At 35.5% G+C, this 72,089-nt stretch overlaps 3 pseudogenes across 1 annotated transcript; 1 reads left to right on the top strand and 2 right to left on the bottom strand.

The window, feature by feature from the left end:
• The first annotated feature begins 27,829 nt into the window (after window positions 1-27,829).
• LOC143632223 (hydroquinone glucosyltransferase pseudogene) lies at window positions 27,830-29,270 on the top strand (annotated as a pseudogene).
• Window positions 29,271-35,197: 5,927 nt separating this feature from the next.
• LOC143632239 (ras-related protein RABA1g pseudogene) lies at window positions 35,198-35,539 on the bottom strand (annotated as a pseudogene).
• Window positions 35,540-56,474: 20,935 nt separating this feature from the next.
• On the bottom strand, window positions 56,475-58,767 carry LOC143632222 (F-box/kelch-repeat protein At3g61590 pseudogene; annotated as a pseudogene). Its single transcript, XR_013153492.1, has 2 exons — window positions 58,452-58,767; window positions 56,475-57,769 (listed from the first exon to the last, which is right to left on the bottom strand). The product of XR_013153492.1 is annotated as an F-box/kelch-repeat protein At3g61590 pseudogene (transcript).
• Between the last annotated feature and the right edge of the window lie 13,322 nt (window positions 58,768-72,089).

Raw genomic sequence — 72,089 nt, 5'->3', positions numbered from 1 at the left:
TAACTATCACTAACTTCGTGATTCCTGTATAGTTTCCTTGGTCTTTGTCTTCGGGTCTTCGTTTATTACAATGTTTATAAATAAAATACAATATTTACAAAAAATAAATACAATAAAGGAAAAATCCTAACTATTAAAACCAAAAAAAAAAAAAGAAAAAAAACCCAAACCTGTTCATCACAAACAACCACAAAACACGGTCGGGCCAGATTTACATATTATATAACAATCACACAAAAATCGAGCAAGCTTTTGGTCCAAATAAAACAAATAAAATATTTGACCAAAATATAAAGTTGCCCTAAATATCAATTAGATCAAAAACATTAAAACCAATTAAATTTTGTGTTCTAATTTCGGTTAAAAGACCGGTATCGACTCGTATGTTGTAATCAAGCCCTTGATACTATTGTTGGGTTCTAATGGTGATCAGTCAAAAATTATTATTATTATTAAACCTGGTTCAATAATATGCCAAATATTTAATTAATCAAATTAACCAATATGAGCGCAACGAAAAAATGAGTAATCAACACTTTACGAACCCGAGAGGATCCGGTTCCAAAACCATACAAGCATAGTAAAAACAACAACCAATTAAATATAATTATAAACCGACAATATATATTTAATTTTTACCTCAGTTAATAAGTAATCGATTGAGACACAGAGGAATAACGAACTGCGCTAAGTGAACAAACAAGACCCGACGGTGGCAGTGCACACGAGCAGTGGCTGGAAGGCAGCAGACAGCGGCGGTGGCTGGAAGACGACGGCGGCAACAGTGTCTGCACAGTGACGGCGGTGGTGGCTGCCAGTTTCCGACATGTAGGTGGCCGGCGACGGTGGGGTGGAGAAAGAGAGAGCCAAAACTATTTTGGTGACTAGGGTTTTTGATATTCTTAATCACCTAGGTTAACTAGTTTATTAATAAACTAGTTAAGCCAAACCGGACCGCCAAGCCTATCTTTAATTTTCAAAGCCGAGTCCATAAATATCTGGTTCATTTATGTCAAACTCGGTTAACTAACTTAAGCGAGTTTAATATTCGTTACCCAAGGTGTAACTTCACGGGTCATGACTCGAGCAGCCGTGTTGACTTAACCGAACCGGTCCAAAAATCCAACAACCTCTTGAACCCTACTCCTTGTGTCATGTTAATAATGCTAAGTTCTTACCCTTACTAGTTCCGTCCAGGTTAATGCCTAGCCAACTACAGAATGTCCCAATCATAAATGTCAATAAAAGAAACAAACATCATTTAATAGAGCTAAGACTTATTATTTGTTGATGATGGCAACCTCAACCCCCCACCCACCCCTCCGAAAGTAATATCATCATGCTTAAAATATCAATTAGTTTTTCCTTGGTTCTTGATGTCTCTAGTGTCACCATCTTCTAGAAAAAAATATTGACAAAAGTTGGGTTTTTGCTCAAGCATCTACACCAACAAATCAACTACAAAAATATGTTGCAAAACTTATTACAGGTCCATATAAACCCACACCTCATGTTTTTTTCTTCCTGAAAAATATGAGAGTGAAGAAAACTAAGAGTCTAAGCCAGTGATCCAATCACAAATTTCCATTGTGCCATCAGGATCTTAAAAATTTGAGTGGTAAGTGAAAGGTTTGAAGTCAAAAGAATTGACAATAATGTGAAAAGAGAGATGGGTGATGTGCTATTTCTTGATCGTGTAATGACTGTAGGTTTTAGGAATTTAGGGTAACGAATTATTAAACCTGAGGGTTTTTAACTTTTTATTGATTTTTCTTTTTAATGTTTGTGGTGATAATTTAGATGATCAAACTATAAGAAATGAAATTGATGATGTAGCATAAGTTATATTATTTATAAAAGAGAAAAGTATTGTTACCGTTTATGTGGTTTTAAGGCGGAAGCACAAGTCCTTAGGAAAAAAAGACCGATTGAGTCCCCGTGGTTTCAAAAATAAACTTTTTGAGTCTTGACATTGCTTAATTATGTTAGAATTCAACATTTCATATCTTACTATTCTAATAAATAACTACTTCTACGTGTCACTTGTCAACCTCTTATCAACCCTCACAATGTTAACCCGTTTTCAAACAATGGTATCTCTTTCGGGTCAATCCGCCCCAATAATACTAACTAGATTCTTTTTAATTATTCTTTCTTTCTTTTCATTCAACATCAAAAGAGATAACAAACCCTAATTCCCATTCATCCCAACCGCCGTTCCTCTCTTCCATTGCCACCTGCGTCATCGCCACCTATGATACCGCCATCGCCACTTACGATACCGCCATCACCACCTCCGTCTCATACTATTAGTTGTTGAATCCATGTATTTTCTCCAACGACAAGACCGATGTCGCCACCGCCGTCTCCTACCGTCATTGCCACCGCCGTCGCCTACCGTCATCGCCACCGCTGTCTCCTACCGTCATCGCCACCGCCACCAATTTGCTGGTTTGATTAGAGTAGTAACATTATTTTGATGGTTGATGTTGAGTGCTGATCGACCCTATATTTTTTTGTTGTTGCAGTCTTTCCGTCTGGCTTTCGCACTAATACTAATAGGGTTGGTGTTCGCGATGATGTCACTCAGGCGAGGTGAGTGGATTTACAATAAATTGCATTTATAACATGAAGTATATATAGGAATATGTTTCTATTTACATGAATATGTGATGATTTACAATTCTTTCTATTGATTGTGTGAATTCTGTTTAATTGATTTGATTTGTATTTCAGATATATAAAATTATCATGTTTATCACATCAATAGTTAATCGAGCTGACACAGTCCCACCCAACGACTACTAATCATAGGAAATGGGTCAAACGATACCTAGAGACAGTTTGCAACCACGAAGAAGGGTGGCGGGTCATAAAGTTCTCACGTCCAACATCACCGCCAGTATGTTTATTTATTGCATTTACATTTTCGTATTAATTACTTGTAACTTCAACTTGGTAGGTAAAAAAATTGTTTTACATGTTCTCATGTAGTTTAAGACGTGGTAGGTTTAGGTCTTTATGTACTCTAATTTCTCTATCAATAGAAAATGATGTTTATGCTTGAAAGTTATTACTATATGCAATTTTTTATTAACTGGCAACATTCTCAATTTTTAATCCAACTTTGACCCATTCGATGGTATCTTTTTGGATTTCTAATGTACAATACTGCTTGGTAGATTTAGATTACCTAGTAGTAGTTGATTTTTTTTAATTTTTTAAACACCCTTTGAATAAATGTATCGTAATAGACTTATAGGTATTGGTTACTACCAATTATGTTAAATATAAATCAAAAAATTATTTGATTGACTTTTTTATGGAAAAGATGATCACAATTTATTAATTATTTTAAATAATTAAGCTCTTATTTGATTTGTTTTGTTTTAAATTATTTTAAATAATTGTTTTGTTTAGTAATCAAACTAAATTTTACTACTCTAATCAAATAATAATAATAAATAAGGACCAATGTAAAATTAAGATTATAGAATATTCTAGATAAAATGATCAATTATGCTAAATATAAATCAACAATTTATTAATTATTTTAAATAATTATAGGAAGATATATGCATATAATTAGTTGAACTCTTTCAACTAATTTAGCATGATATTTGCATATAATTTCGAATTCTTCACAATTTATTATTTGTTTTAGATAATTATAGGGAAAGATGTTATCAATTCAAAAAAAATTTGCAACAACTTCTTAAATTATCACCTAATTTAACGGTATTAGTATTTAAATTTTCAAAACATTTCTTATCAATTCAATTATATTTAATCAGGTCACTATTATTCAATTGAATTATTATTATAGAATATTCTAGATAAAACAAAAGATTATGTTAAATATAAATCAATAAACTAGTTTAGAAATACTTTGTTATGGAAAAGATCATCAGAATTTATTCATTATTTTAAATTTAAATAATTATAGGAAGAGATATATTGAACTATTTTCAACTAATTTAGCATGATATTTGCATATTTTTCCAAAATTCTTCCCAATTTATTAATTGTTTTAGAGAATTATAGGGAAAGATATTATCAATTCAAATAAATTTTGCAAATATTTCTTAAAGGTATTAGTATTTAAATGTCAAAACATTCCTTATCTACTATTTCTAAATATACTATATATAAAACATAACACACGACAATTTACTCTACTAACTAATACACTAATCAACCGAGAATCACTATGGCAAACAAGTTAGTAGTTTTTTACATTGTTCCTTATGTAATTGTTATTTTTTTATTCTGTTATTCAAATTAACTTTCTAACAAGTAATCAATTCTAATATCACGTCCAACATCACCACCAGTATGTTTATTTATTGCATTTTAATTTTTGTATTAATTACTTGTAACTTCAACTTGGTTGGTAAAAAATTGTTTTACATGTTCTCATGTAGTTTAGGACGTGGCAGGTTTAGGTCTTTGTGTACTTTAATTTCTCAATCAATAAAAAGTGGTGTTTATGATTGAAAGTCCTTACTATATACAATTTTTTGGATTTCTAATGTACAACACTGCTCAAGATTCTGATTCTTGATAAACAAGGTAATTTGATCAATAGAACCACAAATGTAATGTACAAGGAAATTTTTTCTTATTTGTAGACTACTTACGTAATGCCGTAATATTTGTTTTGTAATTCGTGTAATTTTAATGAAAGTTATAATTGTATTAACAATATATGATAATTGTGTTATTGATTGTATTTTGTTTAACATTTAAATATTGTAATTTTAGTTAATTCCCCGAGTAATACACGCGTCTCAAACTAGTGTGTGTGTATATATAAGGGAGGCATATTTTGATAACCATGTTGAGTTTTAAGAACTTAAGAACTCAATTATTGGCCATACATTTAATTAAATGGATTGAAATTTGTTGTTGAGATTAAATCTGACTAAAAAGTCAAAGTAGGAGAGAGAATAAATATGTAAGTGATACACTAACTTTTACTTCCATTACACATGTGTAAAATGTCAACTCGGTGTGTAAAAAATTCTGTAATTTTTTACGTATATGTAACCTACATATATTACGCATGTGTAAAAAAAATTCGAAAAAAAATTGTTTCATTGAGTTCTTTCGAGTTCTTTCTCATTTGAAACCTCCCCTATATATATGTATGTATGTATGTATGTTTGTATGTATGTACATGATCATTCTAAGTCCAACAACTTTCATAACAAGTCAGCTGAAGTCCCTATCGTTTCACACCTACTTTTTTTAATAAAAATAAAGTAATCAAACTATTTTTTTTTTACAAAAATAAACTAACCGAACTTTTTTTATACAAAATAAATGAAGAGGACTACATTTTAACAAAAATAAATGAACTAGACTACTTTTTTAACCAATATAAATAAACGAGACTACTTTTTTAACAAAAATAAACAAATTGAACTACTTTTTTTTTAACAAAAATAAATGAGCGGAACTATGTTTTTAACAAAAATAAACGAACCTTATTCACAAAAATAAACGAATAAAACTAATTATTCTAAAGGAGCCAAAAAGTAGTTTAGTACGCTTATTTTTTATAAAAAAAAAGTAATTCCGTTCGTTTATTTTTGTTAAAAAGGTTAAAAAAGTAGTTTGGTTCGTTTATTTTTGTTAAAAAATAAGTTCGATTTGCTTATTTTTGTTAAATAAAAAAAGGTTCGGTTCCTTTATTTTTGTTAAAAAAGTAGTTCGCTTTGTTTATTTTTGTGAAAAAAAAGTTTGGTTCATTTATTTTTGTCAGAAAAGCAGTTCTGCTCGCTTGTTTTTGTTAAAAGGTAGTTCGGTCCGTTTATTTTTGTTAAAAAAGTAGTCCAGTTCGTTTATTATTTTTGTTAAAAGTAGTTTGGTTCGTTTATTTTGTATAAAAAAAGGTTCGCTTCGTTTATTTTTATTAAAAAAAGTAGTTCGGTTCGTTTATTTTGGTTGAAATAATATTTAATTTGATTAAATTGTTATATCATGTGTTTTCTTTTTTGTTTTAAATAATATTTAATTTGATGAAATTGTTATTTGGGTTTTTTTCAAAACTATAACGAATGTATTTGAAACCGACCGAATTAATGTCGACTCACCATTGCAATGCTTGAGTTTTGCCCCTCAAATAAACATCGTTTTAATATGTTATTTTTTTGTATAAACTATAGAAGTGTTGCTACTATTATGCACGCCTACTATGATACTGTAACGAACCAAATCAATAGCGATCATATTCATGTCATTTTGATCATAAGTTACGTGTGCCGAAATCGTTTTAGACAAATATAACGCCGGTGTCATAACGAATTTAATTGATATCGACTGACTTCTCGTCGTTGCCCGTTGCAATGCGACGGGTTGTTACCTAGTTTATTTTAACCAAATACTAGACGTTTTTTATCTATGCTATTTGTTTTGGTCAAAAATTTACAAAGGTGATTTCGTAACCAAATTAGTAAATAGGACTCGGTGCTTGCTTGAAATGAACGTAAAAGTGCTAGAACAAAGAGATTTGTTGTGAGGAAAAAACCCGTTATCCTGAGGATAACAAGAAAAAAATCCCGGGTGGTGAAAACTATCACCACCAGTTTATTACTATCAAAAATCGATTACAAGTGATGGAGCTAACTGGATCGTGTTATAGAATGCGAGTACTAGTAAGTCTCGTGCGATAATGTGTGTGAAATGATCCAAGTTGTAGCTCTATTTATAACAAAAAGTAGCTAACAAACTTTCCTATAAATTAGGAAAATATAGACTAAATCCAATCAGCCGTTAATTCCCCATTAAGCGCGTTTCCTTTTTTGTCCACGTCCTATTAACAGAAAGTCCGGATCTTTAGGCAATTATGGCGACATCTTTTGACCTGGTAAACAAGGAAAGGCTGCGAACAAATTGTTAATTATACAACATATTAAGGATACATGTTACCTTGGAGGATACCGTTTCTTGAAGTTATTCTGAACATACGGCTTGATTAGGATACTGAAAATCCGAGCCCTAACACTTTTATTAATTATGTGACTTATTTTTGTATCTTTTATTCCATTTTTTTATGTTTTGACCATATCAGTCTAATATATTCTTCTTCTTTAGTCAACACATATTTTTACCAACTCATTATGCCTTTGGTTTTCTCATCAATTCCAATCAAATATTACTATATATTAAAAATCTCAAAATTCTTATTAGTTGATAATTCTAGTGATTGTATTTATATGCTTATTCCTGATATGAAGTACAATATTCAAAATTCAAATATATGATTTTTCGTCGAATGACTATTCATCTATTATATTTTTATGCAAATATGGAGCAATAAAACTATATGAAAATATGTTAGTTCAGTTCGATCTTATTTAAGGAGTTCGAACACAGATGTAGGCTAAGTAAATCAACGGGAAATCTTTGTCCTACTGAAATTGAAAATGCCAGCGAAAGTCAAGATCCGAATATAAATGAAACAGAACAAAAAATTCAGAGTTGGAATAGTCATGACAATTACATTAATGTTGATCTTTTTTTTGATGTCAAGGACATTTGGAATTTCATCTCTGATGATACATTTTTAGTTAAAGATAATAATGGGGACACTTATTCTATATATTTTGATATTGAAAATCAAATTTTTGAGATTGACAATGATCCTTCTTTTTGTAGTGAACTAGCAAGTTCTTTTTATCAAAATTATAGTTATCTGGATAATGGATCTAAGAGTAAGAATCCCAACAATGATCTTTCCATGAATGATGCTCAGCATACATGAATAAGCATTTCTTTATAAGAGAAGTTTACCATTTATTTCTTACAACTTTTTATGCATTTAGTATTACTTCTTAGAGTATTCTTAACCCATACAATAAAATTGTATGAGAGGAATTTACAAATTATAGGATGATGTTCTGAGTGTAAATTATAGGGTGAAGAGAGAAAATGTAGTGATTTTTTATAAATTTGGAAAACTTTGTTGCCCTTATTTATTTTTAATATTTGTTGATTTGGTTGCGAGTAGAGGAGAAATAAAACTGTAATGGTCTAAACATAAAAAGTAATTATTTATTTGAATAGGAGAAATAAATATAGTGTTTTTTATTGTAATTATGAAGACGAGGACTGAAAATATCTTAATAATTAATCCATGAATATGGCTTTTGTTTTGGTCAATAATTAACAAATGCGATTTTACAACTAAATTAGTAAACGGGACTAGGTGCTTGCTTGAAATGAATGTAAAGAGTGTTTGAACACGGAGATTTGTTGCGAGGATAAAACCCGTTATCTTGAGGATAACAAGAAAAAAACCCCCCAGTGGTGAAAACTATCACCACCAGTTTATTAATAACAAAACGTGGTTACAATTGGTGGAGCTCCACTGGATCGTGTTTACAATCAACGAGTACTGCTAAGTCTCGAGTGTTTAAAAGTGTGTGTGAAATGATAAAGTGAACTCTATTTATATAAGTAAATAGCTAACAATAAATCCTATAAATAAGGAAATAGTAGACTAAATCCTATTTAGTCGCCAATCACTCCATTAAGCACGTTCCTTTTTCGTCACATTCTATTAACGGAATGACCGGGTCTTTAGGGAATCAAGGCAACGTCCCTTGACCTGTTAAACAAGGAAAATAGCGAACAATGTGTTAGTTATATAACATATTTAGGAAACCTGTCACCTTGGAGGATACTCTGTCCTGAAGTTGCGTAAACATAGTGCTTGCTGAGGATACCGAAAATCCGAGCCCTAACAATTGTCCCCAAAATTAACGGCTGTAAGAGGTGGTTAACAGCTGTTGATTTTTTGAATCTCGAATTCTACAGATGGAGTGGATAAGCTGTACGGGTCGATCGTCCAAAGAACTGTCAATACTCCTTTGTTATCTTATGTTTATCTCAAATAAATATTTTAAACCTTCACCCGATCATATCCAGGTAAATTTCTTTCTCTCTTTGCTCTTCATCTTCAATCACCATGAGTAAAAAACTCAAGCTTTCCATCATTAAGTCCAGGCTCAGGAGGCTAAGGCTGCTGGGTTGGAGACTCCCTTTTGGGATGTGGTCGCTTGGGAGAAGATCTTGGCGGAGAGAATGTGGAAGAGCCGGGTCCGAGTGAAGTGAAGAAGGCAGCGGAGGAGGCTGTGGAGGTGGCGATCAAGGATGCGATGGAAGCGGTTGGTGCTGAGGTGCAATTGGGCGATGATAGCGGTAAAGAAAAGGCTTGAGCCCAATTTTTTATGGCTTATGTGTTTGTGGTTTGTGATGGGTTGACTTGTGATGATTGTCAAACAATATACTTTTTTGTCTTTAAACAATAATATGCTTAGGGTAATAGGATACACGGGTGGAGGGATCTTGGCTTTTCAAGACGAAACCTGTGTAATCCTGGCTTTTGGACATCTGGCAATATTCGGGTGGAGGGATCTTGGCTTTTCAAGACGAAACCCGGATGTTGCCTTTTTGTTTTCCTGCACTTATGATTATTAATAATATAACCTTTTGGCTTTAAGCATTGTGTTCAGTATGTCTTATTAAAATAAGTTTTAGTATGTTTGTGAAATACTTTCAATTTTTGAAACAAAATATCTCGAGGATAACGTATCCTGAGTATACACTTACTGTATATTTTAAAGATTATATCTCCATAAAATTTATCTTTAGGACTTTTAATAAAACACCTTGAGGATAATGCATCCTGAACATAAAATATCTTAATGATTATATAATTTTAGAAAACATGTATTTAAGACTTATTATGTATAAAGTATCTTAAGGATAGCATATCCTTATGCCTTGTGTGAGTTGTCACGATCAAACCAAAAGATCATATATAAATAAGAGTGAGTGTAAAGAGTACCTTCATAGAGATCATTTATAAATCTAGTTAGTTTACATATGATGTCCCCAACTGTTGATCTTTTTAAGTATCATGCTTTCTGGAATTTTGCTAAGTTAAAAACAACTTTGTAACACTTCTATACTTAGCGACTTGTCCGATCTTCGATCTGTCAAAACGAATTTAAATAATCCTGGCGATAAAGCCCATTTATTGGAGATAGAGCCTTTTTACTGGCGATAAAGCCTTTTCGCTGGTGACTAGGCCTTTACTTGAGAGACATGAAAATGTCCAAACTTGAGATAAGACTGGGGAAAGTCCCAAACGTATGGACATGAAAATGCCAAAACTTTAGATAACATGAAAATGTTATAAACCTTAGATAACATGAAAATGTTTTAACCCATATGTATACGTCTGCCACTTATCTTAAGGATTCGGTATATAGCCAACAACAAACGGATTATCAGCTGGTCTGGTCCGCCTGCCTCGAACTATATCCGAATCATCGTGCGCTCCAGGCGGCGTAAGAAAGGTGAAGACCTTTAAACCTTAGAAGATATCCAGGATATCTTATTCGTGCGCTCCAGGCATTCGTTGGAAAGGTGAAGACCTTTAAACCTTAGGAGATATCAGGGATATCATATTCGTGTGTGAGGTGATCAGCCTCTGACTGTTGTGAAGATAACATATCCTTGGGATAACTGCAAAACACTAAGCTCTTGATGAGGGGTGGGTGTTAGCCTGGCTAACACCTCTGACTGTTGTGAAGATAACATATCCTTGGGATAACTGCAAAACACTAAGCTCTTGATGAGGGGTGGGTGTTAGCCTGGCTAACACCTCTCGATGCTAAAGTCAGTAAACTTGATTTAGAGATAATAAAATTTTAAATATTTGACCATGGAAAAATAACCAAGGGAACATACCTTTATCCTAAAATGTTGAGGATACAAACATACCAGTAAAGGATACTAGAAAAAATATGCCTTAAGATGGATAGCATTCCAGGCTCTCAGTATAAGAACACCTTCCAAAGTGATTAACTTGTAGGCCTCTTTTCCTGCTTCTGAATTAATCAGGTACGGGCCTTCCCACTTTGGAGCAAGCTTTCCATCTGCTGGGTTAATGGTATACTGAAATGCCTTTATTAACACCATATCTCCTACTTGGAATCTTCTAATCCGAATATTCTTGTTGTAGGACTTGGCTACCCTTTGTTCGTATGCTGCCATTCTGACCTTAGCAACATCTCTGAGTTCATCAACGGTGTTAAGGTCTTCAGTGAGGATTTGGTTGTTGGACTCAGTATCTTGAATGCTGATTCTTGCTGTGGGGATCACCATCTCTGTAGGGATAACAGCTTCAGCCCCAAACATCAAAGAGCAAGGTCTTTGTCCCGTTGCATTTTTTGAAGTGGTTCTATCAGTCCATTGAACAAACGGTAGTTCTTCAGCCCATTTTCCCTTCTTGGATCCTAATTTCTTCTTCAAATTGTTAATGATGATCTTGTTACTTGACTCTGCTTAACCATTGGCTTGAGGATGTACTGGAGTTGAAGTCACCATCTTGATTCCCCAACTTTCACAAAAGTTGGTTGTTTTACTACCGATGAACTGTGATCCATTGTCACAAACAATCACTGCCGGGATACCAAATCTTGTCAGGATATTGCGTTTGATGAATGAGATCACATCCTTTTCTTTAACTTGGACAAATGCCTCGGATTCGATCCATTTGGAGAAGTAATCTGTCATGGCCAGCATAAAGACCTTTCCACCAAAAGCCTTGGGCAGCTTTTCCCAGTGTGCGTTTGATGAATGAGATCACATCCTTTCCTTCTACATTGTTGGCCAGAAATAACATGTCCTTACTATCTTGGATACTAAGGCTCTGCCCCCAGTGTGGTTTCCACAATCACCTTCATGTATATCCTTGAGAACTTCTTGTGCTTCTTGATATTCCAAGCACCTCAAGTATGGACCTGCAAGTGATTTTCTATACAAAACATTATATAGGATAATATACTGGGTTACCTTCATTCGAAAAGCTCTGTGATTTTCTCCTTCTGGGATCTCATTATCCTGAAGATACTGTATTATGGGACGGGTCCAGGATACTGCGTTGTCTTCAAGTTTTGAAGTCTCCATGACCTCGTGGTTCTCCTTTGTCGCTGAAGTCAAGATATGTACGATGGGTATCTTGATGTTATCAGGTATCTTGAGAGCTGATACTAAATTTGCCAAATCATCTGCTTCTGTGTTTTCTTCTCTTGGTACCTGTACTATATAAAATGTTTCGAAACGCATAGCTAATTGCTTAACTATTTCTAAATATTTTGCTAAGTTTTCTGCATTCACTGCATAAGAGCCATTAAAACGGTTAGCTAGTAACAAAGAATCAACATAAACTTGAAGATACCTAACCTTCATATCCTTAGCTAATTGTAATCCAGCTATTAAGGCTTCATATTCAACCTCATTATTAGTAGTTTGAAATTCACAAGATATAGATAGAAGTATAATGTCCCCCTGTGGCGATTTTAGCAGGATACCTAGACATGTTCCTCTTATGTTGGAAGCACCATCAGTATGCAAAGTCCAACTCTCCTTGATCTCCAATTTTTGAACTTCCTTTTCTGCTTCCTCAAGTATATCCTGACTAAAATCAGCCACAAAGTCGGCAAGTGCCTGAGATTTGATGGCTGTCCTCGGTTCATACAAGATATCGTATGCACTCAGTTTCACAGCCCACTTTGCCATCCTACCTGACATTTCTGGTTTTCTCAAAACAGCTTTAATGTCTTAATTTAGTAGAAGCCATTATAAGTGCTAAAATTAATTTTTCAAGATAAGAACACATGGATTCAGCATCTAGTAGACTTTTACTTACATAACATATCGGATGTTGTTGACCTTCGTGATCTTTGACGAGTATAGCACTGATTGCATTCCCCGAAACAGCTAAGTACAAGGATAATGGTTCACCGTCAACTGGCTTCATCAGGAGTGGTGCTCAGGATAAGTATTCCTTCAGGTATACCAATGCTCTTTCTTGCTTCTCTCCCCAGTCAAATATTTGATTTTTCCTTGGGATATCATAGAAGTCTTTACACTTCTCTGAAGATCTTGAGATATATCTGTTGAGAGCAGCTATTCTTCCGGTCAATCTTTGTATATCTTTGACATTTCTTGGTGATTTGATGTCTAGGATGGCCTTGATTTGCTCAGTGATCGCTTCTATTCCTCTCTTGGTAACCATGTATCTAAGGAACTTTTTTGCTTTGACACCAAAATGACACTTGGCTGGGTTCAGCTTCATTTTATATTCGTCCAGGATGTCAAAGGCTGTTGCCAAGTCTTTGAGATGATCCTCAGCCTTTCTTAACTTTACCACCATGTCGTCTATGTAGACTTTCATCCTGTCCCCCAACTAGTCTTTGAACATCATGTTGACTAGCCTCTGGTATGTTGCACCTGCATTTTTTAGTCCAAAAGGCATTGCAGTATAACAGTATATACCTGTGAGAGTCATAAAGGCTGTATCTTCTTCATCTGATGGCTCCATTTGATTTTGTTGAAATCCTGAGGATGCATCCATGAAGGTTAGTAGTTTGTGGCCATCAGTTGCATCCACCATTGAGTCAATGTGTGGGAGTGGAAATGGGTCTTTTGGACAAGCCTTATTCAGGTCTATAAAATCCACACACACTCTCCACTTTTCATTTTTCTTCTGGACAACAACTAGATTGGCCAACCATCTAGGATATTAGACTTCTCTTATCATCTTGGTTTTGAGTAGCTTCTGCACTTCTTCTTGTATGATAGCGCTTCTCTCAGAAGCAAACTTCCTTCACTTTTGATGTACTGGCCTAAAAGATTTATCTATACCAAGTTTATGAGTGATTATAGATTTAGAGATACCTATCATATCTTCATGTTTCCAGGCGAATGTAGAAGCTCTTTTCTTTAGAAAGGATATCAATTCCATCTCAATATCCTCAGGAATACTTGATCCTAACAATACTTTGATTTCAGTATCCTGAGGATCCAAAGATATTTCCTTTACATCCTGCTCTCTTGCTTGCAGGACCTTCCCTGGTTGTTTCTGTAATTGCTATGCTTGAGTAGACTTTGTAGTCCACTTCATTGATGAAGCATAAAATTCCTTGGCATCTTGTTGATCACTCTCAATTTTGATGACTCCCTAAGGACTTGGGAGTTTCACACACTGATGGTAGGTTGAGGGTACTGCCTTCATGCTGTGGATCCAGGGCCTACCTAAAATTACATTACAACAAGACAGAGAGTCAATAACGCAAAACTTTTGTAGGGAGTTAGTTCCCTCAATATATATTGGAAGTTTGATTTCTCCCAACGTATTCTTGGTCTTCCACTGAACCCTACGAGGACTGAGGATTTCGGGATAATTTCCGTTTCCGGGATATCCATTTTCTTCAAGGCATCCATTTGGATAATTTTCATAGAGCTTCCCTCATCGACGAGTATCCTGCGCACAAAACAGTTAGCTATACATAAAGTGATTACCAACCTATCATGGTTGGGATCCACAAGATCACATCGATCCTCCTCGTCGAAGGATATGATCCTTTGAGTTGTCAGAGTGGAAGTGCGGAAAGGTCTTTCTCCGTTGTCCATCTTTGTTTCTTTGGAACGCTTCTTAGCTGCTGAATATGAGGTTCCACACATGTCGGATCTTCCTGAGATAAAGGATACAACCTTAGCTCCGGGTGGAGGAGAAAATGCCCTTTCAGGTATCTTGATAGGATCCTGACTCTTGTTCTTGTTTCTTCCAAACAGTTCCTTCAGGTATTCTTTGCTGAGAAGGTATCCTATTTCTTTCCGAAGTGCTATGCAATATTTAGTGCGATGGCCAGAGTCTTTATGGAATGCACACCATTTGGACTTGTCTTTGACGGATCCGGGCTTTTCATTTTTCTTAGGCCATCTGGCCTTGTCACCTAAATCTTGCATGGCACATATCACACCACTAATATCAATATTAAAACAATATTCAGAGATTTTAGGATACTCTTCATCATCTTCATCTTCTTCTATGGCATTTATCCTGGGATTATCCTGTTTGAAATATGGCTTTGGCCTGGAGAACTTTTGTGGAGAGTCTGATTTCCTGTTGGTAGATTCATACTTCGGGATAACCAAGTTTCCATGAGCCTTCTTGTCATCCTCTAGCCGAATGTATCTTAACGCCCTATTTCTGACTTCATCAAGATTCCTGCATGGAGTAAGATCATCATAGAAAGGAGAATCTTTCCTTAATCCCATCTTGAAGGCTTCAACAGCAGCTGCCATGTCAAGGTTGGGGATTTCCAAAGCTTCCCTACTAAATCTGGTTATGTAATCCCTTAAGGATTCATTGTTATGCTGAACAATTATAGATAAGTCACCTGTCATTTTCTCAAAAGATCTACTACAAGAAAATTGATTATTAAAAAAGTTAATCAAATGAGAAAATGAAGTAATAGTGTTGGAAGGGATACTCAATAACCATTTGAGGGCTGGCCCCGTCAATGTTGAACCGAATCCCTTGCATAGGCAAGCTTCTTTGATGTCAATGGGGATGGGGTTGATCTCCATCCTTTCTCTATGCTGAGCTACGTGTTCCTCAGGATCCGTAGTGACGTTATACAGCTTCATGCTGGGAGGTTAGAACTTCTTGGGGATTTCTACATCACATATAGGCCAAGTGAACCTGGATAACCTGTGGCTACCTGCGGGGACTTCAGCTATGGGACGTATTATCCCTGGGATATTGGAAATCATGTATTTCATTTTCTGCAATTCCCTTGCTATCTCGGGAGATATCCCTTTATCCTACACAGATGCATTATTAGTGTATAAATTTGCATTAAATGAATTGTTATCGAGATCGTGGCTAGGCCTCTGGCATCCTGAGCCTTGACAACAAATATTTCCATTGAGGGTATCCTTAGGATAAGGTGACGCCTGCATTGGGATATCATCCCCGACATGCACTTCACAGGACACCATGGGAGATCCTGATGAGAATACGCCAACTGGCATGGTTGAACGAAGCTGCATGTTGATGGATTCTGGCCTCGTTGGTCTAGGTAATTCCAAGGATACCGGAAGATAAGTTCCCCCGTATCCTGATTGCTGCTGAGACGGAGTCCTTGTTGATTGTGTCCCCAAGGATCCGGGATTCTGAAGGATGGATGATCCTGGAGAACCAAAATCAAGAATCTTGGGCATGATTGGAGTAGCCTCCTGCCCTGGCCTCTTTTTGATCCATTCAATCTCCTTATATTGCCTTGAGTTGGTCTTTTCTTGCTGCTCCATGTGTGTTTTGACCTGTTTCATCAAAGCAAAAATGTCACTGTTATAAATAACCGGGTCTACCCGTGTAGAGGATCCCGCGAATGGTGGAAGTTCTCCTCTGGGCTGAGTATTCTTCTTCGACAGTGGTGGAGGTCCTGGGTTGACATTTGAACTAGCAGTGACTACCGGAGCAAAGACTGAACTGGTTTTTGGTTGTGAGGTCATTGTCAAGAGAATGAAAGTGATTGAAAATGAAATAAACGAATTTCAAGGATTGAAGCACCGTAGCCCCACGGTGGGCGCCAAATTGTTTTGGTCAAAAATTAACAAATGCGATTTTACAACCAAATTAGTAAACAGACTAGGTGCTTGCTTGAAATAAATGTAAAGGGTGCTTGAACACGAAGATTTGTTGCGAGGAAAAAACCCGTTATCCTAAGGATAACAAGAAAAAAACCTCGGTTGGTGAAAACTATCACCACCAGTTTATTAATAACAAAAGGTGGTTACCATTGGTGGAGCTCCATGACGTGAGGTCGAAGACTCACTCAAAATTAAACCAATTACAACTAAATAGGTAGCAGTAAGTGGGTGTCGAATACAGAGAGTTTGTGGAATATGTGTTACTAAAGTATCTCAGCAATTAAACTAATATAAATGTAAATGACACAAAGTAATTTCCAAGTTGGTTTTGATTTGATTTTGTGAACTAAAATAAACTAAACAGTTGTAAACGATTTATTAAACAAGTATTCCTCTTGGAGTTCGGGTTATTACGCAACACTCTTGTTAAAGTTCAATGGATAAATCACAATAACTTGATTTTGTGTAAATGTAGTTGTTTGAGATTAATCAAGAACTAAGTACTCGGGTTCCTAGAACGCGAGGTTGTTACTTGGTAATCAATCAATATTTTTAACCCTAATTCGTTCCACTAAATCTCAATTGTCAACGACACCAAGAACGCATAGATTGACATTAGGTTTTAACGATATGGAGAATTTACAAACAATCACATAAACATCATGATTATACTAACATAAACAATTAGACAATCAATCCAAGTTCAAGAACAATTAACATAAAGTGCATTGTAAATACCCTTACATCCAAGAGAAATACCAAAGAAATTAGCCACACATGGTTTGGTTGATCATCATTGCTTCAATTGTCTTGTTCATAAGAATCAAACACACAAACTAATGATTGTAATCACCAAAAACAATGTCTTGGACTCCAGAAATCACCCTAGGGTCGTCCCAATTGAAAGATATCCCAAAAGATAACCAAAAACTGCCTAAAAAGTGGCCCAAACTAGGAAGTTACGAGTCGGACCGTGGTCCACGGTCCATACTGTGGGCCACGGTCCATCCGCGATGCATAGAATGACCACAGTACGGTGAAAACTGTCATTTTGGAGCTGGGTTGACCGTGGTCCACGGTGTTGACCGTGGGCCATGGTGGAGCCTTTTCTCATTTTCTTGTTTTCTTTATATCTTTCTCGTTTCAACTCCGTTTTCGCCCACGTTCTCGTAATTTCATCCTCTACCTCCTTCTACCTGCAAACATATGAGTAACCATAGTCAACTAATTCCATGAAATTAAGTTGGTTAAGCCAATGCGTTTATATCTTTTAACTCGCTTAACGGCTTCCCTACGAGTCACTCGTCACTCCACTGGATCGTGTTTACAATCAACGAGTACTGCTAAGTCTCGAGTGTTTAAAAGTGTGTGAAATGATCAAGTGAGCTCTATTTATATAAGTAAATAGCTAACAATAAATCCTATAAATAAGGAAATAGTAGACTAAATCCTATTTAGCCGCCAATCACTCCATTAAGCACGTTCCTTTTTCATCACGTTCTATTAACGGAATGTCCGAGTCTTTAAGGAATCAAGGCAACGTCCCTTGACCTGTTAAACAAGGAAAATAGCGAACAATGTGTTAGTTATATAACATATTTAGGATACCTGTCACCTTGAAAGATACTGTGTCCTGAAGTTATCCTAAACATAGTGCTTGCTAAGGATACCGAAAATCCGAGCCCTTAACTGCTTTAGTTTTTCAAACCCATGTGCCATTTCTATATACAAATTGTGGGCTTGTGGCTATACCTTTTCTGTTGTTTTCAAAAATAGATATCTGAAATATAATACTCTATTCAAATCCCAAATATACTACCATCACTATATATATAGATATCACAAATATACCACTGTATATAAATTGGGAGCATCACTAAATTATTCAGTAAGCCCTTTCTTTCTTTTAATTTATAATGTGAACCTTTCTTTTTTTTTTTTCAATATGTACACCATTTTTAATTATTTTTTTGCGTCGATGGTTTCTTTGGGTTCTCTTTTCCGATTACTATAACGACCACCAGTACCATACTAGTACTTTAATGCAAAAAGAGTTTTCATCATGTCCTGCCGTAAAGCGCTAGTTGAACCCTACTAGTAAAGTATAAAATCATCTCAAATAAATCTAAAGATAAAATACATATAGATGTGCAAAAGCTAATCAAACGTTAACCCGTAGCTCTCAATACCAGATACAGACAGAAATATAAATGTCATATTAAATCGATTAAACATTAAAATTTGTTCTCATTTAACTACTTTAACAATATACCTTGAGTTATCACCGCAAATATTGTTTTACGTCTTTTAAAATATTTTAAAGTGTGCGCTTTAGCTTTTGACATGAGAGGTGTTTGTTTTGTAACATGAGGAGTATACATTGTTTGAGTGCTAGATCCCAAAGACGTTTCACATCAAAATAGGTGAAGTGACTTGGATGGTAACATATTGTTTCATCTCTATCTACTTCAAGTTTGATTTTATATCTCATCTTCTCCTGACTGATCATCCACATTGATGCTAGTTTCATCTACATCACATCAGCATTGTTCACAACAACAAAGACGTAATACATTGCTAAAAGATAGTTTATTTTAAAACCATAAAACCCTCAAAATTGGTTGTTTAAGTCGGCTTCAATGAAATTAATCATGTTACAGTCGATTATATACTCGTTTAGCAATGGCGTCCATGGCCTAATTAAAAATTAAGATTGATCTTGTCTTACTAAGTTTTAAAAACTTGGGGGTCTTCGTTCAAAATTTCAAGGTTCGACAAAAAACCATAATATATATTATATAGATATAAGAGTAAAAAAAATATGCAGTTAGTTTGTCTTATCATCTTCTCGTTTGAAATTTAGGAAGTGTTGGAGCATTCATTATAGCTTCTCCAAAGACAGAATAGCAAACTTCGTCTTTTACGTTTGCATGAATTTTCAATGATTATCCTTCAGTGAAAACAATGTCAAAAAACATCCTTTTTGATTAAGGGTATGTTTGGTAAGGAGCTTTTAGGAGCTTTTAGAGGCTTCAAGCTTCAAGCTTTTAAGAAAAAACTCATACCCAACAAAAAACCTTGTTTGGTTCAATGGGCTTGAAGCTTTTATATTAGGAGAAAAGCTCATTTTTAAAACGCTCCTACTACTCGCGTTTAGAAAAAGCTACACGCTTCAAGGGATTATATTACCTAAATAACCTTTTCATCTCCGCAACAACAACAACGACGTCTTCAGCATCAACAAGAAGGTCAAATCCTATCAACAACCACTGTAATCATCCATCAAATTCTCCATTAATCACAGGTAATTTTTAACATGCTTGCTTTTTCTCCTCCCTTGTGCTTTTATCTTCCATGCCTACTATTTCACCCTATAGATGTTGACTCGTGAAGATTAATAGCCGTATTATAAACATGTGGTTTCTGTTAATTTTAGTGCAGCTAACCAAACCGTAAGTCTAGCTTGTTTAATTTTTTTCCTTTTGAAGTGAAGCCGCCAGTAAGGATGGTGATTGCTTTATGGATGTTTTAATGTGTTAAAAAAAAAAGTACAAATTGTGCGCAGTTTGGGGAAAATTTTCGATACATTTGATTTAAATAGAGATTAGGGATAAGCAAAATTGGGATTGGTACCGATTAGCACCGGTACCGAAATCGGTACCGATTTGGTACCAAAGTTTTGAGTTTTCGGGACCGGTACCGGTCCGGTACGGTACTGGTACCGAACCGAACGTTTCAGTACCGGTACTGGTACCAAAATTTTACGATTTTCGGGATCGGGATTTTCGGTACCGGTACGTACCGAGCTCTTTCCTAATAGAGATGGCAGTCTTAGTAGAAAAGAAGTAGTCGCTTTCTTGTTTGTACAAAACCTGGTGAAGAGCAACTTAACACTTGTGTTGATGAGATTTTCAATTTGTACCACATATATGTTGATGATAGAACGGGTCTTAGTTACCATGGATTTTAATTACATCACTTTAGAGCTACCGGTACCATGATTTTGTGATTTTGGGATCGGTATTTTTGGTACCGGTATTTTCGAGATGTGTTTCTCTTTTCTACTAACATATTATAGGTCGGTTATTAAAGTGACTTTTGACTTTGGACTTTTAGGATTATGGTTTCTTTTTCAGGATTGTAAGTTTAGTTGTTGAGCAGATTATTAGTCATACTATCCCTTTGTTATGCTTGATGTGCTTTAGGCTTTTAGCTTTTGGGATTGGGGGCTTGAATCTTTGCTTTTAATTATATTGAAATTTGAGTTTCCAACTAATAATTCTTATTTGTTTTACCAACTTTTGACAATACAAATATACAGTATCACCAACTTGGTCAAATGATATCAAAATTTTCATATCTGTTACTCAAGATTGTATGGCATTTGTATATTTCACTTAATCTTCATATTAATTTCCTGATTCAAAATCCAGTCATGAAACTACAAAATTTACCCACACCCACATGAAGGTAACATTTAGAATCGCTTACACATATATTTGGAACTGTCTCATGTTCCTTTTAATAAATTCCAACGCCTTTTGTTTTTCAACTCATTTATCAGGTAGATATTATTTGGTTGATAAAGGATATCCAGGCAGAAAATGATACCTTGTTCCATATTCAAAGACAAGATACCATCAATCTCAATTTCAAAGAGAGCCCCCGAATAATATGCAAGAAGCTTTCAACCGTTCACATTCATCTTTACGAAGTTATATTGAGAGGTCATTTGGAATACTAAAGAAACGATTTAAGATACTTGGTACGATGCCCAAGTATAGTGTGCAAACACAAATTGATGTTATCATGGCTACATTTGCATTGCATAACTAAATACGTAATTCTCAAGAAGATATCATGTTTACTACAATGGAGCAACATCCAAACTACATACCACGAGATGAACTTCATATGTTAGTAACCATGACACAAGCACCAACGGTCTATTTGAAGGAACAACAAATGAGATGAAACACGTTCGCAACAATATTGCTACTTTGATATGGAATGCATGACAATAATAATTTAATAGTATTATATTTTATTCTCGACTGTTTGTCAATAATTATGTTTTATTTAATTGAAAATAGCCATATTTTATTTATTTGAGAATATATATATATATATATATATATATATATATATATATATATATATATGCTTGTGTGTGTGTGAGTGATAACGTTTAGCATTATGTTTTTTAGTTATGTCAATTTTGGTCATTTTATACATTTTATTAAAAGCTCCAGTTACTCTGCCAAACACCTAATATATCTAAAAGGCTACAGCTTCCAGCCACCAGCTAGTTTTGCCAAACATACCCTAAAAAAAGCCTGCTGGTTTTCTCCTTTTCACTGACGGGCATCAAATTTATCAGTAAGTTCGATCATATGCAAGGCACATGAGAGAAGCATGGCCATTTCACCCTTTTAAATAATAACAAAATAAATGTGAATAGCCATACCCCCCCCCCCCTTCTCTCTCTCTCTCTCTCTCTCTCTCTCTCTCTCTCTCTCTCTCACCCCAACATTGGCCGCTCACGACAAAAATACCCTCATGTGTCTTGCATATGATCAGATTTAACGAGAATGGTTAACTGTGTACGGTCAAAGGACATAATGTGATAAGGTTTTTAATTGAAAATGATGTTTTCTGATATTGTTTTTCGCTAAAGGACATCCACTAAAAATCATGTAAACATAAATGACGGGTTTTTCTATTCTATCATTCTCCAAATTATGGAGGGGCCTTCTACTTTTTAGAGTGTGATTGCAGGTAGTTGTGAGCTAAGCAGAGAGAAAATATTACTGCTTATAAGTAAATATGGAGAAACAATATTCATATTCTATAATTTTTTTAATACTTATTGAAAGTGGTTATGAGCGGATGAAAAAAATAATAATAACAAAGGTATAAAAAATATTTTTTAATTGAAAATAGAGAAATAATATAATAATTTTTAGTTTAACTATAAATATGGGATAGATGATCTGCGATGATAGCTACATGACTTAAATAATCATGACCATATATGTTCATATTATGTAAAGCATTACCAACCTTCCAAGTTACAAGTTATGTCTAACAAGGTACAAAATAGTTATGTGCTTATTTGTGACACTAGAAATGAGATCGGCATTACGATATCAAAAGTACATGTACTAAAAATTAGTAAAACTGGGCATCGCGTACTGTATCGAATTTTATTGAATGGATACTTTCAATACATTATTCGTTCTAATATCACTTTGATTTTATTTTATTATTATTATAATAATTTTCCACTTAACTTGGTATCGATACCGTACAAGTAACTAATAAGCTGAATTGGTCCGCCGGTATGGGTACCAATACACGACAACTACCTAATTTGTACGGGTATTGATGCGATTTAGATATTTAATAAACAAAACTGTAACAGCTTGAAGCCTTGAGTCGATACACGACGGGTGCTAACGAGTACCGCCTGAAGCCTTAAACCGCTTGAAGATGATATGCACGGGTTGAGTTGTCGGGCATCCCAATAAAAAATCTCTACATATTCCAATGGTACGGTGTACTGAAATATCATATGTGTACCCTTATGTACATAAACCCTAAAATTTTAGTGCTGATAGATATGAATACAAATACAAAAGTAAGTATACAGGAAAACATCTCATCCCTAAATGATACAAGCCTTGCGTCTGTATTGCGTCAGGATTTATTAATGTGATTAGAATTTTAGAAATTAGATCGTGATGGTTTAGGTGGGACAGGTATTCCCACTTGGACATTATTGCATTGTAATTAGTGCATTATTATTAGAAAGGGTTCAAATAATAGTTAAGAACTAATTAAAAATTAAAACAATATAAATTCAATTCTCATGGGACAGCAATATTCTATTAATATTTTCTAAAATAATTATTCAGTGATTTCGCATCTTTATCACGACATAATTAAAAATTAAAACAATTCAATTCCAACTCTTTCGGACAAATATTATATTTAATAATTTTTTAAAAACTTTATTAAGTGATTTCTGTATCTTTGTACGTTGACAATGCTATTTTTGTTTTGTATTTTTTTTTCTTAACATGTTTACTCCTACGCTACTTTTAGAATTTACACCAATAATTCTAAGATAAAAGATTAAAATACAAAGTAAAACAAAAATGAGAAGTGTAAAAAGAATTTTTGACTACAAAATTTCTTAAAAATGTTCAAAAATAAAAAAAATAATAACTCAAAATATAATTAAAAAATTAAAATGTTTCTCCAGTCTTTCTTGTTAAAAAAAAAGACAAAAAGAACACAATGCTGAGAAAAAAAAACACAATGACGAAAATAAACAAAAAAAACACAATGATAAATTAAAAAAAAACACAACATATAGCAAAATATAACATAATGCTGATTGATATAATACAATATCAAGAAAACAAGAAACAAATGTTAATGAAAAAAGTACAATTAATAACGAAAATAAAACAAAAACCATAATGATATTTTTTTCCAACATTATGTCTTTTTTTAAGAACGACGAAGAAGAGGTAAAAAAATATTGTTATTCTTTTGTTTTAAATTTTGAGTTATGACTTTTTTTATTAATTTATTATTATTTTTTTTATCACAAATTCTTCTCATCAATTTCATTTTTGTCACCCCTAGTAGAATAACCTGATCTCCAGACCCTTATTCTAAATACTTCTTTGCCTAGTTTGAATGTGGAGCCACCCTTTTAAGAGAGATGTGTGATTTTTTTTTTAAAACTATTGCTTTTCACAAGGATATGATCACAACTAATGCCATGTTTAAATTATTTTTGCATATAGTGTCTTCTCTAATGCAAATGGTGATTTGGTATGGGATTATAGGTGTGTAAGATGTTGACCCAAAGAATGTAAGGGAGTTTTCTGGGAGTTTTCTGGAAAAGAAAACATATCGCCATTCTCAATGGCAATTTCTACAAAAAAAAGTATCACATCACCATTCTCAATGGCGATTTCTACCAATCAAAAGGTCATTCTCTGGCATGACTGCCATTGCTAATGCCAATTTCTACCATTTTGCCACTGCTATTGGCGATTGAGCTTATAATGTCACATTATGTAAATAATTAATCTCTAGAGTTTATAAGTAGATGAACTTTTATTAATCACAGATACACGAACACAATCAGCTGAATAATACTGTCCCCATTACATTTGTCTTAACAATGCAATCATGGAATAAACCATGAATTTCCCTATTAATACAACAAAACTATTAATTATTTGAGCCTAGTGACGATACACCTGTCAGGAGGATATCGAGGGCTAGACTTGCCAAAGTCTATGAATTAGTAAGACCACATGTAGTGGGGCGTCATCCCCAAGCACGGCGCCCCATAGCGCCGGCGAACACCGCCCCGAGACGCTATGGGCGTCATTGAGGGGAGGGGGGGCTTCCCACACAACGTCGGTATGGGAAATGAGGTGGAAGATAATTGGTGGGTTTGTTTTTGTTTATTTTAAAAAATAAAATATAATAATAATAAGGTAATGATTTGAAGGGGCTCCATTCACTACACCCATTTAGCCATAAAGTTCCTACGGTAACGTAGCGTCACATGATACATAACGCCTTTATAAAGGCTCCATCCACTACTCATGGTCTAACAGAGTTTGCATGTTCCATACATGGGCCATGCTCAGTTTGACTCAACTAAGACGCATTCAAGGCGGACATACCCACCAAACACACACCAATTTAAGACACATTCAAACTCAAATAATTGTTTATATGAAAAGATAATTATATGAGTGTTACAAGAGTTATCCATTTAAAAATCATCTACAGTCCTCAATTGCTTTATGAAAGACCAATGTTTACGCATTTATTAGTTATGATAGGACAAGTCTTATTCTTGGTCCCATCTCGATAATTATAAGAGTATTACAGTAATCGTCATTAAGAATGGCAACACTTTTAATTTTTTGTAATGTCTTGGTAGAAATCACCATTAAGAATGGCGATATGGTACTTTTTTTACAGAAATTGCCATTGAGAACGGCGATATGGACCTCTTTTGCAGAAATTGCCATTGAGAATGAGAATGACGATATGTTTCCTTTTCCAGAAAACTCCCTGACATTCTCTGTGTCAACATCTTACACACCTATAATCCCATACCAAATCGCCATTTGTATTAGAGAAGACACTATATGTAAAAGAATCTGAACATGACATTAGTTGTGATCATATTCTTGAGAAAAACATTAGTTTCAAAAAAAATTCGATATGTGTCTATATCAAATGAGTTAACCCCACATTAAAATTTTTATGCGTACAATCATACAAATATCATTACCTTTTTTTTATCTGAAAGGCAACCACCAATGTTTGGTATAAATTTGGATGTCGATTTTCTAAGTATGAGTGCGTGTATTAACCTTTGCGACTGCAAGTTAACCAAACTAGTAGTTCAAATCTAAAAACCTGAAAATTTTGAGACTTTTATGTACCAAAAATGAGATTATAGCTTTAAAGAAATATGTGGGTATGGGAGTTGGGACTCCGACCCAATTATTCGAAATATGCATACTCATTTAATTGAACCATGTATGCAATTATTTTATTTTTGTTTTACTTTCATTGGGTAATAAAATAATTTACTAATTCGTTAATTTTCATTTTCATATTTTCAAATGTCTTGGATAAAATATACAAATTTAAATAGTATGAAATGTAATTTGAAAACCACGGCTAGTTTTAACAAACTAAAAAGTGAAGCTCAACTTATTTAACTTACTCATTTAACTTACTAGATAAACTCATTTAACTTACTAGAGCCAAGCTTAACTCATTTAACTTGCTAGAGCCCGAGTTTAAACTCATCATTTTAACTTGACTTTCAAAACACAAACTTTAAAACTCAAGCTGAAATTATATATTTTATAATTCTGCACTTAATGCATTATTTAGTTATTGTATTCTAAAACTTTATATATAACTATTATTATATATTTTAGAGATGAAATAAAATTATAAATAATTGGGTTGTCTAGACTCGCGAATCAAGTTAAGCTCAATAAGTAAATCTTGGGATATGGCTCGTTTATTAGGTAAGCTTATTTTTAGGCTCATGTTCAAGTTTGAGCTCATTAAAGTTTGGATCAGTCTGAGCTTTTAGCAAACCAATCTCAAATAGCTCACTAGCGGACTGGCTCTTTTACACTCTTATACTCAACAGATACCCAACGAGTATTCGACAGGGTATAGGATACGGTTTTATAATCAAGTATGATGAGATCACGCTAACGATTTTATGTGGTGGTTGGTTCGCTGAAATTATATTTCTTACATGTTTGGTTGCATAACTATTCAACGTTTCTTCATGATAGCGAAGGAACTCGACGTAGCGAAAGAATCAAGTCAAAATACTTGGAATATCTCCCTTCATCATCGTCAATGTTGTTTCCGCCACCCCTACCATCATCATCACTAGAGTGTAAACGAGCCAACCTGAGCTTGGGCTCGACTAGGCTCCAGCTTGGCGCGTTATGACATCCAAGATCTAGATCTCGTGCTTGGCTCGTTTCAAGCTATTTTTTCAAAACTCGAACTCGTCTCATGAGTTGTTTTTTCAAGCTCGTGATTGGCTCGTTTATTATTTGTTAACTAATTCATATAGATTTTTTAATTAATTTTATATATTTGAAATATATGTTAAATGAGCCTAAGCTTAGTTTGAGCTCGTGCTGCATGTTAAACGAGCCAAAGCTTAGCTCGAGCTTAGCTTTGGAGTGTGAAATTAATACATAGAAATTCAAAAGATGTAAACTTATATATAGACAAGGCTCAAGCTCGGGCTCGAAAACAAAATGAGCTTTATTTGAGACTCTGGCTAGGCCCAAGCTCGAAAAAGCTCGTCATGTTACAAGCTCTAGTAGTTCACGAACGGCTCAACTCGTTTAAACCCGTTATCATCACCGCCACTCTCACCACCCCAAAATCCCCACGACCACCATCGTGGTCGCTTCCTCCATCCCCATCACTATATCATGTTTAAACAAGTATAATTGTTTTATGAACAAATATTTAAACAAATCAAATCTATTAAATCATTTCAACTTAATTGTTGTAGAAACAAATAAATAAATTTTTCAAAACCCTTAAAATATTACTTTCAACTTATTCAAATACAATTTTCTTTGTTATACATTTCAACAATCCACCACCACTTATACATTATCATATGCTACGTCCAAGATGCATGTGACCTTATATATAACAAGTCCATTCATCCATTCATTCACTCACCACCAAATACACACACCCCACCGATTTCAATGGAGAAACCACCACATGTAGCCATGGTCCCTAGCCCCGGGATGGGTCACCTCATCCCGCTAGTCGAATTCGCCAAACGACTAGCATCAAAACACAATCTCTCTTCAACTTTCATCATCCCAAACGACGGTCCTTTATCCGAATCACAGCTTCAGTTTCTTGATTCCCTTCCTAGTGCCATAGCCTACACCCTCCTCCCACCCGTAAATTTCGATGATTTACCTCAAGATACGAAAATCGAAACCCGAATAACCCTCATGATAGCCAGATCCATTACTCCTCTTCAAGAAACCATCAAAACCATGATTTCAAACAAAAATCTCGTTGCTTTATTCGTTGATTTGTTTGGAACCGATGCTTTTGACGTCGCGGTCGAATTCGGGGTCCCACATTATCTTTTCTTCCCGGCATCCGCCATGACTTTGTCTTTGTTTCTTCATTTGCCAAAGCTTGATGAAACAGTCTCATGCGAGTATAGAGACGTACCCGACCCGATTCAGTTGCCGGGTTGCATACCGCTCCATGGTAAGGACTTGCTTGACCCGCTTCAGGACCGGAGTAATGATGCATATAAAATGGTTTTGCATAACACAAAGAGGTATGTGATGGCTGATGGCATAGTGGTAAATAGTTTCAAGGAGTTGGAGGGTGGAGCAATTGAAGCTTTACAAGATGGGCAATCCGGTTACCCGCCGGTTTACCCGGTTGGACCGTTGATACAGTCTGGGTCAGTTGAGTCGAGTAGGGTGCAAACGAGTCAAGCTGCTTAACATGGTTAGATGGTCAACCACGTGGGTCTGTTTTGTATATATGTTTTGGGAGTGGTGGGACCCTTTCTAGTGAGCAAGTCAATGAGTTAGTCATGGGTTTGGAGTTGGGTGAGCAAAGATTCATATGGGTGGTTAGGACCCCAAATGATAAAGTAGCCGATGCTACATACTTCAACACCCATGGCCCTAAGGGCACTTTTGACTTTTTACCAAAGACGTTTTTAGAAAAAACTAAAGAACGTGGACTGGTGGTGCTCGACTGGGCACCACAAGCTCAAATATTGAGTCATAGCTCAACGGGAGGGTTTGTGACTCACTGTGGTTGGAATTCAACTCTTGAAACTATAGTTCAAGGGGTACCGATGACTGCTTGGCCACTTTATGCTGAACAAAAGATGAACGCTATAATGTTGACCGAGGGTCTGAAAGTTGCGTTGAGGGCTAAGCCAAATGAACATGGAATTGTGGATCGTTTAGAGATTGTTCGGGTTGTCAAGAGTTTATTAGTAGGAGAAGAAGGGAGGGCGATCCAACTTCGGACTCAAGAGCTTAAAGAAGCGGCTTTTAGCGTGATTAGCAAAAATGGGCGTTCAACAAAAACACTAGATGAATTAGTTTCCAAGCTAAAAAACAAAATTTAGTTTGTACACCTTATTTTTATAAGAATAAAAAATGTTAATTTTTTTTTTATTTCTATGACATGACTACAAAGTTTTAAAAATGACTTCCGTTGATGGTTAACCGTAGTGCGAACCAATATCATTAACTATGATCAGTAGAATAAAGAAAGTATTATGAGGGTCACTAACATTTCAAAACACATTAAGGAATTACCTAAGTTAGGACATCATCACAACATACATATTGCACATTTTAATGCCGCAGAAATGGTAGCATGTTTATAGGATAAATATGGTACTAGATTAAACTATTTAATACTTACAAGTAGTAAAATCATTAATATTTTATGTTATAACTTATTATATTTGATATATTTAAAATAATTATTCAATGGTTTTTGTATGTTTATCTGGTTGACCATATTATATGTAGTTATAATCACGACATGATTAAAAATTGAATTTCAATTCTATCGGACAACAATAGTGTACCTAATGCGTTTTAAAATTTTAATTTCAATTCTATCGGACAACAATAGTATACCTAATGCACTTTAAAAATTTATTTACTGATTTTCGTATCTTTATCTGGTTGACCATATTATGTGTACAAACTACCAATACTTTGTTTTTGGGTGGTTACCAGTACCTTTTTTTTAAATGTGGCATTATATTCATACCACAAACTTTACATTTAACTGATCCAATCAACTCCAATTTTATTTTAGCTGGTAAAAAAAAATCTTTAATTTCATTTGATCTTAAACCTACTCATAAAAAACTTAGAATTGTTACGTCTTTAATGATTTTAATTGGGCTCGTATTGAAGATCTTATTATTCCTTGCATTTCAATACATCATATTGTAGTAACATCCACATTTTCGAATTTATAAATAAAATGAGTTTTATTTAATTAGCGTGCGTTACTTACTTAGAGTTAATCTACTAATATAATAAAACAAAAGTTTTTGGACATGTCAGAGCAACCTATCATTTTTATTTTTACTTTATGCTATGATGACACGTGTATTCTCACCACGCTTCAATCAGTTAACAGGGGTTTTGCAATTGCTCTCTTAAATTCATGCCATTGGCCGACTGTCCGATGTCCATAATCCACAAACAGAGAATAGATTGTTCTTACTTCGTGATTTGTTCTCTCAAATCCATTTTATTTGTAAATAAATACCATTTGTTTTAATGTGAGTTTCATTTTTTTGATGTTAAAATATGAAAATTTATAAGCATTTGATGTTGTAAGGGTCTGGTGAGTTTTTTTTGTTATTGATGGTGGTGCCTTAAGCCTCCCAAATATAAAGTTTGATTGCTGTAAGCGGAGAAATTCAGGATTGACTTTCCTCAAGTAATTACCTCTTTTTGAACGAAACTAAGTATATATAGTTGATGATGTGTTAATGTTTGATTATATGCTGCACATTAATGAGCCAAGGTGCAATGATGACTGTACTAAGCTCTTTTTATCAACGTTTGCGTTGCCACAAACTCTACTCTACCTAACCAATCTTATCGACACAAATGGACAATTGTGTGAACAGGTATTTCAATTACAATTAGTTTCATTATTATCGAGTCGAATTTAACCTGTAAACATGAACAATTTTAAGTTTCATGAACGGTCAAATTTAACCTGGTTACCGGACTATTTTTTTCTTCCGTTAACGGGTCAAAAAACAAGTTTTACAATTATTGGCTCAAATTTAACCTATAAAAGGGATTCGTTTTAAGTTTTTTTTTAACGGTTCACACAATGTTAAGTTTCATGAAGGATCAAATTTATCCTTGTCACCGGGCCATTTTTTTGTTGGGTAGAAAGTTGATTTTTATTATTATGGGCTCAAATTTAACTGGATTAATCTTAAGTTTTTCAATTCCATTCAATGTTTTGTCTCAAGATATTTAAACATACGTGTCATGTTTTTTACTTGAAAAAGTTGCAAAATATTGCAACAGTACATGATGGAATCGTTTTACCGAATCAGAGCGATTATTGCAGTACTACCACATTAGAATTTTTCCTCCCCATGCTTTGTGAATCAACAGTGAGGATTGATTCTTCAGGAACTCCGATTGCAAGCCCATGATCGATTAGCAGCATATGAAGTCTGAAGTCATCTGTTGTTTCTATATAGCAATTGTTTAATCGCGTCGTCCAGTTAACTTGGGATACATTAGTAGTCACGAATCTATTAGGTGTTAATCTGCTGATTGCGTTTCACGTGTCAGGAGCACTCTGGGTTTTTTTTGAAGGTTCAATTTTTACAATTTTAAACTAGGTTGAGTAAATCAGTCCAGGCAATGCAACAGTTTGTAAGGATGAGGTTAAGTCATTTGAAGTCTCAAAGATAGAAACACAGGTTGAACTTACATTACAAATTTTTGTATTTGATTTTTGTTATAAGATGCATTATGCTTCATATCATGTTGTTAATTACTTTATAAGAGCGCGCAATCGAGACTAAACTAAAAGTTTGTTTTTCTATCGGTTCCAAAAGAACCAATATGTATATATAATACTAATTATTTTCAGTGACTCACAAACATATTTCTTTACATCGGTTTTCTTTTCTCTGTCAGCTGGTTTGGATATGGCTACTCTCATTACCGGTTCTACTCCAATGATGGGTTCCATGACCATTTTGTAAATATAATATTTGTTGTTTTTATGAATTAATTAATTACTGATAACTTACTCAGCCAGCTTGATGTTTCAATACTTGACGTCACAAATAAAGTTCGAATAATTAAGTTTTGGTGAGTACATTCTTTTAAGACCCCTAATGGTACACATGGAATAGAATTGTTGATCAACATGGTAATTGCAAATTAATATCAATCAGTAAATTGCGAATGTAAGTATTAAAAAATAATAAGTATTTATTTATTATTGTATATTATTTTACTCAAACCCGTGTAGTACACGGGGTTTATAACCTAGTAGAGTAATAAGATGAAATGATATTTTTAAGGTGGATTATGGGCTTGAGAATAATTATGGGCCTAAGCCTTGGGCCTAGCCTATTTAAGCAAACCTAAAATCCTAAGGGGGTGTTTGGTAGAGGGAATTGAGGGGTGAGAAATGGAATTGGAAAGAATTCTCTTGTTTGTTTATGAAAGAAAGAGGTGAGAAATGGAAATAAACCATTTCCATTTCTCTGGTTTTGTTTCTCTACAAAAAGCGGAGAAATGGATTTCTCTGATTTCATTTCTCAGCCTCACGCCTCTCCCTGCCATCTGAGCTTGCCGCGTTTCACCGGACCAACAAAACCACTGGTAACGATTGCTTTATCTTCAACGGATTCAAACTATCCATAATCTGTAATATATTTTCAATTCAAGTTTGCAACCATTTGATTTTGATTTCTAGGGTTTTGATTCCTAAACATGAAACAAGCAGGAGTTCTCATTCTTTCTACAACACAACTAGGGTTTCTCTTTCCTCTTGAAGAACAAATCCCAAATTTCAAAACCCTCAAATCAATCTCTTGTTGCAGATCGAATTGGGAGGATGGGAAGAGGCAAGTTTAAGGGCAAGCCTACCGGTCGCCGTCAATTCTCCACTCCCGAAGAGATGCGTATGTCAATTCAATACACTCCTGCTTTTATTACCATTAATATTCGTTTCTATTGTTGATTGATTGTTATTCGATTCATATCTGATGTATGTAAGTTTGCAATTCATGAGTGGATCCGTCTTACGCTGATTTAGGGTTCAATTTGGGGTTTTAGCTGAAGTTAGGTCTTGTGATTGGTTAATTTAAGATTGTGATTTCAAATTGATGATTATATGTGATGGTCATTGGAATAATCAGTTTGAAGATGTGAATCTGTTTGATTAATATGGGTTTAATTCACTACATGTTAAACAGAGGAGCTGCTGCTTTATGTATTAACTTATTAATTAATGTTAATATAAAATTAGTATGCAACAAAGGAGCAATGTTTTAAAAGATTCTCAATATGCCAGATGAGTGTTGACTATCGAGCAAGGTTGTGGTAGTCACTAGTCGGGCGGTGGGGTGAAATATCTCTGGAAACCGCTGATTTTGGTTGGAATCAGGCCAGAAAACGCCGACCAAGTCTGATTTATTCCGAGTTTGGTTGGCCGTTAGACTGATTAGACCAAAATTAATTAGTAGGGTGGGGACCAATTATTAATCGGGGATTAATAGGCGCCTAGTCGGGATTTTTACAACCATGCTATTGAGTTTTGACCTTGTGCATGATCAATGAACCTTTCTTGTTAAATATATCTTTTTGTTGTAACGGTTGAAATTTGATAATTCTTTAGCGCGATAATTAATTTTGTTTTGTTTTTTTCTTGGTGGTTGCAGTTGCCGGTACTTCTTCTCGCCCACGCACGTTCAAAAAGGTAAATATGGAGGTTAATTTGTAACGGTTAGTAAATTCTTTCTTTTTTCATTTTTATTTCTTTTGTATCCACTTTGGTGTTTTAAGGAAGCCACAAGTATTGAATATGTTTTGCTTGAACTGGGTTTGGGCAAAACATGCCACCTTTTCTCTGAACCACTTGAGGACTCCATGTATTAAATATCATCACAAAAGCTATTTTAGAAAAGTAATGATCTAATTTTCACAAACAAAGGGATTTATGATATTATACGCATTTGAGTAGTTTCAACAACTTTCAAGTTTCAATCAATTCACTTGTTACTTTTTCTTACCTGTTTGTTTTGCTATTGGTTTAAGTAAGCATATAATTATAATATCACCGGATGCTCATGAAAAACGAGGAAGCGCAAATGCATTTAAATCACGTGTTTAATTTTATGTTGCAGTGAAGAAATTGCGAAACAGAGGGCTCATGAAAGGTATATGAAGTTGCAAGAACAGGGTAAAACAGAACAAGCAAGAACGGATTTGGGTGAGCATTCTGATATTTATTTGAAATTATATAATTGTTGTGCAAAATATGCACATGAAATTCATATAGCACTTATATATGTATATTTTTTTGGAAAAAAACTTGATAATTTTACTAATTTCTAATGCTACTATGGCCAATATATATATATATATATATATATATATATATATATATAAATTCCAATAAATGTGACTTATAATTTAGCTCTTTTATTGATTTTTTATTTCATCTATATATATTCAAATGGTGACTTTGATTCGTGTATTGTATTTGCCAGAGTGTTTGGCTCTTATCCGCCAACAAAGGGCAGTAGCTGCTAAGAAGCGAGAAGAAGAGAAGGCTGGTAATGTTCAAAGTTCTTTTTGTTTTTTAAAAGCTGGGTTTGGTAACGGGTCAACGATGGTTTCCATCAAAACGGTTTTTTTAGTCTTGTTCATGATTTGGTTAGGTTGACAACTTGACACAAAACACTATTTTAGAAGTTATAAATAGCAACTATGTTAAATAAAAACTATATTGTACACTGGTCTACTTTTCAGATAGTATGAATGTATGATTTTGGTTAATGATGCTACCTATTTGGAACTAGATAGAAGTATAAAACATACTTTTTTGTACATAAAAAGTTGAACAAACTAAAGTGCTAACGTTTATATTACTTAGTAAAGCAATCTTTCGCGCTAGGCGCTCACTGATTATATAACCCCATTTTGTGTTTTCAGCCAAAGACCAAAAGAAGGCGGAAGCAAGGAAATGAGGCTGTTTGGCAACTGATGAATGATGGTTGGAAACCGGTAGTTTTTTATATTATGTGTAACGTTTAGTTGGTTTTATGTTGGAGATTTATACATGCCTATTGTTGGGGTATCTATGTTTTTATCATTTAAATTATCTTAAAAGCAACTTTGCATAAATCATTGATTGGTTTTGGTCTCTTGTTAACTCTGGTTATTTTTTGCCAAAATTTTCTCAAGTTTTAATGTTCTTTTTCTGTATGTTTTAATAAATGAAAACATCTTACATATTTATAAATGTACAAACATATATTATTCAACCTTGAACATTAGCTAGAGCAACATCCTGCATTATTTTTATTGACAGTAGGTACATCATCTTTCCCTCCAACATCAATTGTTTTGCCTTTTGATGGTACCGTAGAATCATTACTGACGTCGAGCGCCCGTTTGCTCACGACATGATAAATCCGAGTCAACACTTCGGTGAAAGCGTTCTCAACGTTTATCGATTCGAGTGCTGATGTTTCCATGAAAAAGTTGTTCTCTTTCTGCGCAAACATCTTTGCATCTTCTGTTTGAATGGCCTGTAGGTGTCGAAGGTCCGCTTTGTTCTCCACGAGCATGATCACAATGTTGTGATCTGTGTGGTCCCGAAGCTCTTTAGCCATCTTTCAACGTTTTCAAATGTTACGTGCCTTGTGATGTATGGTTGAAGTATGTTTTGTATGTGAATTGGTTTTAACTATGGTTGATGTTTTTTGCTTAAAAACTATGTTTTGTATGTGAATTGGTTTGATCAATGCATATTTTGGTTGGAATTTATGCATCTTTTTATATGTTTTTTATTTTTTAATAAATATTTGTTATGAAAAAAATACTTGTGCTAATGATAAAGTTGATATAATTCTCTGTTTATTTTCTGTGTACCAAACAAGAGAAATGATTCTCAGCTATATTTCTCTACTGAAATCTCTGTACTACCAAACAGAACAGTCAATTCTCATTCTCCAGACCAATTCCCTTTCTCTGTAATTCCATTTCTCTATTCCATTTCTCTACAATTCCATTCTCTGTACCAAACACCCCCTAATTGTTAATATCCAAATCATCTCGTCCTCATCATTTCATTATTAGACACACACACACCCTCACGTACACACACACACCCTCTGCTCATACACACACAAACATTTCTTCCTTTGCATTCAATCCAAGATCTAAAGAAAACGGTTGGTATATTGTACATTTATGAAAAGCTCATGTGGATTCCAAGAGTATTCAAGATCTAATCCAACCTAGTCTTCAAGGTATGTATTAGGTTAAAGATCCATCTTTCAATCATGTTCATCTCATTCTATCGTGTTAAGATGTAATAGTAAAATAAATGAATCTTGAAAGTTTAGATACTAAACAAACCGACTCAAAAGAACTCTAAACGAACCTAGAACGAAAGTTAGATTTTGGTTTAAACGATTGGACATAATATATATACATAACGGTTGGTATTGGGTTTGAACCCAATCGGATTGAGGGTTAGATCCAAGTTGGACCAGTTAGGTTTATAAGGACTCGAGTGGATTGATTTGATTCTAGTTAGAGTGGATTGGAATTTGACTCTAGTTAAAGTGGATTGGAATTCGGCTTAGTTGGAGTGGATTGGAATTCGAATCCAGTTGGAGTGGAATGGAATTCGATTCCAGTTCGAGTGGATTAGAATTCTACTCCAGTTGGAGTCGATTGGAATTTGACTCGAGGTGGAGTCGATTGGAATGAAGGAACGACTCGAGTTGGAGTCGATTGGAATGAAGGAACGACTCGAGTTAGAGTTGATTAGAATGAAGGAACGACTCGAGTTGGAGTCTATTGGAATGAAGGAACGACTCGAGGTGGAGTCTATTGGAATGAAGGAACGAATCGAGTTGGAGTCGATTAGAATGAAGGAACGACTCGAGTTGGAGTTGATTGGAATGAAGCAACGACTCGAGTTGGAGTCGATTGGATTAAGAAGTCGACCCAAATCCTCGACTCGATCGGAGCCTCTCCTGCGACTCAAATGAAAGAATATATTTAGAATGTAAACCGAACCCGAGAACCGACTCGTTTAAGAAGTCGAAATTATAAAGCTCGTAAGAAAGTTTAAACATATAAGATGGTTACGAATTGCTAACTTATAAGAAATAATAATAAATATGAGAACTTAACCAAAACCGAGTCAAATATGAACTCGACACGAACCCGACTCATTGAGAAACTATTAGCTCATAAACTCGTTAAGAGAACCTTAAGTTAAAAAGATCGGTTCGTTAAACTAATAAGTCCGGTTTGTTAAGGTAATAAAGTTAGGATTCGTTAACCCGTGAGTTCGGATCATTGACCGATAAAGTTCGGTTTCTTTAACTTAAGAAAGTAAGATATTTAAAGATAGAAAATTAATATGTATAATTATTAAACAGTTAGTCGAGCACAACTGAAGAAAGGAATCACGATTAGCTCGAGAAGAAATCGTCTACAGGTGAGTTCTAGCCCCTTTCTCTGTGACGTTTTTCGGGGTTGTGTGCATACTCCTATTTGATAGTCAATACACTTATCCTAAGTATAAGTGTATGATACGTGTATGATTATGTATTGAATGTTATTATTATAGAATATTGTATGAATGTGCGTATATAGAATTATATATGCAATTAAAAGATATGTAAATTATGCACGTATGATAACAAACATATGGACGATTGACGGGACATGTATGGTTGTATGGTTAAGTGAGACAAAGGGACCAGACCCTAATAATATCTATGATCGGGGCAAGAGAGACCAGACCCTAATAATATATGAGATAGGAGGGACTAGACCCTTATAATATCTTAGATAGAATGGACCAGACCCTGATAATATCTGAGATAGAGGGACCAGACCCTAATAATATATGAGATAGTAGAAGTAGGATAGTTTATGGTATACCATAGGAAGGTATGAAAGAAAGTATGCATGTATGTATGTATGTATGTATGTATGTATGTATGTATGCATGCATGCATGCATGAATGTATGTATGTATGTACGCGTATAAGTATGAACATAAATGTAATGTATGTTAATTGATTAACTAAAACTCACTCAGCGTAGCTGACTTTTAGTATGCACTTAGGTGAATAGAATGAGGCAGATTGCTTGATGGAGACACGTGGCAATAAGATGAAGACTGACATCGTCAAAAGGAAGAATCACATGTTCTTTATGTTAAACGTTTATGACTTGTGTTAGTTCGTTTAAAACAAAGTACTTATGTCATGTAAGAGTGATTGACTATTTATTCCGCAATTTGTTTTAACTAACTCTGATTTTCGAATTTTGTGAATGAGTAATTCCAACCCGAGCAAAAGTAGGGCACCCGAGATCGGAGGCCTTACACCTTTGGTGTTTGGTTCCGTCTAAAGTATATTTGGTAATCCAAAACATCATTAATAAAGAAAGCGAAGAAATGTGTAAGTTTACACCAGCTGGCCACATCTTGCCAAATTGTGTCCGCCACCAAGCAAGTAACCAACAAGTGTTTTACGGTTTTATCAAAGTATGAACAAAGAGGACATATTTTCGTACCCACCGTGATATTTCGTCTAAGTAGAGTAGTGGGTGTGGAAATTCTTCCAAGTTGAGTTCCCCAGCCGAATACATCCTACCTACTTTGGGACTCAATTTATCCAATCGTAATAACTGAAATCATGTGTTTTAGATTGATTTTCAAGCAATTTTCTTGTAGAACTAACAGTAAAGACGCCGCCAGGATCGACAGTCCATATCCACTTATTTCAAATCCAAACTCGAAAAATGTGAGATTAAAACAGAGCAAAAACGGGATTATCTTTGAAAACATTGGTGGGCATGGGAGTTGGGACAGGTATCAGTTTGGCAATACCAAACTAGATTGCTAAAAATATACATACTCTTTTAATTGAACCATTCATTTATTTTTCTTTATCCTTAGGTAATATAATAATGATTTAAGTGCAAAATGCACCTATGTGGTCAACATCGTGTTGCAGGATAAGCACTTGCGGTGGCAATTTTGCGCTTTTAGCATCAGTAGTCTGCATTCCTTCGCAATTGGAACCTCGTCGTTAACTCAACGTTTACCCGATGTTAGGATCCTATTAAAAGACCTTTATGCCCTTGCACTTTACGTCCATGTGGTTGTGTAAGATCTAATTTTAAACCCTTCACCATGCATATCCAGTGTTGTAAAAGCAAGACGGTGTAACACAATGAGAGAGAGAAATCTTCTCGGGTATGGGAGTGAGAGACCTGTTTGAACCCTTCTCTTTCCGAAGACGATGAATTACGACAATTGCTACGAATCACCCACGTCCAGACTTGTTTCCATCCGTATGTCGTCACGCCTGAGACCTCCGTCAAATCTATATCGCCGACAATTTGAAAGAATTCGCATGACAGAATTCGCATGAAAGAATTCGCATGACGGAATTCGCATGAAAGAATTTGCTTCGCATTGAATCCATTCGCATCGCTTAGAAACCATTCGCATGGAATCCATTCGCTTCGCATGGCATGCGATGCGATTTCTTTTGTGCGAACAAAATTTCCTTTTCTTCATTCATCATTTTTTTTACCATTTTAAAGCCATTTTCCTCTGTGACTCTTCCTTAGGACCCGATTTTACCCTTTTTATGGGTTTTGGGTCGTACCAACTTTGTCTAACCGCGTTTTACAAGGTCCGAACATCACCTTTTCTTCGTATATCGCACCCGTTAGGTTACGACTCACCAAGTTTATATTTTTCTTACATCTTACAGTCAAAAACGCATCAGAAAATAAATCGGGTCACGTTTTACAACAATTTGAAAGAATTCGCATGACGGAATTCGCATGACGGAATTCGCATGACAGAATTCGCATGACGGAATTCGCATGAAAGAATTCGCTTCGCATATAATCCATTCGCATCGCTTAGAAACCATTCGCATGGAATCCATTCGCTTCGCATGGCATGCGATGCGATTTCTTTCTGTGCGAACATAATTTCCTTTTCTTCATTCATCATTTTTTTTACCATTTTAAAGCCATTTTTCTCCGTGACTCTTCTTTAGGACCCGATTTTACCCTTTTTATGGGTTTTGGGTCGTACCAACTTTGTCTACCCGTGTTTTACAAGGTCCGAACATCACCTTTTCTTCGTATATCGCACCCGTTAGGTTACGACTCACCAAGTTTATATTTTCCTTACATCTTACAGCCCGATCTATCGTTCTATCAGTTTGCATGTCGAAACCAAGCTCAAAACTTAATCTTTTTAACCAAAACTCACATTTTGGTTCGGGTTCGGTCCGGATCTGGATCAACCCGAGGATCTGGTGGTGTTTTCTTGTTGTTTGATGATGTTTAGACACGAGATTTACCCTTCCCTTGGCTCGGATTGGAATCCGGGTGCTAGAGAGAAAAAGTGTGGGGGGGGGGAGGATGGAGATGATGAAATGAGGAGTGGTTGGGAGATTTTGGGGTTTATATATGGGGTCCATGGGCCCTATGGCCCATAATCCTCTCTTACACTAGTGATGTTTACTAGTGTAACAACATCAGGGATCTACTTCGCTTGCTCTTGTGTAAGCATGTAGGCCCTGGTCTTCGGCCTATTCTGGTCAACGCCTTTCTTACCGCTTCCCCCAGCTTCATTTGCAATGCACTCTTTTGCCATATGGCCGGTCTTTCCACACTTGTAACAGACAAGCTCGCTATTACAATCACGAGAGTAGTGCCCTGTCTTCCCACACTTATAGCAAGTGCTCACCCCTGAACTCCACTTACACTCTCCACCGTGCATCTTCCCACAAGTCTTGCACGGTTTCTTCTCCCACATTTTCTTCTTCTTCTCCTTTGAATTCCACAACTGAGTACCCGGTCGCTTAGCAGGAGCATCCCACTTCTTCCCTTTCTTCTCTTCCACCACCACATCATCCACAGCCAAGCCATCATAAACCATTTCTGCGAGTTCGACAGCGGAATAAAAAGTAGTAGGTTTACTAGCCCGGACTAAGGTGAGGACATTTTGTGGTAGTCCCCTCAAGTAGCACTTAACCCACTTTTCCTTAGTGTTCACCATGTCAGGGACAAGTCTGGACATGCAATTGAACTTAGTGGTGTACTCGCGGTGTGTCATTATCCCCGCTCTCAAATTCAGGAACTTCATCTCCGCCCTCTCAACTTCAGCATCCGCACAAAACTTTTTCATGACCATCTCTTTCAAATCTTCCCACTTCATAGCCTTAATCTCAGTAGGGGTCTTTCTTTGCTCAACAGTTTCCCACCAGAACATCGCTTCTTCCCCAAATGACTGAGTATCATAACCCACGGCTTGGTCAGGGCGGCATTCGCTAATTCTGATAACCTTGTCCATTGCGGTTATCCATTGGAGAGTAGCGATTGCGTCACCCACACCGGTCAGCTTCGGTGGGTCACAGCCCTTGAAGAACTTGTAGTTGCACTCACCTCGACTCTTTTTTCCCTCATCAACCTTCACAGGCCGGTCTTCACTTGACGCCTCCTTCTCAGTCTCTTTATCTCTCCTACTACTTTCCCCTGTCCTTTCAGGGATGCTTACACGACTCTCGGTTGACTTTTCTTGTTGAAGATTCTGCACTGCAGCAGCTACTGCCTGAGTAATGGCAGCTTGGATAGCAGGGTCAAGCTGATACCCTTCATCTCGCACTGTCATGCTTCTCTCTTCCTCGGACTCGATGATCGGTTCCTAGGAGGGTACTCGGGTAACACGAGGCCTACCACGACGTCCCGTGCGCCCTCCTTGTTTAGCAGTCTTCTTTTGCACCAGCCATTCGTATACTATAGGAAAACACAAACGTCGTCACTACATGAACTATTTAGTACAAGGATAGTAAGGCTATCAGGTAATAACAGTGGCCAGTTGTGATTAGCTTATCAAGTTACTCTCCATGTCCCATACACTTCCCTTTGTATGTCCACTTGTGCTAGTTTCTACATATAACAGTTAGACCATCGTACATTTCACATCATTACATATAAACGTATATTCCTAATTCTAGCAATTAAGCTAATTTTCTTACTCATTCTTCACTTTACACGAGATCAACTTACACCAGATGATCACTTTCTGAGCTTGCTTGGGAGACACATGGCATTCTCGGACTAGCATCTTCTTTCTTTCCTTCACCTTGTCCCATTCTCTGTTCGAGTCTAAGCATGTATGATGCTTTCTCTCGAACGTATGCTCTAATACCAACTTGTTAAGCCCCGATCCCAGAAGCCCTACTTTGATGTTGGATTTGCTCATAAACACAGTTCTAAAATCAGTATGGATGGCAATGGGTCTGGTTTGGGACGGGTCTAGGCATTCCCAGACCCGAACCCGATTATAGAACCCCGTCCCAGATGCGTCCCAAGCCCGTCGGGTATTTATCGGGTAATTACCCATCGGGTTTCTTATCGGGTTTTGAGAAAAAAACCTGTCGGGTTTCTATCGGATTTCGACAAAATATAACTAATCGATTACCATAAAAATAAATGTCTCAAATAATTACTATAAATAAGTTTCAACAAATAATATTTCTTCAAATTTTCATAATAAAAAGGAAAAGAAGTAACCAAAAAAGAATCCTTAGAAGAAACAAGAAAGAAGCAAACTATATTTAACCAAAAAGGTTACGAACTGTTAATTGGAAATTAGAATAATTGATGGAATGTGCTGTGAACCGAGACGAACATAATAAAGACATTTAGAATTTGAAAAATTTAAGAGACCATTATCTTAATCATCTATACAAATATAATATTGTATATTAATATATATTAAATAAAAATATATAAAGCTATGCGGGGTATATCGGGTATATAATCGGGTAAATGGATCAATGTTATCGGGTAATCGGGTCGGGTAATCAGGTATATTACAAATCTCAAACCCGTCCCAAACCTATGAAAATTTTCAAACCCGTCCCAAACCCTAATGGGCCGGGTATTACCCGTCCCAATTTTGTCGGGTTTTGGGTTTTCCCATCTGGTTCGGGTTTTATTACCATCCCTAAAAATCAGATTTAATTAAAACTTTTGTAGAATAATTAAAACTTCATGCATTACTTTACAAAACATCGAATCTTGTCTTAACAAAAGTTAATTCGTCTTAAAACATAACATAAATAGCACGTGAATCCTCTTTCTTCGATGTCAGTCTTCACTTTATTGCCACGTGCCTCCCTCAAGCAACCCACCGCATTCTATTTACCCGCGTGCATACTAAAAGTCAGCTACACTGAGTGAGCTCTAGCTTAACAGTTATAGGATTATTCTTACACATTATTTTATATACTTATTCTTACACGTTCTTTCATTTACGTACAAATATTACCCAGTACTATTCTTACATTATTCTTACATAGCATACAATTATTCTTACATTCTTGCATAGATATTATAAGGGTCTGCCACCCCGATTTCTTGCACAGATATTATAAGGGTCCGCCACCCGACTTCTTACACAGATATTATAAGGGTCTGCCACCCAGCTTCTTGCACCGATGTCATAGAGTCGGCCACTATATTCTTACCTAGGTATTAGAAGGGCCTGCCACCCTGACTCTTACATTATATTCATATTTGATTCTTACAATCATATTTAGTTATCAAACTAAACACATACAAATTCTAATCACATCCTTTCATTCTTGCCTTAGCTATCCACCTTCATCATATATATATATAAGTGTATATATACTTTGTATGCACGCAGCCCCAAAAACATTTCAAAGAGGAATGGGGCTAGAATTCACCTGAAGATGATTCCTCTCCGAGTTTATCGTAATTCTCTTCCTTAACTGAGCTCGGCTAACTGTGTAACAAGTTACGAGTATCAATTATCTACTACCACTACTTCTTACATCTAAGTTAATGAAACCCTCAACTAACGGGGGTCCGGGGGCAGGCCCCTGGTAGTAGGGTCTAGGGGAGGCGACTCCTAGAAGGACCCAAGGGGTAGAGCCCCGGGCTAGGGTCGAGCAGCCAGGTCAGCTTGGAAAAATTTTATTTTCAGTAATAGGCCCTTTATCAAAAACGCATCAGAAAATAAATCGGGTCACGTTTTACAACAATTTGAAAGAATTCGCATGACGGAATTCGCATGACGGAATTCGCATGACAGAATTCGCATGACGGAATTCGCATGAAAGAATTCGCTTCGCATATAATCCATTCGCATCGCTTAGAAACCATTCGCATGGAATCCATTCGCTTCGCATGGCATGCGATGCGATTTCTTTCTGTGCGAACATAATTTCCTTTTCTTCATTCATCATTTTTTTTACCATTTTAAAGCCATTTTTCTCCGTGACTCTTCTTTAGGACCCGATTTTACCCTTTTTATGGGTTTTGGGTCGTACCAACTTTGTCTACCCGTGTTTTACAAGGTCCGAACATCACCTTTTCTTCGTATATCGCACCCGTTAGGTTACGACTCACCAAGTTTATATTTTCCTTACATCTTACAGCCCGATCTATCGTTCTATCAGTTTGCATGTCGAAACCAAGCTCAAAACTTAATCTTTTTAACCAAAACTCACATTTTGGTTCGGGTTCGGTCCGGATCTGGATCAACCCGAGGATCTGGTGGTGTTTTCTTGTTGTTTGATGATGTTTAGACACGAGATTTACCCTTCCCTTGGCTCGGATTGGAATCCGGGTGCTAGAGAGAAAAAGTGTGGGGGGGGGGGGGGGGGGGGGAGGATGGAGATGATGAAATGAGGAGTGGTTGGGAGATTTTGGGGTTTATATATGGGGTCCATGGGCCCTATGGCCCATAATCCTCTCTTAACCATTCCCAAACCCAAACCCAAACCCAATCATAATCAAAACACTAACACACAATTACGTTAACATAATACTTTTTATTTATTATTAACAAAAGTAGGATGTTACAAAAGTTTGATATCTAAAAAGGTTTGGAATTAGGATTGGGGTTTGGGTTGCTGCAGGTGATGACGGAGTAACTGTGATGAGGGATTGAGCTACCACCTTGTGCGCATGAATTCTTCCTTTTCTTTTTTGTCAATTCTCCACACTAGCTCACTTGCTTAATAGGGATTGGGGAGTAAGGTTAGTGTCATGATGGCGATTATTATTATTTGCTCATATATTAATTTACAACTTTTTAACAGTTTTGGAGCTGTACATTCTACTCTTATTGTTATACATATGGGGTTGTTTCTTTTTCTAAAACATTTTTGAATCGTATGCGTTTCTAATAGGACCGCACATGCTCTTAATTTTATTTGGAGCCCTAATGTTTGTGAATTATTTAATCAAAAGCTTGAAATGAAGCTCTGACATTTGCAATTGTCATCGAACATCGGTGTTTGGTATAGTTCGATCTTCACTACTAACCTTTATGTTTGCATGTTTGGTATTCCTTTATACGCTGGATCTGTCACTTGAATATATGTGATAAATTGATTTATGCACTTTAATAGTTACAATCGGCTTACTTAAGATGAATATTGATGATTTTCATTTTATTTTGCATATTTTATATCTAATTACCTATCGTTCATTTACATTTAATGAAAAAGAGACCTTCTACAGAAAAGAGCAAATAGCTAACAGAAACCTAAACAACAAAAACAGCAACCAATTATAAGTGTGACTCATCGTAAAGTGTGTAACAACCGACAATGAAGCTTTTTGGAAGACCGATCAGCTCATTTCGTTTACCAGCAATATGTTCCACGTGTAAAGTGAATTCAACTTAATTATTCAATTTGATTTCTTACGTGCTAAAAGTAGTAATAAAATTATTAACTAAAATTATATTAATGTTGACACTAAGTAGTAATTCTAGACTCTTAACTTAACTAAAACTACTAGCCGGCAAGTGAATCGGTCGACTCTAGTATAGCTAAGTAAGTCCGGATATCGAACTCACGAGACTAATTAAATTACGTAAACTACCTAAATTAGACTTAACTACATATACGACTATTTATTTATATTATTTTGGGGGATTTTACTAAAATACTAATTTTAAACTAATTAAAGTAGTTAATAAAACTAGACACAGCTTGACTTAGGGCTCGGATTAAACTTAGATAATGACAAGCAACCACCTAGGCTAGAATCCCTAATGTATCAATTATCAATTAGTTGGAAAATGCATGTTACGGAACCGGGATCATAACATAGTCACTTAAAGAAAACCCAAACAGGATCTTTGACCCTTCTCAGGAAGACACCTATGGATTTCTATTAAGTTCTTAGAAAAACACCAGTTTAATTAGACTCGCTTACGGTCGCTAATTTATTTTATGACAAGTACCTCTATAAGAAATCCTACCTTACAACGCGGAAATCAAAGATAGTTTAAAGAATTCACTCGACTAGATAGAAAGGGCGAATAAACTAAACCTAGACGGACTCCTTACAAAGAACTAAATCTAGCAATTCATCAGACAAGACCTATCACATAATCTATCACCTTACAGCTATTTATATTAGCAGCACACTTAGGTCAATTTGATTTATTAATATTGTTTATATGGTTTTATTGCAAATCAACCATAAACTAGTCAAAAACATACAGTAGATGACCTACCAAAAATCTTATTATATGAAACAATCACCAAGGAAACTGTAAAACAATAAAATTCACCAAACAATCCTAAGTACACATTTGCATCGAATGAAAAACAAAAAACCTCTTACTTAATCATAAACTATAACAAAAATAAAGTCCAAACTAAAATCAAATATCAACAAAAGCTCATCATAAACCTAGGTGGTTTAGGGGTTTAGCCAACAACCATATTCAAGAACAAACCAAATAAATAAGGTTGAAAAACTGAATTCATAAAATAAATAATAACATCAAACCTAATAATAATGATGTTTGGCTTAGTAGATGTTGAACCCAAACGTTCTTTGCTCGAACCCAAATGCTTGCCTTTTCTTTTCCCTTTCTCTCGCGTTGAACTTCTCAATTTGTCCAATAATTCCCTCCTGATTTGCGGCTCTCCCTCGAAAATAGTAATATACTTCTTTTTATAACCCTTGTAAAAACCTAATAATTGCTTGTGAATACCTTTAACAGCCGAAACCATCCCCCCCCCCCCCCCCCCCTCATCAAGTTCAAACCTCTTTGCTGTTTGTAATAGCTAACGTGGTCCCTAATATCATCAAAAGCAATTGATTATGTGGTCTTTCAATTGAGCTGTGGACTTTTAAATCTTGAGTAGCACCATAAAATTTGTCACCATTTTTCCTTTACATGTTACTTAGAAACCAACGTAAAATTGTAATATGTTGTTAACTTATGTCATATTAGTAAATAAAATACTTTAAATTACAAAAATGGATAATAAAAACAATAATAATCTTCGTAATATATATAAAATTTATTCCAATACTCGTCGGTCTCAAGTGTAGTAAAAATACTCCATTTTAGCTTCTTTTTCTCTTAAAACCTTTAGGGTATGTTTGGTTGGAGGTAATGGAATGAAGGGGAAATGGAATGGGAAAAGGAATGGAATGAAATGGATCATTCCATTACTTTGTCTTGTTTGGTTAACCTATGTGAAGTAAATGAATTATTACTTAATATTGTTTAGTATCCAAAAAAATTGTATGAATGAAATAGAAATAATAAAAATATTTCTATCCAAAAATATTTTTTAGCAAAAAAAATTATAAAATAAAAAAATCAATGACGACTGTGGTGGGGTTAGCTCTGGCGACGAAAATGGTGGTGGCGGTGGCGGCGGGGTGGTGGTGATAGCATTGGTAGTGATGGTGGCGACGGTGGTGGTGGTCAGGCAGTGAAAGTGGTGGTGGCGGTGATGGTTAGGCGCGGCGGTGAAATTGTTTACAGTGGTTACAGTGACAATGGTGGCGGCGGAGGTGAGGGTGGTTGCACTGGTGGTAGGGTGGTGGTGGCGGAGGTGGTGGTGACGGTGGTGGTTAGGTGTTGGTGGTGACGATGGTAGTGGTGGTTGTTGTTAGGTAGTGGTGATGTTGAGAAAGTAGGGTGTAGAAGGAATACAATGAAAAAAAGAAGGGGGGTGGGAATGAATGGTTTTGATGGAATAGGATTTCATGTGTAATGGATGATTCCATTCCATTGAGCAACCAAACACCACTTTTTTCATTCCCATACAATGAATCATTCCATTCCCCCTATCATTCCTACATACTAAACAATACCTTAAACTTTAAATATGAACCATGAACATTCATTAAAAACCTAGCTCAAAAGTAATCCAAAATGTTGGAAATATTTATATAATTCATGAGTAATTTAGGGCATATCAATTTCCATTAGTGAGTTCTAAGCAATATTTTTATAGTCATTTTTGTTTGAAAGTTATCTGATAATTCTTTGTATTATAGATGTTCAGTCATTGATAATTACATATTCGAATTGAATTTAAATAGATTTAGATTTTGACTCTAAGTTCTAACCGTCTTATTTGGACGTGTTGCAGGATGTCGCCCTATAATCTTTTATTTGGGAAGCTCGCTCTAAGATGCCATTTTGATGATTATTTGAAGTTGCAAAGCATTTCAATACAAACCTTATGCTTAAGTCGATTAATGATCCTCCTCATGTATATCTTATTGCTACTGATCCGTAAGTAGCAGTTTTTTTTTTCTTTCTCTAAAAAACTTAAATCGTTACCGATATTTATAATTTTATTTTCAGGATTTTACCAATGAAAGCATGTGCATACTACCCAAAATATAGTCCGGGAGCATTTCGCATTTAACATGTGTTTCAAAAGAAGAGGTTTATTCAATTATTCGTGTTCCGCAAAAATATCAAACATATTACCTTATTCAACTTTATTAATCTTGATAACGATTATACAGAGTGTCTTCAGAAGATTATGTTGTGATTAGTTTGAGATACGGGTCATCGAAATTATCACTTGGAGCTACACATGCCATGTTCAGGTGGTTCTATCAGTTTTCATTTGCAGAACTTTTGGGTTATTTTTCTATAATAATAATAATAATAATAATAATAATAATGTTTTATTGCAGTGACTTTGCCCCTGGCCCGATCATTTTTAACAGTTAAACAGACGTTTTACTTAATGGAGGGTTCAAATTGCGTCAAATTGAACAATACATGCGCTCAAAGTGCAAAATTGTCACCACAGGTGGAACATTCGTCAAATTTCGAACTCAAAAACCCGACTCGTATAATTTATTTATATTATTTTATTATTCTAATCTTTGTTATTTAATAAGAACGACGAATAATTATTTATTTATTTTAGTTGTCTTTATTACGTTATGCGTCGCTCGAATTCGTTTATTAATTAAACTAGTCATAAGAACTTAAAGTATGTACAAAATCCACCCCTTATCAATGGATTAACCACCCATGATCCTTATTTTATGCCACTACCACTAAACATGCAACCACTAAGTTAGGAATATGAAAATCATACAAGACTAGGCAACAAACTAATTAAAGAACAATAAATAAAACAGTAAACGATGTCTTCATGTCTAGAAACGGGCCGGCCTGTTAATCTCTCGTTTGGGCCGAGCCTGCTGTTGGGCTTGGTGTAGTGCGAGCCAGGTCCGTATCATCCCCCTGTCCTTGAGAAACTTCATTGTCCGCAATGTTGGTGAAGCTCGGAAACATCTCTTCCAATGTGTCTTTGTCTTCCCACGTAGCATCCTCGAGTGGTTTTTTCTCCCATTTAATCGACAGTTGAGTTTTTCCATGAGCATCCAAACGAACATCCAATGCAGGGAACTAATTTCAATTTCAGATCCGAATTTCTCTAGACTCCCTTTGTTGCTTAAATTGTTTCCATGACATTGCTTTAACAAAGAGACGTGAAACACCGGGTGAATGAGAGACTCCGGTGGTAATTCCAATCTGTACGCCACCTTACCAATGCTCTCTAGTATCTTATACAGACCATAAAAACGACGTGAAAGTTTATGATTCGAACAAGTTGCCACCGACGATTGACGATAACTTTGTAGCCGTAAATACACATAATCACCAACTTGGAACTCTTTGTCTAATCTTTTCTTGTTTGCATACTTGATCATTTTTTTCTTAGCAACTTCAATGGAAAGCTTTAATTGGTCAATTATGCGCTGATGCTCCAGAATGGAATTCTCAATCGATGTAGTTTTGTTTCACCCGGAATGTAGTCATGGATCGAAGAAACATCTCGGCCATATAAAGCTTTAAATGGGGACATTTGAATAGTCGAATGATGAGTTGTGTTGTAGGAAAATTCAGCTAAGTACAAATATCGTTCCCACTTTCTTGGTTCGTTGAAAACGAATGCACGGAGATACATTTCGAGGCCCCAGTTGGCTACCTCGGTCTAACCGTCCGTTTCTGGATGGTATGCACTAGAATGGAGTAACTGAGTACCCATTAGCTTAAATAACTCCTTCCAAAAGCTACTAATGAAGGCGCGATCTCGGTCTGAGACAATTGATTTCGGCAACCCATGCAGACAGTATACTTCGCGCATGAAAATAGAAGCTAAAAAAACAGAAGTGTACCCCGTTGGAAGTGAAATGAAGTGGGAAAACTTAGACAAACGATCAACAATCACCCATATGGCCGTTTTTCCTTTTGATGGTGGAAGACTTGTGATGAAATCCATGGATATGTCATGCCACGGATGTTCCATTGTCGGTAACAACTGAAGCAAACCATACGGCTTATGGTTAGGATTTTTGATACTTTGGCAAATCTCACATGACTTAACAAAATTTGTGACATCTTTTTTTTAATCCTAACCAAGTGAAAGTGCCTGAAATTCGTTTGACGGGTGAATTGATATCGGCATGGCCACCGACGAAAGAAGAGTGAAACTCTTGTAACAAACGGTTTCGGATCTGAAATTGGTGGCACCAATAGCTTCCCATGAATATAAAAAAGACCCTCACGGAACTGATGATGAGGAAAACTCGAAGGATCAGCCTGAATATCTTGAATTAATTGCCGACCTATAACATCATTAGCAAAGTACGAGCGTAGCTCATTCAGCTAGGTAGTCGTTGGAAAAGAAAAGGCCAATATCGTTGGAATATCGACTCGGCTAAGTGCATCGGCCACATTATTTTCTTTGCCCGGTTTGAAATGAATTTCAAAATCGTATCCAATCAACTTGGTGACCCATTTTTGTTGCTCCGGGTTTTGGATGGTTTGGACCCAAGAAAGCTCGTAAGGTAGTGAAAGAATATGGCGGTGGCCATTGTTGGATGGCTTGGATTTTATCCGGTTCTGGAGCAACCCCGGCGTTCGAGATTTTGTGGCCTAAGAATGAAATCTCTTGAACACCAAAAACACATATTGAGGCCTTAGCATGATACTGGTTGTTGATAAGGGTATTGAAAACAAACTTGAGATGCTCATAATGGTCAGCTTGAGTGGAACTATATTTCAAAATGTCATCAAAGAAAACTAAGACAAATTGACCCTTACGAAATCGTTCATGGCCGATTGAAATGTCGATGGAGCGTTGGTGAGTCCAAACGGCATGACTAGAAAATCGTAATGACCATCGGTGGTGCGGAACGCGGTTTTTTGAATGTCTTCATGTGAAACCCGAATTTGATGGTAGCTGGAACGTAAATTAATTTTAGAAAAAATTGTTGCACCATGAAGTTCATTCAGTTACTCATCAATAGTCGGAATAGAAAAACGGTCTCGAATCGTAACCGCGTTCAATGCTCGATAATCAACACAGAAACGCCATGAGCCGTCTGTCTTTTTTACTAGCAAAACTGGTGATGAAAATGGACTTTGGCTGGGTCTAATGATACCATTTTGGAGCATTTCGGTGATGACTTGGGACATTATTTGTTTTTAATAGTGTGGGTAGCGGTATGGTTTAACATTAACGGGTTGGTTGTCATTGGACAAGGGAATGTGGTGGACATTTGAAGCATAGTCCTTCTTTACGACGTTGCATGAGGGCCTTCGGGGACAGTTTTGTGAACGGAAGTGTGGGTGGTTTGGTAGCAGCGGAGGATTAGGGTTACTGGAAGATGCTGCCATTGTTGAAGGGTTGGAGGAAGGGAAAGCGATATTAGTGGGTGGTTTGTTGAAAAAAGTGGATTTGGATTTGTAAGCATGGGTCAGTTTGGCTAAGCCATAAGCATTGTGTAGTGTGGTAGGCTTATGAATAGCTAATTCATTCTGAATATCCAAACGAAGGCTAGAAATAAAACAATTTTTGAGAGTCTGTTGGGAGAGACCTAACAAACGGTTGCTTATCTTCTCGAACTCGGTTTGATCTGCCACAACTGTGGAGGATTGCTTGAGTTTAAAGAGTGTACCTTCGTGATTATCATACGATGATGGCCCAAATCGGATTTCCATCTCTCTATTGAACTCGTTCCAGGTACCCAAAAGATCATTGTCGTCTTGGTGTTTGTACCATGAGAGAGCGTGTCCCACAAAAGAAAAGACGGCGAGTTCGACTCATTCCTCGTCTGGTGTTTGATAGTAGGAAAATAAATTTTCTGCTTGAAAGATCCATTCGAGGGAATTTGATCCATCGAATGAGGGTAAGGTGATTTTTGGTTGACGGGGGTAGCGACGATTCTGGTTGTTTGGTTGGCGGCGGAGGGGGGGGGGAGCCGCGCCGGGGTGGGGATTTGTCACCAGCAGTAATGTGGTCCGTTAGTTGATCGATTTTGGTGGTGAGCGTTTGGGTGACTCAGATGAGATTGGCTAAATTATTAGCCGTTTCGGTGGAATTGGTAGATGCGGCGGTGGTGGCATCGATTAGAAGGATTAATTGTTCAGTGACTGTGGGTGAAGTCTCATCGGAAGAAAAGACATCTTTTCGTGGTGGCATGGTGAAGGCTTGAGACGAGAATGAAAGCACCAATGATAGGTAATCCTTAGAGGGGATTAGGCTCCAAGCAATAGAGAGAAATGAGAGAACACTTTGGGACAATTTTCTTCCTTTTTTTCATTATACAAAACAGAATTTAAACATGCACTAGATCAATGGATTAACCACCCATGATCCTATTTTATGCCACTACCACTAAACATGCAACCACTAAGTTAGGAACATGGAAATCATGAAAGACTAGGCAACAAACTAATTAAAGAACAATAAATAAAACAGTAAACAATGTCTTCATGTCTGGAAACGAGACAACCTGTTAATCTCTCGTTTGGGCCGAGCCTGCTGTTGGGCTGGATCTGGTGTAGTGCGAGCCTGGTCCGTATCTGGAAGATAATTGCAAAATTTTGGGTTTTGGTTATGTGGGGAAGACGAAGGAAGGTAATGAAGTAGGTTTTTTCTTTTTTTTTCTTAAACTATGGTAGAGGAGGAAAGGTCATATATATATTTTTTCTTCTAAGTGTTTAATGTTTGATTTATAATATTTAATTATCAATTTTAAATATTATATACATTGTTAATTATAAGTAGAAAAAAAATATGTATTTTAAGTATATAAATTGTATTAATACAAAAGATAAAGAAAATTTTGATATGTATCCCTGTGTTAGAATGGTGAGGACACTTTACAGGCCTCAGTCTCATTTTGCATGTTTCGTGTCATTGTTGTTTTTGGGCGGGTGTTCTCGGGTGATGCGACGACCAATTAAGAGTTGTTCTCGGGTGATGCGTCGGTTGTTCTCAGGTGTTCGGTGAAGAGATTGGGGGCGTTGGAGGAGGAGATCTTACATTGCTCATAAAACCGGTTTTATTCATCGTACGATTCGAACAGTAAAGCAGACGGGCACAATTGTATTAACCAGTATTTTTGTGTGCAACACTGTAGTGCAAAACTAACGACGGGAGTAAGACTGCAACCGCCTAGAAACAGTAGTGGGACTGAACGCACAAAATGAGATTGGAACCTGAAAAGTGCCTTCGCCAATCCAGCATATTGGCACAAACCATAATTTTCTCAAAAAGAAAAATAGAAAATGAAGAATGATGGAGAATGAGGATAATGACCCAAATCCCTGGTTGGAGGATGAGATTGAATAATAGAGTAAAAGCTGACGTGACGCAAACATGACAAACGAGAGGAAATGACTCAACTGAACCATACCCTTTAGCCTAAGAGTTAGGGGTGTTTGGGATTCCTTATTTTACTTCCTTATAACTTTTTGTCATAAGTCAGAATATTCTGACTTATTAACTTATTGTCTCACAACATAAGCAATCCCAAATAACTTATTAACTTGGTTAATAAGCTATAAGTTTATGAAAATAAGCAATCCCAAGCATATGTTCCTATCATTATTTCCTACACAAATAACATCAAAATACAATAAACTCTGTATCATTTTACTATATCAAAAAGAAAAATACATTTCCTTCAATGATAGTCTCAGGATTTTTCTTATGAGAGGTCCTAAATTCAAACAATCTTAGGGCTAAAGATTGATTTATTTGTCAGATGATCCCGAAGTTCGTATCCTTGTTGTTTCAAAAGGGGAAAAATCTTTTTTCATTGATGTAGTTACTCCGGATAAAGAAAGAACATTTTGCATTTTATTTATTGAACACATCTTCCATTCTATACTTAGAAATTACAAGCCTAATATCATCAATCATGATTGTTGTACCGTCACACCACAACCAAACCACATCATTACGTTTAGGAATCTCAAATCTGACCAATATAGTGTCTTCTACCAACCATAGCTAGGGCTGTCACTTTTACCCGAAACCCGAAATCCAACCCGAACTAACCCAACCCGAAAAACCCGAACCCGAGAAAAGACTAACCTGAACCCGAACCGAAGTAATTCGGGTTGGTTCTAGGGTTTGATTTATAAGTTTTGGGTCAACCCGAAAAACCCGAATAAACTTTTGGTTTTGAAATTATATATATTTTTAGGTATAATAGGCTTAGTGTTAGTCACTAAAGTTATCAGAATATGAGCCTAATCGACTTTTGTCATTCCAACTACTATGGATCGATTATTTATTGCTAATTTATGTTTTTCGTTTATTACTAATAGCAACCATAATCAAAAAGCCAAATCACGTCTGATTGAAGACGATTATGGTTCGAGTTAGTTACTTAGTTTTACTCTTCTTTTGAATTGTTTTATAATTTTATCAAGTTATGTTGGTTTGTTATTAGATTATTTGCGTTACGAGCAAAGAAGAATATGTTGTTTTCATTTTAGCATTGAAGTTTTTAAAATATTTTTGTTTTATTTTTTAGGATACTCGAAACCCGATTAACCCAACCCGAAAAAACCCGAACCCAAATTACCTGAACCCGAAAAACCCGTGAGAGATTTGGGTTGGGTTTCGGGTTAAGATTTAAAACTTTGAAACCCGAAGAACCCGACCCAAAAAACCCGAAACCCGAAGAACACCCCTAACCATAGCATAGCATAGAATCGAACCAGTTAAAACACTTAAAAGCGAGTCGAACATAAGTTACAATTGGGGCCCATAAAATAAAGATGCTAAATCCCGAGATTTTTTTTAACGACAAAATCTATTATATGTGAGACAGATAACAGATTTAGGAATGTTGTTGTACAAGCCAAAGCCTACCGTAGTGGGCGACAATTCCCCCACTTTTGGGGCGATTTTAGGTTGTAACACCACCCCCAGGTGATAAGTGGGTCGATAAAGGGGGGTGCAAGAGGAATTTGTCGCTGGTGAATGTTAAAGGAATATTATTATTTTATTAAATGGACCAATGGCAAACTTTAGGGCGATTTTTAGACTACAACACTACTGCACCCCTAAAATAAAAATCGCCCATTTACTGACGTGACGCCATGTGTCATAAACCGCCCCCGTTTTATAGTCCTCCACTACACATAGTCTAATATCATCATTCATGATTGTTGTACCATCAAACCACAACCAAACAACATTATTACTTTTAGGAATGCTCAAATCTTACCAATATAGTGACTTATACCAACCATAGCAATAGCATAGAATCGAACCAGTTAAACACTTAGGCGAGTCGAGCATAAGTTACAACTTGAGCCCATAAAATAAAGATGCTAAAACCTGCTATCTTTTTCTTTATTTAATGACAAAATCTGTTATCAGTGAGACTTGAACTCAAAACCTCTCTATCCTTAGACGTTCTAAAGCCTTTGCCTTTTTATTAAACTCTTGAATTTAAACAAACCTACTACTTTATATAAATACAATAGAAATTCATATAATTCAAGGTTAAATTTGACATAACAGTAACAAAACAAAAAGTTGTGTGACAAATATTAAATATATTAAAGATGGTGACAACTTTGGGGTGGTTTCACCTTTCACTTTTTCTGGGTGTAATATCAGTTTTCATGGGTAAAATCACCCAATCACTTGTACATTGTGCAATATCAGTTGCACATTCTGAACATTTAGAAATGCTCCACTGAAAAGAAACCACCTTTCTAGGGCTCTAGTTATCAACTTTAAACAGTACAATGTACCACTATACATGCACAGGGTACAACTCTCCATCTTGCTAGAGAGACAAGATAATAAATATGCATTTTTTGATCAAACACACAAGATTTAGCAAATCTAACATAATAATCCCTTGTGTAAACACAAATTTGCAATATAAAGCATTAACTTACAGAAAATCCTTATGGTTTCGTAACGGGTCGGGCCCGTTACGGTGAGATATCGAGCCTGGGCTCGAAGCAGAACCCGGAAAACAGTTGAAGCGGAAACCGTTTATTGACCGGGCACTTTTGTGACCATTTCCATCGACTCTCCTTCAAATCAAACACCAAAAGTGCGGGTGCACCGTAACTTTGAATGTAGATCAAATCATCGAACCCGCTACTAGCAAACACGTCATCGAGCTCACCAAACCCTTGAAACAACCTATGTGGCATTCGGGCCACTTCCCGCCAAAATTTCATGTTTTCAAGAACCCAAATCCCTATACCCGTAATAATATCTTGTCGGTCTTGTTTCCCGATCCCACCCACCATCACGAGAGACCCGTTAAGGTTCATTAACCGCCCACACGTTAAAGCACACGGGACCCGGATAAACCCGCGTGACAATAAGTTTTTAACGGGTTGTCGGGTCGAAAGATCATAACCCACAAGCCCGTGTCGGTTTTGACCCGACCCGGTTGAGTAAATCAAGAAATACAAAACCCCGTTACATATCACGCTCTCGTCACCGCCTCGCCACCCAGTCAGCATCTCAGCCACGGGTGTCGTCCACGTCAGCGTCGACGAGTCGTACACATGGACGGAGAGGTTCCACTGGAAGTAGTTTTCAGGAACTTGTCGGGATTTTACAACAGTCACGGTGTAGGTCATTGACCGTGGCACTCGATCAACCGAGACCGAGAGGGCACTATAGTCACAAGCCCGCAACCCGGGCAACTCACCGAGTCGAAAACAGTGTTTCGTCATGAGATTAGACACATAAAGCTCACTCCTACTATCTTTATCCATGAAACAAACTAACCCGCTCGACGACGCGATGAACCATCGCGAGGACCTAATCGTGTGCGGAAGCTCGAGCCCGTACCATTTCCTTAAAACCGGGTCGTACGCGTACCCACTCGACTCGTCTGAACTCGTGAACATGAAATACCACGGTTTTTGAGTCGAAACAGGCGATACGGTCCATAAAAACCGCTTTGAGTTCACAATTTCACACCATTTTTTGCACACGCAACCGGCCCGAAAGATGCTTGTGATCGGGAGATAAGCGAGGATCTGCTCAAGCAGATCGTCGGGCAGGAGCGAAATGACCGAGACCGCGGGCGAATTGTCGTTATTACCCTCGCCATTCTTCTCGGAAAATGGGTCGAGTGAACCGAACAAATCGCAATCTTTATTGTCATCAAGATAGTGATTAGCCCATGATGATTCCCCCTTCATGATCAAGATTCAAACAAACCTGATCAAGAAACATAATCAAGATTCATCAAAATTGTATCTGTTTACAGTTTTTGACATGAAAACAAATCAAAAGATCAAATATTCAAATTACCAAATCAAGAACCAGTAAATAAACTCATATTAGATCCAGATTGATGCAAATTAATAAGAAATCTCACAAATAGATACATAAAAATAGATTCTTTAAATATAAAAACATTCCCTTTGGCATATTCTTGATAATGATGATAAAAGAAACAGCAAAAACAGAGTCAATATCAAGACAAACAAGTACATCTTTATCACAACAATTATTATAACATTATTATTATTTTTATTTTTTTGCTGTGAAGAAATCAAGAAAATGAACAAGAAAAGATAACCCACAACAAATTTTATAATTTAAATATGATGTAAATAAACTTACCATATAAAGATTTGTACCCAGTTGAACACAATCAAAATCAACCCCTAAAACAGGAGTATGAAAGCTGGGAAATCAAGATAAAAATTAAAATGATGATATAATAATAAAAGTTAGGTAAAGTACTAATAAGAGCAGATAGAGCTATCAATCAAACATCAGCAAAAAGCAGTCTCAAATCTAAAGAACACACCAATCATAAACTAAAAGAATATAAGCAAGTGTGACACACACAATACTTTAATATTAAGTATACTAAAAGTATCAAGAAATTTACCTTAATGTGCTTTGATAATTCTTGGGGTTCAGTTTCATTACATGATTCCAAGTGGGTATTTCAAGATTGGTGAAAAAGATTGAGTTAATGAAGGAAGCCCTAAATTTACTTCATGAAAATGAAAAGGGTGTTTCAAATTCTTGATTGTTGTTCAAGAAAAGAAGCAGGGGTATGAAAAGTTTTTTTTTTTTTTTTTCTCTTTTTTTAAAATATTTTTATATTATTTTAGGGCTGTTTTGGGTCACAAAAACAATGGGTAGTGGAGTCAGGAGTGTAACCAAGAAAGGATAGTGAGTACGTGTGAGACTGTGAGGGGAGTGGTTTGAGGTGTGAAGGATTTGATGCATTTTAAATGGAGAGAGGAGGGTGTGAATTTTAATGTGCAACTTTAAAGTATAGTTTAGAAAAGCAAAAACCAAAAACAACAAAAGTAAAAAAAAGCATGAATAAGAAATTGCGATTAAACAAGGGTTCATGTAGATTCATGAAAAATCTTGTTATGTTTATGTGTTTGACTTGATTACGATTAGTGTAGTATCATGTCGTGTTAATACGTGAAAAATTTTGTTGGGTTGTGTTATGTGTTTGACATAATTTCAATTAGTGTGATATCATATGGTATTAATACATAAAAAAAAATTATTGCATTGTGCTATCTTATGTTATGTTATGTGTCTGACATAATTTCAGTTAAAATTTAGAAAATAAAAACATAAAAGAACAAAAGTAAAACAAAGCCTGAATAAGAAATTGCGGATTAAATAAGCGTTTCGTGTTTACTCATGAAAAATCTTGTTGTGTTTATGTGTTTGACATGATTACGATTAGTATGGTATCAAGTCGTGTTAATGCATTAAAAAAAATCTTGTTGTGTTGTGTGTGTTGTGTTATGTGTTTGACATGATTTTGATTAGTACTGTATCGTATGATGTTAATATATAAAATATTCTTATGTTATGTTATGTGTTTGACATAATTTCAGTTGAGATTGTACCTTGTGATGTTCTGAGTCTATTATTCTTGTTAGACTTGGATACATGACTCATTTAGCACTCTAGCAACAAGACATAACTTTTGGAATTTTGTTAATCGAAACAAAAACAAAATCAAAATCTTCTATCTTTTGTCCTCTTAAGAATGGTATATACGCAGGATAAAGGATAAATATTGTTTAATTTATCATATGCTTCCAAAATTATTTGTAGTCTTATGTTAAAATATTCTTTACTAACTAAATATGATAATAGCCATAAATTATCCAACCAAAAATAATACTCTCCTTTTCCAACCACACATTCATGCTTCCTGCAACATCGATGTTTAAATTTGCCCAAATAGAGTCGCCTCTATAAAATAAAGTTTGTAATTAGCTTTTTATGCTAGCATGTGTATGATGAGGTGATGGAACAACAAAAAATAAATAAATAAATAAATAAATAATAATAATAATAATAATAATTCATGAGACCAGTTTTTCTTTGATTGAATATGCACCAAGCCCCAATAGCCACTCTTTACTTAATTAATGTTACAATTATTATATAACCGTTAGCTAAACAATATATAGTAAAATAAGACAGTGATGAATTCCTATGGTAGATAACTAATAATACTTTTTGTGAGAAGTGATGAGTCATGTGTCTGATAAAGAGGTTGTCAAAAATTCTATATATAAAGAAATATTATGAATGTATACTTTTATAGGTTGTCAAAAATTCCTATGTATACTCATTTACCTTTATGTATCATAGTAATAGTTAACTTTATCTTTTTTAACAGTTAAATATATTATTTACAAATCATTTTAAGTGGGGATTGAATCCCTGACCATCATTTTAAACTGAACCACCTTTACCATCACAATCTAGCAAAAAAAAGTTAAATCTTGTGTACTATAAGTACTAGCTCAACGTAAAAGAAAAAAAACACATCATGTATACATATTCATAAGTGATGTATTCGACCGTTTGGTTTAAAAACGATTTTTGTAACCATTTGTATTCTAACAACAGTGTTAGAAACGGTTTTTGGATAACCGTTGAGGTTTTATTTATTTACCTTTTGACGATTTTTGTAATCGTTTATATCTAACAACTGTGTTAGAAATGGTTCCTAGTAAACCGTTCATTTTAAAATAAATTTTATAACCATCTGTTTTCTAAAAATTGTGCTAGAAGATGCATAAAAACCGTCTATTTAAAACCAATTTTATAATCGATTATTTTTCTAATTTGTGGATTAGACCGGGTGTATTGGTATACATCATATGTTTAAACATCTAATATGCGTGTAAGACACGCTTATATATATGTGTGTGTGTGTGTGTGTGTGTGTGTTTAAACATTAATTTCTAACGTGCATGTAAAAAAACAGTGTAGTGAGATGTCCATGTGTATTTTTGGTGAAATAGTGTACAAAAGCTTCCAATTGTGTCTGCTCACAAGTCAACAATAATTCAAGCATTAACTCGGAGTTAATGGAGCAACTTTTTGGCTATACACTATAAAAACCAACAATTTAAAAGATTATGTCTCAACGTGTAATGTTTCATGTATGTATAGTTTTTCCTCTAGCGTGCGCGTTAGAATCATTTAACTTCTAGCATGTTTGTTAAAAGCCTTTATTTTATGGACCATACTAACCGGAATATTTTATGTAAACGTTTAATTATCTAGTGTGTGCGTTAGAAACAATTAGAAATGGTTTCTTTTGTAGACTCTATCCTTAGAAAATGTTATTTGTACACGTTCAGTTTTATAAAGTGCGGGTTATAACGTGTTATTTTAACATGCGTGCTAGAAACCGTTTTTGTAGATGGGCATTAAACCTAAACCATATAAAACGGTTTAATTTTAGGTTTTAATCTTTGATTTTATAAATTCTTATTGATATTATTAATATAATATATTGCAAAACTAAGGAAATTTTTTACAGTGATTTTTAAACAAAGTTTTCCATATTTTAGATAATTCAAAATGGTTCGCAACTGTTGCTAAAAGTGGTATATGTTAAACTAAGACAACGTTTTCAAGGATATACTCTATGGTGGAAAAGAACTTCGTATTTTATGAACAAGATTGATTGGTCAAGTTTCGCTTCTTAAATGTAGTAATTGTAACAACTTGATACTGTTGAGAACACATTTGTTCAACAGTGTAGTTTTAAAAATGAAATGAGGATATGAGGATGTATGTACATGGAGTTCTATTTGAGGGAGCACCTCGATACATAACATAAATGGTATCATTGAGATGATTTTGGTCAGATGATGGAAGTGTTGAAGATAGTATCACTTTGAGATTTGATGTCTAGATGTCGTCTGTTTAACCATTTTAATTATTATTAAAAGGTATTTACACTTTATGTTGTAGTTTCGCTTGTATTATTATTTTGTGTTCTATATCTTCGGATAATACATGCAGTTTTACAACCAAATACAACAATATTTATTATGACGCACAAAATTATTTTATAGATTTTTTAACGAAAAAAATATGTTTTTAAAAAAAGGGGAAATAAATTTAAATGGATAGTACAAAAAGAATTTTACATAAGAAATAACTTATGAGTTGTTGCATTGACTAAAGTCTAAGACGAGACATCAAATGTTTAACACATCATGAGAGGGTCATGGAATAACATGGTAAGTGTATTGAGATAAAGATACACAAGTGCGATGCATGTAGACATATTTCAATATAAGTCATCGTGGAAACTAAGTGTGAATTCTAACACATGAAAGTAAAACTAATATATGTTATTTTAAACCTTTGATTTTGGTTTTGAATGATCTACATGTAGATGAGTCTACCACTTGAATGTTGTTGAAGTTATGTGGAGGTTTTCCTTCATTTTGGGAGAGTACCCAAAATATACATGGTTTTAAGTAAACAAGGTGCAAATCACTCAAGGTAAACACTATGAATGTCGTTGTAGGTACCAATCTAAGTGATGGCTTTACACACTAGTATCATTCATTATATGGTGACAAATGTGTTCACCAAAAATGATTCAAGTTAAAACTTATGATTTACTTTTAATAAGTGAAGTATGGTGAAGCCTTGGAGATCAAAGGAAACTAAGTTATGTTTCTTAAATGAATGATGAAGTTATGTATGTGCTATATACAATAACTTGTGAGACTTTCTTAAATAAAAGGGTTTGGGGATTGTTTATAAGTCTCATAATTTTGTCTAAAACTAAGGGTTGAATGTTTCAAAGGATATTGTAATGGTTGTGAAAAATCAGAATGATGCATCTTCTGTACATATGCTAATGTATTGTAATTTAAAACATGCTAGACTAGTACTTGTTCATTATGGTGCTTTGTGAAGACTAAGTAGCGCGAAACATTCAATACATACACAACCAAAGAATGAATTTTTGTATAGACAAATTTAAAGAGGGTTTTCATTCAATCTAAGGAAATGATATAACTTATGAGGATCTTAAGAAGACCTCAGCTTTTTAAAGAGGCTAACCACTCTCCTAGTCATAGCGTAGGGTACGAAGCACCCGACGCGCACGGACTTGGACTCGGACTTGGAAACAAACACGGACTCGGACTTGGACTCGGGCGAGGGACGCTTTAGTATTTTTGGAATGTTCAAGGACTAAAATGAAAATCTGAAAATTTGACCCTTTGCGCTACGTGAACGAATTAGGGATAAGGTCTTCACGCTACGCAAAAGATAAAATACATTAACCGACATTAAGTATCTTCACACTACGCGAAGTACCGAGATATGGTTTCTTCGCGCTACGCGAAGTAATAGTCCTACATGTGACACATGGTAACACGTGGCAACCCGCCAGATGAGTCAACAATAATAAGGCGGTTCGTGCGACGCGAACAGCCAGGACATTTGTCCTTTGCGCTACGCGAAGGAGCCGAAAATCAGCTATAAATAGAAAGGGTCACGACACTTCCCATCCCACACCAAACATAGTTTACTTTCACATGTTTTTCCTCAAGAAGAGTACCGATCTCGTAGTGCGTGCCAAGCTCTGAAGCTTTGACGGTTTAAGCTCTAATATGCAATAGAGAATTGAAGTGCTGCTTGAATAGTTGTAGGCATTTAACTTCAAATACCCGAGTGAGATAGGGGTTCCGATTAAGTTATTATTTTATTATTATAATGGCTTAGACCATAGTCAGGGGGATAGCCCGAACCTTGATCACAGTTAAGCATAGTATAACTTTTCATAAGCAAAGGTTATAATGAAAGTAATATTTCTTTGTGATTACGAAATATAATATTCACATACTAAAGTCATAGCTGAAATATTATTTCTTCAACATTAAGAAACACTGAATCTTACATACAGAAGAATATATTCAAATTAATGTTTCTTTATTATTACATACTAATATTATATCCAAATTAACGTTTCTTCTTGAAGAAGAAACCTGTTACAGATGTTTCATCATAAGAAGAAACTTAGCACATGATTGGTAAATAAAAAGAAAGACTACAAGTCTAAATATCTCTTTAAACAAATAATCAGTCAAGGTTTAAAGCTATCAAAACCAAACTAAAGGCATGCTGAGTAATCAAGAAACATCGTCAAGGTATTTATGCAAACCTATTACAAATATAGGTTAACAGCATACTGACTTGAAAGGTTTTCAAACGTCACCGAACTAACATCAACAGATGAATACGTTAACCTTCTACCGACTGAACTGATTTTACTCTTGTAGTAAACAGGTTGTTCATTGCAAAGAGTCTGATAAATGTTTGCATGAGATTACTTGTCTCTAACAATGTTATAAGACAAAGTAGATAATAAAAAGCAACTCAGACTGAATACACATGTGTCTGGATCCATACATAACTGACAATTGGCATACAAAACCAAGTCAGTCATAACCAGTTCTCCAACAGGGTCACATAGCCTAGGGGAAGACTGTCTCCGAATAGGGGCTATGTAACTCGGGGAACCTTTGAATTGTGCGTGTAGGGTAGTGGTACAAATCCTGGGAATGACAGGCATTTCTGCTGAGATTATGGAAACAGAAAACTATGTTTGTATTTAACGACTGTTATAAATTGTTTAATCGAGTCAACTTTTCATCGGCTGTGTGCTAATATATTTTTCCCCCACATTTCAGGGAAACAGTAACTGATAGAACACATAAGCAAGACATATTAGAGGAATGGAGATATATTCATTAGAGGTTATCTGATGGCTCAGATATTCTATTCAAAATATTATAAAGAATAATATTTTCAAAAAGACAAGTATTTGAAATATTAAATGGGTATTCAAATCCCGAGTTTTCAGTATAATAATATTTTATTTAAAAGACTAAAATGGGTATTCCTCTAATATGGTCACAAGCAACCGATAGATCTGATAAAACTAACTGATCTGATAAAACTAACAGATTTGATAAATTTGACTGATTTGATAAAACTAATTGATTAGATAAATCTGACTGATCCGATAAATCCAATAGATCAGACTGATCCTTATTTGACTTATGGAAGTCAACCGATATATATTCCTGGTAGTCCACAAATGCCAATAGAAATATCTAGTGATACTTCTGAGAGCATTCTGCAGTATTATCCGTCTGAAATTTCAACTTACCATCCTTTCGAGGAAATGGAAGTCTAGAGCAAGATTAAATAGGAATTTAGTACATATTCATCCAGTTGAATGGACTACCATTGTGATCAAGGTAAGTGGCACTTCGGGTCGCCACTGCCTAATTATCAAAATCCAAACGTAACAGCAGGACCATTCCATAAACCGAAAGTGAGGGTTACCATGCCCCTGAAAGAATACCATTCTTAATGTCAACCAGCTTTCTATCTTAATCAGAAGAAGAGAAGAAGGAAGATATGAAAGAAAATGAATCTCCTTACTCTCCACCATACCATGGTCCCGTACTAGCAATCTCTGAACAGGCAAACGAAAAACGGGAAGAGGCCCGATTAGTTAAAGAGTTTTGCATAAAATACATCCTAAATGAAGAAATACAAGCTTATGTGGCAAACCCGTATTTTTTCACCTAAAGGAAATAGCCTACCTTTTTCCAGTAGTATCCATATCTATAAGGCAATTCAAGATTTTTGTTTTGCTCACACTCAAGGCAAACAACTAAACATAGAGGAATATATAGCATTAAAGATGATTCAGTTCATTCTGAAATCAATGTTATCAAGATAGCAGAAGTGATGCTTAAGAAAGAAATGAATACTAAAGAAGGGCAAAAAGAGAAAGAAATTAGCAAAGGATAACAAGGATAAGAAATTCATTATTCACTGAAAGAAATAGACGCTAAAATATCAACAGTTATAGTAATTTTATGCAACATAAATAAAAGATATGTTTTATCTATCTGAAATATTAAACTTATCTTTAAGATTTATGTTAAGAAAAAATAGCACAAATTTCCAAGAAATTCTTTTGGCAAATCTGGAAATAAGAGAATACCAGCAATAAAATAAAGGAACGGTCCAGGTGGACAGATTCCAAAGGAAGATTAACTTCAAGTCAACGCTAGACAGAATATTTAATAGAAATCGACCCAGAAAGAGACTTAGAGAGATTCTCACGGTCTGATTGTACACAAGAATGTCGAATCCTAGTAAGGATGAAACTTCAAGCAACAGGAACATAACAAAACTTGCACAGGAGATTCCTGAGCAATATCTAGTCAAAATGATAGATGAAATGAAAGAAGAGATGCAAACAATTAGAAATTATCCATATTGGAATCCTTCTCGTCATGATGAAAGCATTCTAATTTCAACACTAAAAATAAGATTTCCAAAGACCATTTAGTTGCCCAAGGTTGTAGTTTTGAGGAATTCAAAGCCTTTGAACCAAAAGAATTTTATGGTGACCAAGATGTCATACCAGCTTTATGATGGCTTGATGAGATCAAGACCATTGTTAGTCGATGTACCAAGATTCAAAAGATTTAGTATGCATCTCTAAAATCTAAAGGTGAAGCCATAGAATGGTGGAACAGTCTAATCATGTTAAAAGGGCAGAGAAACTGTATATCAAATGAAATAGGAAGCATATCAAAGAACTTGTGTTACAATAGTTTTGCCCCATGCATGAAATCGAGCATATTCAAATCTAATTTCTAGATCAAAAGATGGAAGGCAAAAATTTCAAGGACTATAATGCCAAGTTTCTTGAATATTGCCAATCAAATCCACGTTTAAATGATTCAGAATACAATAAAGTAATCCAACACTTAGAACATATATCATGTTGATTTAAGTTATCATCTCGAAAGACAACGAGAAGAGAAAAGATAAATTTAATGTCAAGAGGCGTCAAAATATACAAAGACAGTTTATAGAATATCAACCAAAGTTGATCAAAAAGTCAAAGAAAATGAGCTTGAGAATGTTCAAGAGATATGGTTGATAGCATATCAAAATAAAATTAAGCAAAGGTATAAAGATACTGCCAGAATACAAGGAAAATTAATGCTTAGAATCAGAGATGGAATAAATTCGACAGACTGAATTAAGGAACAACAGAATTAACATCAGTAAATGTTTAGAATAAAAAATGTAAGGTAAATAATTAAACACAGCTGGCCACTGTGTTTAGAAATTTACAATTACTTATGATGGTCTGAACTATTGACTGTTACATCATTTGAGATGTTCTGAACTATTGACTCGGTCTGTCCAAGACACATATTACAATTGATGTGGCTAGTACGTTATGATCCAAGTCGGGTCATACCCAATAACAAGCTAAGCAAACACCAATAATATTTGTTTATAGATGATATGATCATAGTAAATAAATATTAACACTTACGATATTTGGAAAAGGGTTTCTAAATTCGTTGTACTTGTGAAATAAATAAATCATATAGATGATTTATATTTTGAGAGACGACATTTCATAATGTTATTTAAGTTGGTTAAGTAACTATATGGAAGGCTTATTACTCTTGCATGTCACTTATGTTATGTCACATTTTATTTATTAAACATAACATAAGTTTTTATAAAATGATTTTGAATTTTGAAAGAGAGCCAAAAAGCACCCCCCCCCCCCTCTTTTACCACTTCTCTCTCTTTTCTTGATTAAAAACAACATGCAAGGATGTTTATTGGCTAAGTGGGTGGTGCATTAGATGAACATCACACACTCTCTCACACACATACAAGAAGCAAAATAGAAAACTCTCTATTTCTCTCTTGATTTCGGCCAACATTGAGGAAGAAGAAGGAGGTTCTTTCTAGTGTAAAAATCCTAGCAACAAGCTGTCTGTTGGAATCTTAGGGTATACAAGCTTGAGGTTTTCTCCTTTGAAGACTAGCCGTTCAATCCTTGTCTTCCTCATCTTCCCAACTTCTTGAAAGGTAGTCATGCATGAACTTCTTATGGTTATTTGTGTTGGTAAGCATGTAGGTTCGTATATGGATCCAGGTTTTGGGTTTTACATATAAAATCGGTTTTATATTCATCTAAATAACAAGATTTAAAACTTATTTATCCACTGTGTTTTTCATATAAAAGAGGTTATATGACTTTGATAATCTTGTTAAAACCCAACAATGGTATCAAGAGCCGCTTATACGAATGCATGCTTCAATAAATCTAAAATTTTCGGGTTTTATGGTGTGTTTCATCATATAGCTGAAAGTTTTGGGTTTTTTGGTTACCCCTTGGTTTTTCAAGATTATACTTTACATGCATGTGGTAATCTTGAAGAATTAAGTCATTTGGATGATTGTTTGTTTTGTTTGGACAAAACCCGAAACTTTCGGCTTTCTATGTCTTGGCCGAAAGTTTAAGGGAAAAAAAGGGGAACCATTTTAGTCTTGTAATTCTTGTATATTTGGATGTGTATTGAATGTTCATAACCTAGCCATAGCCTTGTGTTTGGATGAATGTTTGTGTTGTGATTCATTTGTTTATTCAATTTGGTTGTAATTTTCTTTTATTTGGGTTTGTAATCTATTTATTTATTTCATATTGGTTTGTAATAATAAGTAGATTAGTCGTATTTCTTTTACTATAGAAAAATGTATTAGGATATATTTTGTAAAAAAAGAAGCAAGAAAGGAAGCCCAAATAAAGTGAAGGAGACACAAGATGAAGTGGACACTTGAGGCATTTGGATGCAGGATCAAGTGGGAGTTAACCGACACAAGCCCAATGTCACTTTTGGTCCCTTAGGACAGACTTTTTGGCACCCTTGTTTCGGTCAACAAGTGTTGCCAAGATTAGGTGGCTATGGTTATGGACTTATGGTTGTTTAAATGTATGGTTGTTTTGGTTGATTTATTTTGTTTTGTTATTTGAAATATGGATAGTTAACAACTTAAAATCAACAACTTGCATAAAATCGGTTCCTTAGAAATCGTTAGGTAATAAATTTGGTTTTATTAAAGGCTAATGATTTCAGAATAAAATGTTTTTAATTAAAGGGAAATTTGAAAATGGGTTTTAATTAAGTACCATACATTTGAATGTATGCAAATGCAAGGTACATAAATTGTTTTCCAATCTAGAATTTAGAAAATGAAAATCCCTTTTATAAAACAAGTCAAAGACCATCCTTTTATACAACACTCGAATCACTTGGGAACTCGATGTGGGGATAAAGGTCACCTAACCACATTGGAGGAAACTTGTGGGTTTGAGGTGGGTTTACCATATTTGTGGGATAAAGATCACCTAACCACTTATATGTGTAAACTCACATGTGTGTGTAAGTAGGACGAATTAATTTGGAAACCATGTGAATAGGGTCACCGAAGCATGGCATACAATGGTGTTGATGGGATTAAACATGCCAACTAAACATAAGATGTTTAACCGGTCCCATAAAACTAGAAGTTGCAAAGAGTTGCAATCGTCAAACGTTGACTACCTGTTAATTTAAAATAGTAGGATAAAGGTCACCTAACTACTATTAGAATGTAACGTCGGGTTATAGATTTTAATCACTAATTGTCTAGGAGACATAAAGGATATTAACGATTAAAATTGATTAATGATATCGAAAATACTAAAATTGAGCTTTGTTAAATTACTTAGATGGCCGCAATCAACAATCCACCTAACGCAATTATCCCACCCGTACATAACCTATCACTAAGAGCCATACTCGATAAGGATTGTCACAACTATAAAAATTTCATGGATTGGTATCGAAACTTGAGAATCGTTCTCAAGCAAGAAAACAAATCCTACATATTAGACGATCCCATTCCCGATGTACCTAACATTGACGATGTTGAAGCCTATAACGATTGGTTAAAATACACCAAGGATTCGGTGCAAGTTTCTTGCCTCATGTTGGGAACTATGATTTCCGAGATTCAAAAGGGTTTTGAACATCATGGGGCATACGACATGATCACCCAACTAAAGGAAATTTTCCTTACACAAGCTAGGGTGGAACGCTTCGAAATGGTTCGAGGGCTTCATGCATTTCATATGGAAGAAACCCGATCGGTTTCATCTTATGTACTTAAGATGAAAAGCCACATTGATCGAATTGAGCGGCTAAATTGTCCCGTCTCAAAAGATTTAGCCACGGATTTCATCCTCAATGGCCTAACCAAGAAATTTTAGACTTTTGTAATGAATTATAACATTAATGGATGGGACAAGAGCATTGGTGAGCTTCACGCAATGCTCAAAACGGCCGAAGTAGGAATGGGTAAAAAGGTTTTACCGGTTCTCACGATCAATGAAGGTGGAAATAGGAAAAGGCATCACCCGGAACCTAAATCAAAGGTTGCCAAAAGTAAGGGACACGTCAAGGGTAAGTTCAAAGGGAAGGCTAAAGCGGAGCCACCCAAGCCCAAAGAAAATAAGCTAAAGGTTAGCGTGGAGGACCCAAGTTTTGGTTGTGGTGAAATAGGACATTTAATTAGGAATTGTTCAACCTATCTTAAAGAGTTGAAAGCGAAGAGGGATGCGGGGCAAACCTCAGGTACAACTTTCATGATTCACATTGATCTTAATATTGTTTCTTCTAACACATGAGTATTGGATACCGGATGTGGAACTCATATTTGCAATTTGTGCAGGGGTTCAAAGGAAGTGATCATTTTAAGAAAGGAGATATTAGTCTCTTCATGGGCAACGGAGCAAAGGTTAATGTTGAAGCCCAAGGAGACTACATTTTGAAGCTTCCAAATGGTTTGGAAGTTATTTTGAAAAACATTTTGTATGCTCCTAGTTTAACTAGGAATATTATCTCCGTTTCTCTTTTAAGACAATGTGGCTATGATTTGAAATTTGTGGACAATTATATTTTTGTTTTTATGAATGATGTCTTTTATTTTAAAGCAATGCCGTCTAATGGCATTTTTGAATTAGTTCATGATAACACGTTGTACCAATCAAGCACCAATAAACTCAAAGTGGATTTGAGTAAGACCTATCTTTTGCATTGTCACCTTGGTCACATAAACAAAGATCGCATACATACACTTCAAAAGAATGGTCTTTTGGAAACAAATGAAGATGATTCATTTGATAAGTGTGAATCTTGTTTACAAGGAAAGATGAGGGATCATACATTCGGATGTATGTGGTCCTTTTAAGGCAATGACAAGGAATTGTGACAGATACTTCATTACCTTTATTGACGATTATGGTTGTTATGGGTATGTGTACTTGTTAAGACACAAAGATGAAGCTTTTGAAATGTTCAAAGTCTTCCAAAATGAAGTACAAAATCAACTCGATAAAACCATCAAAGTACTTTGTTCGGATAGAGGAGGTGAATACCTAAGTGATGCCTTTCAAAATCATCTTAGGAGTTGTGGGATCATCTCACAACTTACTCAACTTAGAACACCACAACATAATGGTGTGTCCGAAAGGAGGAATCGAACTCTATTGGATTTGATTCGATCTATGATGGCTAGAAGCACATTACCTCTATCATTTTGGGGTTTCGCATTGCTCTCCGGGGCCCGTAGTCTAAATATGGCCCCAACTAAGAAAGTAGACAAGACAAATGGAAGGGTTCCATCATTATCATATTTAAAGGTATGGGGTTGTGAGGCTTATGTTAAGAACAACACCCAAACCAAACTTGAAATTTGATTCACTAAGTGTATCTTTGTAGGATATCCCAAAGATTCTATGGGATATTATTTCTACAACCCAACCGAGCAAAAGGTGGTCATTTCTCGAAAGGCCGAGTTCTTGAAACTAAGTTCCTTATGGAAGGAACTAGCAGAACAGTGTAACTCGAGGAGGATCAAGAACCAAAAGCTGATACACGTTTGGTTGATACTACCAATCAACAAGAGGTTGTTGAGAATGATCAAATGGTTGATCAAGACACACAAAATGTTCGCAAATCTGGTAGAATTAGTCATCCCCCCGAAAGATATGGATTTTTCATAGATGGATGCTATGTGGTAGATTCGGATGAACCCACCACATACCATGATGCAATGTCACAATCTGATTGTGATAAGTGGCTTGAAGCCATGAACGTTGAGATGCAATCCATGCATGACAACCAACTATGGGATTTGGTTGTACCACCTCTTAATTCCAAACCGGTTGGAAGTAAGTGAGTTTTCAAGAAGAAAACCGATATGCAAGTAAACTTGGATACTTATAAAGCAAGACTTGTAGCAAAAGGTTTTACTCAAACTCAAGGGGTTG

The sequence above is a fragment of the Bidens hawaiensis genome, unplaced genomic scaffold, assembly GCF_021521415.1.
Source record: "Bidens hawaiensis isolate Kalapana, Puna unplaced genomic scaffold, B.hawaiensis_p1.1 tig00006386_1, whole genome shotgun sequence".
Classification (NCBI taxonomy): Eukaryota; Viridiplantae; Streptophyta; class Magnoliopsida; order Asterales; family Asteraceae; genus Bidens; species Bidens hawaiensis.
This window is presented reverse-complemented; position numbering and strand designations above follow the sequence as displayed.